At 42.8% G+C, this 72,089-nt stretch overlaps 1 protein-coding gene across 1 annotated transcript; it reads left to right on the top strand.

The window, feature by feature from the left end:
* Positions 1–31,197: 31,197 nt before the first annotated feature.
* On the top strand, positions 31,198–68,185 carry LOC134582603 (serine/threonine-protein kinase N2-like). The gene is made up of 20 exons (XM_063439270.1): positions 31,198–31,566; positions 41,093–41,147; positions 41,434–41,588; positions 43,456–43,546; positions 46,190–46,317; positions 47,055–47,214; positions 48,093–48,278; positions 52,863–52,940; positions 53,031–53,140; positions 55,684–55,827; positions 56,383–56,458; positions 57,108–58,164; positions 58,311–58,442; positions 60,379–60,564; positions 61,766–61,828; positions 62,447–62,523; positions 65,159–65,301; positions 66,360–66,464; positions 66,988–67,068; positions 67,982–68,185. Exons 1-20 carry the CDS (start codon positions 31,198–31,200, stop codon positions 68,183–68,185), a joined length of 3,600 nt encoding a protein of 1,199 aa, XP_063295340.1.
* The last annotated feature ends 3,904 nt before the right edge of the window (positions 68,186–72,089 follow it).

The following is a 72,089-nucleotide window of genomic DNA, read 5'->3' as shown; positions in this document are numbered from 1 at the left end:
TCCTGCAGCTCGGCTAGTACTTTGGCTCTTGGCTTGAACTCTAGCCCTTTGCTAGTGCTCTGGCTCTTGGCTTGTACTTCAGGCTCATGGGTAGTACTTTTGCTCTTGGCTTGTACTTTTGCTCTTGGCTAGTACTCTGGCCCTTGGCTAGTACTTCAGGCTCATGGGTAGTACTTTTGCTCTTGGATAGTACTTTTGCTCTTGGCTAGTACTCCAGCTCATCTAGTACTTTGGCTCTTGGCTTGAACTTTTGCACTTGGCTAGTACTTTTGCTCTCGGCTAGTACTCCAGCTCAGCTAGTACTTTGGCTCTTGGCTTGAACTTTTGCTCTTGGCTTGTACTTTGGCTCTTGGCTAGTACTTTTGCTCTTGGCTAGTACTCTGGTTCTTGACTAGTACCTTAGCTTGGCTAGTACTCCAATTTGAGTAGTACTTTCTTTGGTTAGTACTTTTGATCTCGGCTAGTACTCCAGCTCGGCTAGTACTTCGGCTCTTGGCTTGTACTTTTGCTCTTAGCTTTTACGTTGGCTCTCTGCTAGTACTCCAGCTCGATTAGTACTTCTGCTCTTGGCTAGTTATTTTGTTCTTGGCTAGTACTTTGGCTCTTGGCTAGTCCTGCAGCTTGGCTAGTACTTTGGCTCTTGGCTTGAACTCTAGCCCTTTGCTAGTGCTCTGGCTCTTGGCTTGTACTTCAGGCTCATGGGTAGTACTTTTGCTCTTGGCTTGTACTTTTGCTCTTGGCTAGTACTCTGGCCCTTGGCTAGTACTTCAGGCTCATGGGTAGTAATTTTGCTCTTGGCTAGTACTTTTGCTCTTGGCTAGTACTCTGGTTCTTGACTAGTACCTTAGCTTGGCTAGTACTCCAATTTGAGTAGTACTATCTTTGGTTAGTACTTTTGCTCTTAGCTAGCACTTTGGCTCTTGGTAGTACTCCAGATCGGCTAGTACTTTGGCTGATGGCTTGTACTTTTGCTTTTGGCTAGTACTTTGGCTCTTGGCTAGTACGCTGGCCCTTGGCTAGCACTCAGGCTCTTGGCATGTACTTCAGGCTCATGGGTAGTACTTTTGCTCTTGACTAGTTATTCAGCTCGAGTAGTACTTGTTGACTCTGGCTTTAGGCTACTACTCCAGCTCGAGTAGTCCTTCAGCTTTTAGCTAGAACTCTTGCTTGGCTAGTACTTTTACTCTTGGTTAGTACTTTGGTTCTTGGCTAGTACCTTAGCTTGGCTAGTACCTCAGCTCATGGCTAGTACTCCTGCTCATGGCTAGTACTCCTGCTCATGGCTAATACTTTTGCTCTTGGCGTGTACTTTGGCTCTTGGCTAGTATTCTGGCTTTTGGCTAGTACTTTGGCTCATGGCTAGTACTTTTGCTTGGATAGTACTTTGCTTGCCTAGTACTTTTGCTTTTGGCAAGTACTTTAGCTCTTGGCTAGTACTCTGGTTCTTGGCTAGTACTCTGGCTCATGGCTAGTACTTTTGCTTGAATAGTACTTTGATTGGCTAGAACTTTTGCTCATGTCTAGTAGTTTGGCTCTTGGCTAGTACTCTGGCCCTTGGCTAGTACTTTGGCTCATGGCTTGTACTTTTGCTTTTGGCTAGCACTCTGGCTCTTGGCTTGTACTTCAGGCTCATTGGTAGTACTTTTGCTCGGCTATTACTTTTGCTCTTGACTAGCACTTTGGCTGTTGGCTAGTACTCTGGTTCTTGGCTAGTACTCCAACCTGAGTAGTACTTTTGCTCTTGGCTAGTACTTTGGCTCTTGGCTAGTACTCCAGTTCGGCTAGTTCTTCGGCTCTTGGCTTGTACCAGTACTCCAGCTCGGCTAGTACTTGGCTCTTGGCTTGTACTTTTGCTCTTGGCTAGTACTTTGGTTCTTGACTAGTACCTTAGCTTGGCTAGTAGTCCAATTTGAGTAGTACTTTCTTTGGCTAGTACTTTTGCTCTTGGCTAGCACTTTGGCTCTTGGCTAGTACTTCGGCTCTTGGCTTGTACTTTTGCTCTTGGCTTTTACGTTGGCTCTCTGCTAGTACTCCAGCTTGGCTAGTACTTCGGCTCTTGGCTTCTACTTTTGCTCTTGGCTAGTACGTTTGCTCTTGGTTAGTACTCCAGCTCGGCTAGTACGTTTGCTCTTGGCTAGTAGTTTAGTTATTGACTAGTACCTTAGCTTGGCTAGTACCTCGGCTCACGGCTAGTACTTCAACTCATTGGTAGTACTTTTGTTCTTGGCTAGTACTTTGGCTCATGGCTTGTACTTTTGCTATTGGCTAGTACTTTGGTTCTTGGCTAGTACTATGGCCCTTGGCTAGCACTCAGGCTCTTGGCATGTACTTCAGGCTCATGGGTAGTACTTTTGCTCTTGGCTAGTACTGTGGCGCTTCGCAAGTACTCCAGCTCGGCTAGTACTTCGGCTCTTGGCATGTACCTTTGCTCTTGGCTTGTACTTTTGTTCTTGACTAGTACCTTAAGTTTGCTAGTACCTCGGCTCACAGCTAGTACTTCGGCTCATGAGTAGTACTCTTGCTCTTGGCTAGTACTTTGGCTCATGGCTTGTACTTTGACTCATGACTTGTACGTTGGCTGTTGGCTAGGACTCTGGTCCATGGCTAGTACTCAGGCTCATGGGTAGTACTTTTGCTTGGCTAGTACTTTTGCTCTTGGCTAGAACTTTGGCTGTTGGATAGTACTCTGGTTCTTTGCTAGTACTCCAATTTTAGTTGTACTTTTGCTCTTGGCTAGTACGTTGGCTCTTGGCTAGTACTCCAGCTCATCTAGTACTTTTGCTCTTGGCTTGTACTTTTGCTCTTGGCTAGTACTCTGGCCCTTGGCTAGTACTTCAGGCTCATGGGTAGTAATTTTGCTCTTGGCTAGTACTTTTGCTCTTGGCTAGTACTCTGGTTCTTGACTAGTACCTTAGCTTGGCTAGTACTCCAATTTGAGTAGTACTATCTTTGGTTAGTACTTTTGCTCTTGGCTAGTACTCCAGCTGGGCTAGTACTTTTGCTCTTGGCTTGTACTTTTGCTCTTGGCTTGTACTTTTGCTCTTGGCTAGTACTTTTGCTCTTGGCTAGTACTTTTGCTCTTGGCTAGTACTCTGGCCCTTGGCTAGTACTGTGGCTCATGGCTTGTACTTTTGCTTTTTGCTAGTAGTCTGGCCCTTTGCTAGTACTCTGGCTCTTTGCTTGTACTTCAGGCTCATGGGTAGTACTTTTGCTCTTGGCTAGTACTTTGGTTCTTGACTAGTACCTTAGCTTGGCTAGTACTACAATTTGAGTAGTACTTTATTTGGTTAGTACTTTGGCTCTTGGCTAGTACTCCAGCTGGGCTAGTACTTTGGCTCATGGCTTGTACTTTTGTTCTTGGCTAGTACTTTGGCTCTTGGTAGTACTCCAGATCGGCTAGTACTTTTGTTCTTGGCTAGTACTTTGGCTCTTGGTAGTACTCCAGATCGACTAGTACTTTGGCTCATGGCTTGTACTTTTGCCTTTGGCTAGCACTTTGGCTCTTGGCTAGTACGCTGGCCCTTGGCTAGCACTCAGGCTCTTGGCATGTACTTCAGGCTCATGGGTAGTACTTTTGCTCTTGACTAGTTCTTCAGCTCGAGTAGTACTTGTTGACTCTGGCTTTAGGCTACTAATCCAGCTCAAGTAGTCCTTCAGCTTTTAGCTAGAACTCTTGCTTGGCTAGTACTTTTACTCTTGGCTAGTACTTTGGTTCTTGGCTAGTACCTTAGCTTGGCTAGTACCTCGGCTCATGGCTAGTACTCTGGCTCATGGCTAATACTTTTGCTCTTGGCGCGTACTTTGGCTCTTGGCTAGTATTCTGGCTTTTGGCTAGTACTTTGGCTCATGGCTAGTACTTTTGCTTGAATAGTACTTTGCTTGCCTAGTACTTTTGCTTTTGGCAAGTACTTTAGCTCTTGGCTAGTACTCTGGTTCCTGGCTAGTACTTTTGCTTGAATAGTACTTTGATTGGCTAGAACTTTTGCTCATGGCTAGTAGTTTGGCTCTTGGCTAGTACTCTGGCCCTTGGCTAGTACTTTGGCGCATGTCTTGTACTTTTGCTTTTGGCTAGTACTCTGGCTCTTGGCTTGTACTTCAGGCTCATTGGTAGTACTTTTGCTCGGCTAGTACTTTTGCTCTTGACTAGCACTTTGGCTGTTGACTAGTATTCTGTTTCTTGGCTAGTACTCCAACCTGAGTAGTACTTTTGCTCTTGGCTAGAACTTTGGCTCTTGGCTAGTACTCCAGTTCGGCTAGTACTTCGGCTCTTGGCTTGTACCAGTACTCCAGCTCGGCAAGTACTTCGGCTCTTGGCTTGTACTTTTGCTCTTGGCTACTACTTTGGTTCTTGACTAGTACCTTAGCTTGGCTAGTACTCCAATTTGAGTAGTACTTTCTTTGGCTAGTACTTTTGCTCTTGGCTAGCACTTTGGCTCTTGGCTAGTACTTCGGCTCTTGGCTTGTACTTTTGCTCTTGGCTTTTAGGTTGGCTCTCTGCTATTACTCCAGCTCGGCAAGTACTTCGGCTCTTGGCTTGTACTTTTGCTCTTGGCTACTACTTTGGTTCTTGACTAGTACCTTAGCTTGGCTAGTACTCCAATTTGAGTAGTACTTTCTTTGGCTAGTACTTTTGCTCTTGGCTAGCACTTTGGCTCTTGGCTAGTACTTCGGCTCTTGGCTTGTACTTTTGCTCTTGGCTTTTAGGTTGGCTCTCTGCTATTACTCCAGCTTGGCTAGTACTTCGGCTCTTGGCTTGTACTTTTTCTCTTGGCTAGTACTTTGGTTCTTGACTACTACCTTAGCTTGGCTAGTACTCCAATTTGAGTAGTACTTTCTTTGGTTAGTAATTTTGCTCTTGGCTAGTACTTTGGCTCTTAGCTAGTTCTCCAGCTCGGCTAGTACTTCGGTTTTTGGCTTGTACTTTTGCTTTTGGCTTGTACGTTGGCTCTTGGCTAGTACTTTTGCTCTTGGCTTGTACTTTTGCTCTTGGCTAGTAATTTAGTTATTGTCTAGTACCATAGCTTGGCTAGTACCTCGGCTCACGGCTAGTACTTTGGCTCATGGGTAGTACCTTTGCTCTTGGCTAGTACTCTGGCCCTTGGCTAGTACTTTGGCTCATGGCTTGTACTTTTGCTTTTGGCTAGTACTTTGGCTCTTGGCTAGTACTCTGGCCCTTGGCTAGCACTCAGGCTCTTGGCATGTACTTCAGGCTCATGGGTAGTACTTTTGCTCTTGGCTAGTAGTTTTGCTCTTGGCTAGTACCTTAGCTTGGCTAGTACCTCGGCTCACGGCTAGTACTTTGGCTCATGGGTAGTATTTTGCTCTTGGCTAGTACTCTGGCCCTTGGCTAGTACTTTGGCTCATGGCACGTACTTTGGCTATTGGCTAGTACTCTTACTTGCCCAGTACTTTTAATTTTGGCTAGATCTCTGGCTTTTGGCTAGTACTTTAGCTCAGCTAGTACTTTTGCTCATGGCTAGTACATTTGCTCTTGGCTAGTACTCTGGCCCTTGGCTATTACTTTAACTCATGGCTAATACTTTTGCTCAGCTAGTACTTTTGCTTAGATGGTACTTTTGCTCATGGCTTGTACTTTGGCTATTTGCTACTACTCTGGCTCATGGCTTGTACTTTGGCTCTTGGCTAGGACTCTGGCCCATGGCTAGTACTCTGGCTCTTGGCTTGTACTTCAGGCTCATGGGTAGTACTTTTGCTTGGCTAGCACTTTTGCTCTTGGCTAGCACTTTTGCTCTTGGCTAGTACTCTGGTTCTTAGCTAGTACTCTGGTTCTTAGCTAGTACTCCAATTTGAGTAGTACTTTTGCTCTTGGCTAGTACTCCAGCTCATCTAGTACTTCGGCTCTTGGCTAGTGCTTTGGCGCTTGGCTAGTACTCCAACTCGACTAGTACTAAGGCTCTTAGCTTGTAGTTTTGCTCTTGGCTAGTACTTTGGTTCTTGACTAGTACCTTAGCTTGGTTAGTACTCCAATTTGAGTAGTACTTTCTTTGGTAAGTACTTTTGCTCTTGGCTAGTACTTTTGGTCTTGGCTAGTACTCCAGCTCGGCTAGTACTTCGGCACTTGGCTTGTACTTTTGCTCTTGGCTAGTACTTTAGTTCTTGACTAGTACCTTAGCTTGGCTAGTACCTCGGCTGACGGCTAGTACTTTGGCTCATGGGTAGTACTTTTGCTCTTGGCTTGTACTTTTGCTCTTGGCTAGTGCTTTGGCGCTTGGCTAGTACTCCAACTCGACTAGTACTAAGGCTCTTAGCTTGTAGTTTTGCTCTTGGCTAGTACTTTGGTTCTTGACTAGTACCTTAGCTTGGTTAGTACTCCATTTTTATGTAGTACTTTCTTTGGTAAGTACTTTTGCTCTTGGCTAGTACTTTTGCTCTTGGCTAGTACTCCAGCTCGGCTAGTACTTCGGCACTTGGCTTGTACTTTTGCTCTTGGCTAGTACTTTAGTTCTTGACTAGTACCTTAGCTTGGCTAGTACTTCGGCTGACGGCTAGTACTTTGGCTCATGGGTAGTACTTTTGCTCTTGGCTTGTACTTTTGCTCTTGGATAGTATTTTTGCTCTTGGCTAGTACTTTAGTTCTTGACTAGTACCTTAGCTTGGCTAGTACCTCGGCTCACGGCTAGTACTTTGGCTCATGGGTAGTACTTTTGCACTTGGCTAAGACTCTGGCCCTTGGCTAGAACTTTGGCTCATGGCTTGTACTTTTGCTTTTGGCTAGTACTTTGGCTCTTTGCTAATACTCTGGCCCTTGGCTAGCACTCAGGCTCTTGGCATGTACTTCAGGCTCATTGGTAGTACTTTTGCTCGGCTAGTACTTTTGCTCTTGACTAGCACTTTGGCTGTTGACTAGTATTCTGTTTCTTGGCTAGTACTCCAACCTGAGTAGTACTTTTGCTCTTGGCTAGAACTTTGGCTCTTGGCTAGTACTCCAGTTCGGCTAGTACTTCGGCTCTTGGCTTGTACCAGTACTCCAGCTCGGCAAGTACTTCGGCTCTTGGCTTGTACTTTTGCTCTTGGCTACTACTTTGGTTCTTGACTAGTACCTTAGCTTGGCTAGTACTCCAATTTGAGTAGTACTTTCTTTGGCTAGTACTTTTGCTCTTGGCTAGCACTTTGGCTCTTGGCTAGTACTTCGGCTCTTGGCTTGTACTTTTGCTCTTGGCTTTTAGGTTGGCTCTCTGCTATTACTCCAGCTTGGCTAGTACTTCGGCTCTTGGCTTGTACTTTTTCTCTTGGCTAGTACTTTGGTTCTTGACTACTACCTTAGCTTGGCTAGTACTCCAATTTGAGTAGTACTTTCTTTGGTTAGTAATTTTGCTCTTGGCTAGTACTTTGGCTCTTAGCTAGTTCTCCAGCTCGGCTAGTACTTCGGTTTTTGGCTTGTACTTTTGCTTTTGGCTTGTACGTTGGCTCTTGGCTAGTACTTTTGCTCTTGGCTTGTACTTTTGCTCTTGGCTAGTAATTTAGTTATTGTCTAGTACCATAGCTTGGCTAGTACCTCGGCTCACGGCTAGTACTTTGGCTCATGGGTAGTACCTTTGCTCTTGGCTAGTACTCTGGCCCTTGGCTAGTACTTTGGCTCATGGCTTGTACTTTTGCTTTTGGCTAGTACTTTGGCTCTTGGCTAGTACTCTGGCCCTTGGCTAGCACTCAGGCTCTTGGCATGTACTTCAGGCTCATGGGTAGTACTTTTGCTCTTGGCTAGTAGTTTTGCTCTTGGCTAGTACCTTAGCTTGGCTAGTACCTCGGCTCACGGCTAGTACTTTGGCTCATGGGTAGTATTTTGCTCTTGGCTAGTACTCTGGCCCTTGGCTAGTACTTTGGCTCATGGCACGTACTTTGGCTATTGGCTAGTACTCTTACTTGCCCAGTACTTTTAATTTTGGCTAGATCTCTGGCTTTTGGCTAGTACTTTAGCTCAGCTAGTACTTTTGCTCATGGCTAGTACATTTGCTCTTGGCTAGTACTCTGGCCCTTGGCTATTACTTTAACTCATGGCTAATACTTTTGCTCAGCTAGTACTTTTGCTTAGATGGTACTTTTGCTCATGGCTTGTACTTTGGCTATTTGCTACTACTCTGGCTCATGGCTTGTACTTTGGCTCTTGGCTAGGACTCTGGCCCATGGCTAGTACTCTGGCTCTTGGCTTGTACTTCAGGCTCATGGGTAGTACTTTTGCTTGGCTAGCACTTTTGCTCTTGGCTAGCACTTTTGCTCTTGGCTAGTACTCTGGTTCTTAGCTAGTACTCTGGTTCTTAGCTAGTACTCCAATTTGAGTAGTACTTTTGCTCTTGGCTAGTACTCCAGCTCATCTAGTACTTCGGCTCTTGGCTAGTGCTTTGGCGCTTGGCTAGTACTCCAACTCGACTAGTACTAAGGCTCTTAGCTTGTAGTTTTGCTCTTGGCTAGTACTTTGGTTCTTGACTAGTACCTTAGCTTGGTTAGTACTCCAATTTGAGTAGTACTTTCTTTGGTAAGTACTTTTGCTCTTGGCTAGTACTTTTGGTCTTGGCTAGTACTCCAGCTCGGCTAGTACTTCGGCACTTGGCTTGTACTTTTGCTCTTGGCTAGTACTTTAGTTCTTGACTAGTACCTTAGCTTGGCTAGTACCTCGGCTGACGGCTAGTACTTTGGCTCATGGGTAGTACTTTTGCTCTTGGCTTGTACTTTTGCTCTTGGCTAGTGCTTTGGCGCTTGGCTAGTACTCCAACTCGACTAGTACTAAGGCTCTTAGCTTGTAGTTTTGCTCTTGGCTAGTACTTTGGTTCTTGACTAGTACCTTAGCTTGGTTAGTACTCCATTTTTATGTAGTACTTTCTTTGGTAAGTACTTTTGCTCTTGGCTAGTACTTTTGCTCTTGGCTAGTACTCCAGCTCGGCTAGTACTTCGGCACTTGGCTTGTACTTTTGCTCTTGGCTAGTACTTTAGTTCTTGACTAGTACCTTAGCTTGGCTAGTACTTCGGCTGACGGCTAGTACTTTGGCTCATGGGTAGTACTTTTGCTCTTGGCTTGTACTTTTGCTCTTGGATAGTATTTTTGCTCTTGGCTAGTACTTTAGTTCTTGACTAGTACCTTAGCTTGGCTAGTACCTCGGCTCACGGCTAGTACTTTGGCTCATGGGTAGTACTTTTGCACTTGGCTAAGACTCTGGCCCTTGGCTAGAACTTTGGCTCATGGCTTGTACTTTTGCTTTTGGCTAGTACTTTGGCTCTTTGCTAATACTCTGGCCCTTGGCTAGCACTCAGGCTCTTGGCATGTACTTTAGGCTCTTGGCTAGTACTTCAGCTCTTGGCTTGTACTTCAGCTCTTGGCTAGTACTTGGGCTCTTGGCTAGTACTTCAGTTCGGCTAGTACTTCGGCTCTCGGCTTGTACTTTTGCTCTTAGCTAGTACTTTTGCTCTTGGCTTGTACTTTGGTTCTTGACTAGTACCTTAACTTGGCTAGTACTTCGGCTCATGGGTAGTACTTTTGATCTTGGCTAGTACTCTGGCCCTTGGCTAGTACTTTGGCTCATGGCTTGTACCTTTGCTTTTGGCTAGTACTTTGGCTCTTGACACGTACTTTGGCTCTTGGCTCGTACTTTGGCTCTTGGCTCGTACTTTGTCTCTTGGCTCTTGGCCCCAGCCAGCCACAGGCCCCAGCCACAGGCCAGCCAGCCACAGGCCCCGGCCACAGGCCACAGCCAGCCACAGGCCCTAGCCACAGGTCAGCCAGCCACAGGCCCCCGAGCCAGCCACAGGCCCCCAGCCAGCCCCAGGCCCCAGCCACAGGCCAGCCAGCCAGCCACAGGCCAGCCAGCCACAAGCCAGCCAGCCACAAGCCAGTCAGCCAGCCACAGGCCAGTCAGCCAGCCACAGGCCAGTCAGCCACAGGCCAGTCAGCCAGCACTAGGCCATCTAGGCCACCAGCAAGCCCACAGGCCAGCCAGAGGCCCCAGCCACAGGCCAGCCAGCCCACAGGTGCCAGGCCACCAGCAAGCCCACAGGCCAGCCAGCCCAAGGACCCCAGCCAGGCAGCCCACAGGCCCCCGGCCAGGCCAGCCCCAGGCGCCAGACCCCCAGCCGGCCCACAGGGCAGCCAGCCAGTCAGGCCCACAGGCCAGCCAGTCAGGCCCACAGGCCAGCCAGTCAGGCCCACAGGCCAGCCAGTCAGGCCCACAGGCCAGCAGCCAGCCAGCCACAGGCCAGCAGCCAACCAGCCACAGGCCAGTCAGCCACAGGCCAGCAGCCGGGCAGTCAGCCACAGACCAGCAGCCGGCCAGTCAGCCACAGGCCAGCAGCCGGTCAGCCAACCACAGGCCAGCAGCCGGTCAGCCAACCACAGGCCAGCAGCCGGTCAGCCAACCACAGGCCAGCAGCCGCCCACAGGTCAGCCACAGGCCAGCAGCCAGCCACAGCTGCCCACAGGCCAGCAGCCAGGCACAGGCCAGCAGCCTCCCACAGTTGCCTACAGCCACCCACAGGCCAGCCAGCCCCAGGTGCCAGGCCACCAGCAAGCCCACAGGCCTGCCAGCCCCAAACGGCCCACAGGACAGCCAGCCAGCCTAAAGGCAAGCCAGCCCGCAGGCCAGCCAGTCAGGCCCCCAGCCAGCCCACAGGCCAGCAGCCGGTCACAGGCCAGCAGTCGGCCACAGGTCAGCCACAGGCCAGCAGCCGGCCACAGCCGCCCACAGGCCTGCAGCTGCCCAGCCCACAGGCCAGCCAGCCCACAGGCAAGCTGGCCAGCCAGCCCACAGGCGCCAGGCCACCAGCAAGCCCACAGGCCAGCCAGCCCCAGACCCCCAGCCGGCCCACAGGACAGCCAGCCCCAGGCCCCCAGCCAGTCAGGCCACCAGCCCACAGGCCGACCAGCCAGCCCACAGGCCAGGCCGCCAAGTTATAGGCCAGCCAGCCCACAGGCCAGCAGCCGGCCACAGCCAGCCCACAGGCCAGCAGCCGGCCTCAGGCCAGCAGCCGGCTACAGCCGCCCACAGGCTAGCAGCTGCCCACAGGCCAGCAGCCAGCCACAGCCCAGCAGCCGGCCACCACTGGCCAGCAGCCCAGCCAGCCACCCACAGGCCAGCCAGCCCGCCCACAGGCCAGGCCAGCAGCCGGCCACAGGTCAGCCACAGGCCAGCAGCAAGCCACAGGCTTGCAGCTGCCCACAGACCAGCAGCAAGCCACAACAGGCCAGCAGGCCAGCCAGCCGGCCCACAGGCCCCCTGCCAGCCCACAGGCCAGGCCGCCAGCCCATAGGCCAGCCAGCCCACAGGCCAGCAGCAAGCCACAGGCCAGCAGCTGGCCACAGCCACCCTTAGGCTAGCAGCTGCCCACAGGCCAGCAGCCGATCAGCCACAGGCCAGCAGCAAGCCACAGGCCAGCAGCTGGCCACAGCCACCCTTAGGCTAGCAGCTGCCCACAGGCCAGCAGCCGATCAGCCACAGGCCAGCAGCCGGCCGGCCCACAGCTACCCACAGTCGCCCACAGCCACCCACAGGCCTACAGCAAGCCACATGCCTACAGCCAGCAAGCCCACATCCTGCCAGTCAAAGCCAGCAAGCCCACAGCCTGCCAGTCAAAGCCAGCAAGCCCACAGCCTGCCAGCCGCAGCCAGCAAGCCCACAGCCTGCCAGCCGCAGCCACCAAACCCACAGACTGCCAACCAGCAACCGTAATTGAGGTAAGAGGAGCCAACTTGGCCTAGGTATCAGCGAGCTATGTTGTGTTGCTATATTGTGAATAGGAAGGAGAGTATTGGAGAGACCCCCCTCCAAGCTCCATTAGACTCCATTGTAGTCTCTAATGGGGCCTGGAGGGGATTCTTTCTAACACACTCTCTAAAGGACACTGAGATAGCCTCTGTTAGAAAGACCCCCTTCCAAGCCTATTAGACTCCATTGTAGTCTCTAATGGGGCCTGGAGGGGATTCTTTCTAACACATTCTTTAAAGGACACTGAGATAGCCTCTGCTAGAAAGACCCCCCTCCATGGCCCATTAGCCCTCAATTGTAGTCTCTACTGGGGCCTCGAGGGGATTATTGTTATTTATTTTGCACCATTTTTTGCATTTGCTAATTATATTGCATTTGTTTAAATCGTATTGCGCTTTTGTTCCTTGTGTCTAAAGATTGTGTAGGGTGTGGCTGGAGGCGGGGCATGGAGGCAAGGGTGGGGCTTGCTGCGGAGCATGGGTGGGGTCTGTAAGGGGGCCCTTGATTTATTTTGTCCGGGGGCCCTGAGGGTTCTCAGTCCGCCCCTGGTCTTGGCTAGGACTTTGGCTGATGGGTAGTACTTTAGCTCCGTGCTAGTACTCTGGCCCTTGGCTTGTACTTTGGCTCATGGCAAGTACTTTTGCTCGCCTAGCACTTTTGCTTGGCTAGTACTTTTGCTCTTTGGTTGTACTCCTGGCTCATGGCTAGTACTTTTGCTAGGAAAGTACTTTGCTTGGCTAGCACTTATGCTCTTGAGTAGTATTCTTCCTTGCCTAGTACTTTTAATTTTGGCTAGTACTTTGGTTGTTGGCTAGTACTCTGATTCTTGGTTAGTACTTCGGCTCATGGTTTGCACTTTTGCTTGGCTACTACTTTTACTCTTGGCTAGTACCTTAGCTTGGCTACTACCTCGGCTCTTGGCTAGTACTCTGGCTCTCGGCTAGTACTTTTGCTAGGCTAGTACTTTTGCTTGGCTAGTACTTTCGCTCTTGGCTACTACTCCAGCTCAAGTAGTACTTCAACTTTTGGTTAGTACTCCTGCTTGGCTAGTACTCCAGATCAAGTAGTACTTTGGGACTTGGCGAGTACTTTGGCTGTTGGCTCGCACTCCATCTCGAGTAGTACTCTGGTTCTTGGCTAGTACTTCGGTTTTGGCTAGTATTTCGACTCTTGGCTAGTACTCATACCCCTGCTCAGCTAGCATTCCAGCTCTCGGGTAGTATTCCAGCTTGGTTAGTACTGTGGCTCTCGGCTAGTATTCCAGCTCTAGGCTAGTACTCCAGCTTTGCTAGTAATCTTGACCAGCTAGTATTCCAGCTCTTATTATTATTATATTACAGATTAAGTACAGCGCACACATAAAAATAATGTTTTGCAAAATCATCTTAGCGAACAAATATGAAGATTCAGTTCCACCGTATTGCCATATTGTGTTAAACCCTCCAATACTTCACAGTACCCCAATATCGGTGGGTCCTACACTAATTCCAACGTGGAGACAGATTAAATAGTGCTAGTGCTAAATAAGCTAAAGTGTATTTTAATAATCTGCTGTAAGAGCATTGTGAATATATAATGCAATATCAATGTGATAAACACAATTCAATTCAGTGTCTAGACTAAATAATTAAAGTGATAGTGCTCTGGTGTATATACTCACTATGCATATAATAGATCTGCTCTATGAAAATTATAATAAAAGTGACATTACTATCCAAAAACCTCCTCAAATAAATACCTTCTTGTAGTCACCTCCAAAGGGGCCTCTGAAGTATTCCTGCTCGGCTAGTACTCTGATTGACGTATGTTGACATCAGCATTTCACATCCTCCCTGGTTGCTATGGTGACGGGATGCCTAGCACGGTTGCCATGGTTTCCCAGACGCTGCTGATTGAAATTCCACTGCAATACCGGCGCCGGCCAGTAGGTGGCGCTGTGTGGAGAGAGGCAGAGATAGGAAGTGACATCACCTCCCCCTCTCTCTACTCTCTGATTCCGCAGGGGAGCAGCTCTGAACTCTATCAGGCAGCAAGTTCAGCTCCAGCCTTTAATCAGCCAACAGATCAGGTAAGTGAGGGATGGAGGGGACACAAGTAGGAGAGCAAGGAGAGACATAGATAGGGGTTAATATACTGAGACAGAGACAGATAGGGGTTAATATACTGAGACAGAGACAGATAGGGGTTAATATACTGAGACAGAGACAGATAGGGGTTAATATACTGAGACAGATAGGGGTTAATATACTGAGACAGAGAGACAGATAGGGGTTAATATACTGAGACAGAGAGACAGATAGGGGTTAATATACTGAGACAGAGAGACAGATAGGGGTTAATATACTGAGACAGAGAGACAGATAGGGGTTAATATACTGAGACAGAGAGACAGATAGGGGTTAATATACTGAGACAGAGAGACAGATAGGGGTTAATATACTGAGACAGAGAGACAGATAGGGGTTAATATACTGAGACAGAGAGACAGATAGGGGTTAATATACTGAGACAGAGAGACAGATAGGGGTTAATATACTGAGACAGAGAGACAGATAGGGGTTAATATACTGAGACAGAGAGACAGATAGGGGTTAATATACTGAGACAGAGAGACAGATAGGGGTTAATATACTGAGACAGAGAGACAGATAGGGGTTAATATACTGAGACAGAGAGACAGATAGGGGTTAATATACTGAGACAGAGAGACAGATAGGGGTTAATATACTGAGACAGAGAGACAGATAGGGGTTAATATACTGAGACAGAGAGACAGATAGGGGTTAATATACTGAGACAGAGAGACAGATAGGGGTTAATATACTGAGACAGATGTGGGTAGGGTGCCCCTGTGTCCCGGATCGTCCGGGACAGTCCCGCATTTTATGGGTCTGTCCCGTGTCCCGGGCACTTTCATTCTGGGACAATTTAATGTCCCAGAATGAGCTGGGACCCGTGTTAGTAAAGAGGGGGCCTGTTGGCTTCCCCACTATGCCAACGCCGTAGGCCCCCATTTGCTGCCTCTCGTGGAGATGTCCCTCCCTCCCTCTCTCGCTCCCCTCCCAGCGCTTCGAGGAAGTGAGGTCACACGCGATGATGTCACTTCCTCCCCGCGCTCTTTGAAGACAGCAGCGCAGGAGAAAAGAGAGAAAAGCTCCCAGGACCAGGTAAGTGCATACAGACAATCATTCTTCTGGCCTTATCTCCAGTGCTACTGTATTGTTTACCAAAATTCCAAATAAGTCGTTCCTCTTCTGTTACCATAAGTTAATGACCTGTATACCTACAACCCACTCATTTGTCTGATCCTCCAGTTTTCTAATTCATTTCTCATCTGATTAACTCAACTTTTGGTCGCCTGACACTGGGCATGCTCACTCTATGCATGGAGACATCCAGTGTCACCCAAAACCCCATAGGGTTTGAACCTCTTCAGCCCAGCGGGAGGGGGGCCGTGAGGGTGCCTAATGACCATATTGTGCCAGGTAAACAAGTTTGTTTTCTTGGCACTATAGTACTCCTTTAATTTCTAGGAAATTCTTAAGTTATCTTTTTGATAGTTATCCAGGATTCTAATATTTCACTTAATACTACTTTGTTGTTTTAGATAAGAAATTAACATTTTTTTCTTTTTGCATTCCATATAATTGAAGATAAATGATTATGATCCAACATAATTCATTCTTTTATTTATGTTTTTGGATTTGTAGTTGGTATATATGGGTCATTATACTGGCTTGATATATCTTTTTCATATTTGGAAATTCTATAGCTCTTTTGTTCTTATTCATTGATAGAATCTTTGTGCTAATCCTATGTTGCTTTGCTTTCCATATGAAATTTGTTAGGCTAGATTGTAACATAAGCCAATAATTTGGAAGATATATAACCATCTAGGGAGAATGATACTGATAACAAGGTTGATGCGACCCGACCATGATAGTTCCACCTTCCTCCATTCTTTAAGTGAAGGGTTTGTTGATTTTAGCATCTCTAGAAAGTTTATTTCAATTACCGTACCGTAGTCTATTTAGATTTTTGGGGGTGATTTTAACACCTAAATATGAAAAGCTATGTTTAATCCAATCAAAATTATAGAGACTTTTGAGCAGATTGTGTTGATCTTTTTTTTTATATTTGTAGGAAGAATCATATATTTTTCTATATTAATTTTGTAGTTAGAGACTTTACTGTATTCACGAAATTTTTCAATAAGATTTGGTAATGATTCCTCTGGATTCCTCTAAGCTAAAGATGTTTTGGTGACTATAGTGCCCCTTTAAGATCAAAATACCCACACTGGAAAATTCAGCTGGAAAGAAATGTATGCTTCCAGTTCAGCTTCTCTGGCCTTATATTTGAAATTTACTTTAATGCCCTCTTTAGTAAATAACTCTGTTAGTGTCTCTGAATTGAGAGATAGTAGCCTAATTAGTGTCAACAGCAATTTGCCAAATTCTGCTAACTCCCACACATTTTACACATACATAATGTTTTATGTGTTGTTGTACCTGTTTGTCACTGTTTATCTGTCTCTGTTATAACAACTATGTTCACATCTGTTTGCAGCAAACATCACACTGGATAGGACACAACTGACTGAAGGTAAGGACTATTATTAACCATTATTCATATTAATAAAGGTGAAATCCCTCTAAAATAGTTTTGTTTGCTCCATTTTATAACCAGCCTCTAATTGTGCTGCCATTATAAGATTTTAAAAAATGTGACAATTTTCAAGGAAAGTCAACGTATTTAAAGCGGCACTGTCATGCCGAACTTACCTTTCCTCAATCTCTTCCTCTTCTCCCCCTCTCTCGGGATCTGTTATTCTTTTCTTCCTGTCAAAGTTCCTTGCAGTGATATTTACTTTCAGGGGACACATGACATTTGGCTGTGATATCCGGGGAATGCATGGCAAGGTTTACAACACCTGGTACGGTAAAGAGAAACTCATAAACTCTAACATTGTCAAACCTTATTTAACTTATTTGTGTCACAGGGTGGAAGATTGAAAGTAGAATGATTGGTGTTCTTGCTAAGTGTCTGCCTGCACTCACCAATCTGTAAGCTGTCACGTGAAGAATACCCCCAATCAGGGCCGGACTGGCCTACCGGGATACCGGGAAATTTCCCGGTGGGCCTCGGCACCTGGGGCTGGGCTGACAGCCCCATTCAAAACTGAACAGGCTCCTGTAATCCCGGCCGGCTACGTGTGAGCTGTGCGGACAGGACCCCATGAAAGCAGGGGGAGCCAGGCGGCCGGCACAGCTCACACATGGCCGGACGGAATAATAATAATAATTGGGGCGGGGCTTAGCGTGCGGCGGGGGGGGGGGCTGGTTAATGCAGCATGGGAAGCAGGAAGGAGTCCCTGCTTCTCCAACAACCAGTCTCCAGGAGCTCCAAGGGATGTGGAGGTAAGAAGCAGGTCAGTGTGTCTGTAAGTGACTGTCTGTGTGTGTATGTATGACTGTCTGCCTGTGTGTGTGACTGTCTGCCTCTATGTGTATGTATGACTGTGTGTGACTGTCTGCCTCTGTGTGTATGTATGAATGTCTGCCTGTGTGTGTGTATGACTATCTGCCTGTGTGAGTGTGTGGCTATCTGCCTGTGTGTGTGAGGCTTTTGGGGTGTGTGTGGCTGTCTGCTTGTCCCTGTGTGGGTGCCTGCCTCTGTGTGTGTGGATGTCTTTGTGTGTGTGCGCATCTGCTAGTGAGTGAGCTTCTGTGTATGTGTGTGCGCATCTGCTAGTGAGTGAGTGAGCTTCTGTGTATGTGTGTGCGCATCTGCTAGGGAGTGAGCTTCTGTGTGTATGCACCTGCTAGTGAGTTTTTGTGTGTGCCGGCTAGTGAGTGAGCTTGTATGTGTGTCAGTGAGCTTGTCTGTTGGGATTGTGTGTGTGTTAGTGAGCTTGTCTGTAGGGAGCATGGGTATGTCTGCTCCTATCTGTGGTGAGCATGTGTATGCAGTGAGCTTGTCTGTAGTAAGCTTGTGTGTGTACCAGTAACCTTGTCTGTGTGTGTCATTTAGATTGTCTGTCAATGAGCTTATTTGTGTGCATCAGTAAGATTGGCTGTGTCTGCATGTGAGTATGCCTTACTGTATAATTTACAGTTGCAAGAAAAAGTATGTGAACCCTTTGGAATGATATGGATTTCTGCACAAATTGGTCATAAAATGTGATCTGATCATCATCTAAGTCACAACAAGAGACAATCACAGTCTGCTTAAACTAATAACACACAAGGAATTAAATGTTGCCATGTTTTTATTGAACACACCATGTAAACATTCACAGTGCATGTAGAAAAAGTATGTGAACCCTTGGCTTTAATAACTAGTTGACTTTGGCAGCAATAACTTAAACCAAACGTTTTCTGTAGTTGCAGATCAGACGTGCACAACGGTCAGGAGTAAGTCTTGACCATTGTTCTTTACAGAACTGTTTCAGTTCAGCAATATTCTTGCGATGTCTGGTGTGAATCGCTTTCTTGAGGTCATGTCACAGCATCTCAATCGGGTTGAGGTCAGGACTCTGACTGGACCACTTCAGAAGGCGTATTTTCTTCTGTTTAAGCCATTCGGTTGTTGATTTACTTCTATGATTTGGGTCATTGTACTGTTGCAACACCCATCTTCTGTTGAGCTTCAGCTGGTAGACAGATGGCCTTAAGTTCTCCTGCAAAATGTCTTGATAAACTTGGGAATAAATTTTTCCTTCGATGATAGCAATCCGTCCAGGCCCTGATGCAGCAAAGGAGCCCCAAACCATGATACCCCCACCACCATACTTCACAGTTAGGATGAGGTTTTGATGTTGGTGTCTTTTTCGCCACACATAGTGTTGTGTGTTTCTTCCAAACAACTGAATTTTGGTTTCATCTGTCCACAGAATATTTTGCCAGTACTGCTGTGGAACATCCAGGTGCTCTTGTGCAAACTGTAAATGTGCAGCAATGTTTTGTTTGGACATCAGTGACTTCCTCTGTGGTATCCTCCCATGAAATCCATTCTTGTTTAGTGTTTTACGTATTGTAGATTCGCTAACAGGGATGTTGGCATTTGCCAGTGACTTTTGTAAGTCTTTAGCTGACACTCTAGGATTCTACTTCACCTCATTGAGCAGTCTGCGCTGTGCTCTTGCAGTCATCTTTACAGGACGGCCACTCCTAGGGAGAGTAGCAGCAGTGCTGAACTTTCTCCATTTATAGACAATTTGTCTTACCGTGGACTGATGAACAGCAAGGCATTTGGAGATACTTTTATAACCCTTTCCAGCTTTTTCAAGTCAACAATTCTTAATCGTAGGTCTTCTGAGAGCTCTTTTGCGCAGGGCATCATTCACATCAGGCAATGCTTCTAGTGAAAAGCAAACCCAGAACTGGTGTGTGTTTTTTATAGGGCAGGGCAGCTGTGACCAATCCCATCTCATTGATTGGACTCCAGTTGGCTGACATCTCACTCCAATTAGCTCTTGGAGATGTAATTTGTCTAGGGGATCACATACTTTTTCCACCTGCACTGTGAATGTTTACATGGTGTGTTCAATAAAAACATGGCAACATTTCATTCTTTGTGTGTTATTAGTTTAAGCAGACTGTGATTGTCTATTGTTGTGACTTAGATGATGATCAGATCACATTTTATGACCAATTTGTGCAGAAATCCATATCATTCCAAAGGGTTCACATACTTTTTCTTGCAACTGTAATTACCCTAAAAGGACTAATATTTTGAATTGAAAAATAAATATTCCAATAATATATATATATATACCGGTGTGTGTGTGTGTATATAGATATGTGTGTGCACAATGACTTATGGGGCTGCCATAGATTTTTTTTTTTCCAGGGCTGCTTCGTGTCCCCAGTCCGGCCCTGCCCCCAATCCCTTCTTTCTCCAGTCACTTCTAAACAGCGAACGTAGGAAACGTATCCCCTGTGTGCAGATTACTTTATACTGTTATGTGTTGTCCTCCTTTTTTTTTTTTTTATTGAAATAAAGGTGAAGATGATATGGCTTGATATCATTTTCAATAATAAAACAATTCTCCTAGGTCTGTATTTCTCTTTGCTAGTTTTTGTTTTTGTTTTTTGTAATGTTTCTGATTTGCACACAGTTTGAAATATTCCACGTTAAAGGCATGGCTGAACGTGACTGATGGTTAAAATCAAGTTATGCAGGTATTGGTTATATTTAAAAAGGTTAATGGGAAATGGAAAATGAATTCATATCCTGCTTGTGTCTTTAGACAGATTTCAGGATAGTAAGCTCATTCATTTAACCCCTTAAGGACGGCTGGCGTACTATGCCGTCCTTGGGGACCCGGCTCTAATCGCCGACGGGCGGCGTAGTACGTCCCCACCATACAAGGGACTTGCCTGTTCGGTGGGTATCCCCCGCCGGCGATCCACTGATGACAAGCCCATGCTTTGAATATACTCTATTGACTACAACCCTCTGTTGCCTGTCACTCAGCCACTGCCTTACCCATTCAACAATATTGGAATCCAAAGATTGCAGTTTATTGATAAGCCTTCTATGTGCAAGTGTCAAAAGCCGTACTGAAATCTAGGTAAGCAATGTCTACTGCAAGACCCTGATCTATTATTTTAGTTACCCAATCAAATAAATCAATAAGATTAGTTTGGCATGGTCTCCTTGAAGTAAACCCATGTTGTCTCTGATCTTGAAATCCATGTGTTTTTAGATGTTCAACAATCTGATCCTTTAACATGGTTTCCATAACTTTCCCCACTACTGAAGTAAGGCTTACTGGCCTATAGTTGCCCGACTCCTCCCTACTACCTTTCTTGTGAATGGGCACAACATTCGCAAACTTCCAATCTTCTAGGACTACTTCTGTTAACAATGATTGGTTAAATAAATCTGTTAATGGTTTTGCTAGTACACCACTAAGCTTTTTTAATAACTTTGGGTGTATTCCATCAGGTCCCATTGACTTATTTGTCTTTACTTTTGGCAGTTGAAATAGAACCTCTTCCTCTGTAAACTCACATGTAACATATGACTCATTTGTCCTTTCCCTAAATGAGGCCCATTTCCTTCATTTTCATCTGTAAATACTGAACAAAAATATTCATTGAGGCAGTCAGCTAGACCTTTATCCTCTTCTACATACCTTCCTTCTTTTGTTTTGAATCTAACTAAACCTTGTTTTACTTTCCTTTTATCATGTATGTATCTAAAAAAAGTTTTGTCCCTTTTTTTTTTTTAAATTAAATTTTTTTACTGGCTCTGCTATTTTCTCTTCTGTGTGTGATTTGGAAGCTCTTATAACTATGTTTAATTATGTTTTAAAGGGACACTATAGTCACCTGAACAACTTTAGCTTAATGAAGCAGTTTTGGTGTATAGAACATGCCCCTGCAGCCTCACTGCTCAATCCTCTGCCATTTAGGAGTTAAATCCCTTTGTTTATGAACCCTAGTCACACCTCCCTGCATGTGACTTGCACAGCCTTCCATAAACACTTCCTGTAAAGAGAGCCCTATTTAGGCTTTCTTTATTGCAAGTTCTGTTTAATTAAGATTTTCTTAGCCCCTGCTATGTTAATAGCTTGCTAGACCCTGCAAGATCCTCCTGTATGTGATTTAAAGTTCACTTTAGAGATTGAGATACAATTATTTAAGGTAAATTACATCTGTTTGAAAGTGAAACCAGTTTTCTTTTCATGCAGGCTCTGTCAATCATAGCCAGGGGAGGTGTGGCTAGGGCTGCATAAACAGAAACAAAGTGATTTAACTCCTAAATGACAGTGAATTGAGCAGTGAAATTGCAGGGGAATGATCTATACACTAAAACTGCTTTATTTAGCTAAAGTAATTTAGGTGACTATAGTGTTCCTTTAAAGAAAACTAGATCAGTTTGGGAAAAAAGAACAGATCCTGAGCGAGGAAGAGAAGAGGAGCGATTGGGGAATGGCATGACAGTGCAGCTTTAAGAGTTATTATAGTCCCAACCAATGTGTTGTTACGTCTCGGTTGTTTTTATAATTCAGTATGGACTTGCAGACTCCAGCAGTGTAAATCCTTGTGCCAAGATTTCCTCCTTTGTGTGTAAGCTACTGATTATAATAAATAGAATGTGAAGACTTCAGTATGAAAGTGATACACGGGTGCAACCGTTTTTGTGGTGATTAATGAAACTATTTATTTAGTAAAACCTTTTTAAATCATTAAAAACCTTCATTGACATGTCTTGCTCTTTACACTAGGAAAGTTATCTTGGAAGGAACTCCACTGCCTCAACAATCCTTTCATAAGCTGATCAAGGACGATTTGCCGTAAGTAACTCAGTAATCTGAACTCCCAGCGGAAATGGAAAGGACATTGTATTAGTAAGTTTGCCTTATATATTGTAAATATTCATGGGTTAATTCGCTATACAGGAATATTAGAGAAATGATAAGAAAATTGCAAATGTTAACTAGAATATCAAAAAGAGCTGAATAGTTGGAGAATTTTTCCAGTTTTCCCTTGTGCCCCTCTCCCCACTACTCTTCTATGGGAACCACTGGATTGGACAACAGTCATCTTTTCTAGGGCGGAGTGTCTGGTCCCAAGAGACTGACCAGGCATTGGATTAAAGGTAAGTTTTAGAGCCTACATGCAGGGCCGGTGCAATGATTTCTGACATCCTAGACAAAGATCCATTTTGCCGCCCTCTCATGTCACTTACTCGTTGACACACACACACACACTCGCTGGCTGACAGACAGACACACACACACTCGCTGGCTGACAGACAGACACACACACACTCGCTGGCTGACAGACACACACACACACTCGCTGGCTGACAGACACACACACACACTCGCTGGCTGACAGACACACACACACACTCGCTGGCTGACAGACACACACACACACTCGCTGGCTGACAGACACACACACACTCGCTGGCTGACAGACACACACACACTCGCTGGCTGACAGACACACACACACACACTCGCTGGCTGACAGACACACACACACACTCGCTGGCTGACAGACACACACACACTCGCTGGCTGACAGACACACACACACACACTCGCTGGCTGACTGACTGAGACACACACTCGCTCACTGACTGACTGAGACACACACTCTCTGACATACATACTCTCACTCACTGCCTCTCTGCCAGCCCAGCCACCCCATCACCCTCTGCCATCCACCCTCTGCCAGGCCTATCACCCTCTGCCAGTCCTATCACCCTCTGCTATCCACCCTCTGCCACCCCATCACCCTCTGCCATCCACTTTCTGCCATCCCTATCACCATCTGTATTAACAAAAGAAAGATAGGCACACCCGATTAATAGCCATTAACGGTGGACTAAGAAAACTAATACACAAAAAGGGTGCTCACTCCAAAAGCTCAATTTCCAAAGAGCTACTAATATAATCATTTAATAATGAAAGGAGGAGCACAACCAATAAAAATTCAAAAAGCTTAATGAGAAGAGGGCGAAGCATGCTCCCTTGATAAAGGCTGATAGTGCCGAAACATTGCGGGCTATTTCACCCTCTTCTCATGTTCCTTGATAGGGTCTGTGTTTGTTATGTATTTTTTGGTTCACTATCTTATACAGGTATCATAACCTTGCTCTGTTGCATCAGTGGTTACACCACGTATTGTTGATTTATTTAGATCAGAATTTTCTTCTTTTTGATCTTTTTTTCTTTGGTCCTAGTCATTGCTTACATATTGGGTAGATATGTTTAAGTATATTGACACTCTATGATGTCCTTGTTGATACTTGTTATATGTGTGCCTGTACAATAACTTTTTTTGCATTTTTATTGGTTGTGCTCCTCTTTTCATTATTATATCCCTATCACCCTCTGCCAGTCCAGCCACCTCCATCACTCTCTGCCAGTCCAGCCACCTCCATCACTCTCTTCCAGTCCTATCACCCTCTGTCAGCCAAGCCAAGCCAAGCAGCAATTGCCTAGAACACCTGCCTTGCAAAGACTTCTCATCGAGCTGCATTGGGAAGTCTGTGATTGGACAGACACAGAAAGTCTGGCGGGGTTAGAAGGGGGGGGGGGAGGGGGATGGAGCTTGCAAAGGATGCTGACAAGAGGTCTGCAGGTTTAGCAAACTGTTTTCATTTTTTTTTTCAACTTGTATTTTATTGATATTTTTTTTTTTTGGCGTGAGAACAACATAGAGAACGACAAAGGATCTACAGCTGATTTTTGATATACCGCAAGCAAAAATGCTTAATTAAACATATGCATTTTTGCATATGGGCTATATCTACAAAACAGCGATTTTTATTTATTTTGTATTTGGGCAGGGGAGTGTCCCTTTAATTTATTTATATATCTTGTGAATCTGTTGTACAATGCAGCTGAAATTGTTGGCGCCTTTAAAATAATATTGTGGGGGGGCAAAAAGAAAATGTGATAAATGAATGTGGTTTTCATTTAACATTACATTTATTTCATTCTAATGCAGCGTTTTCCAATTGGTGTTCCGCGGAACCCTAGGGTTCTGCGAGAACAAAACTGGGGTACTGCCATGATTCGCCACATCAAAGATGGCCACCGCTCCCTGCTGTCCCAGGACAGTCAGAAACAATTGTTTTTTGTAAAAGTGTATGGGGTACAGAAAAGAAATGGGAAAATTGAATTTATAAAGCAGGTATTACTTTGTCGACATAATTGACCGGTTTTCGGTACATTCATAACATCGTCATTCGTTTTGTAGTACGTCAATAAGTTAAACACATAATATAGAGCGCAGTACAATAAACAAAATGGTAACCCATAGTATAATGTGCCTTTAGGGCAACATAAAATATGAAACAGGCTCTGGTACATATTAGAACTCGCCTTTTACAATTGTTATTGATACACAGGTTACAACAACTTTGATGACGTCAAAGCGTGTATTAAGTGGCATCGTAGTTGTTCAACAGCACTTTACAACTTTAGACAGTAACAAAAAATCGATATTGCATTCTATTGTTCAATTTGGGTAATTGTTCACATATTCATATATTATGTAGGCATACATTACATACACATATGTTAAATAGATTTATTCCCACGTCTCAGGAGTTGGCTTCTCCCACCCCATGTACTCTTTATTATGCTATTACATCTTATGTAACATATGGGGTATGTTGTGCTGTGGATCTGTAGAATTGTGCTGTGTGTGTGTGTGAAGGTTGGTGGTGACTGTGTGGCTAAACAGTACCTGCTTGTCTGTATTGAAACCTATAACATATGATGTTGGGGAAAGAAACTATTTACAATGTGGGTAGCTCTCATGTGCGACACCGCCTCCCATCCAGGAATATCAAATTTGTAGATGTATTACTAAACCTTCAAGCCATTTACCAAACACTACCAAACACGTATATAGTACAGGAGGGACCCCGTCTGGGATTGATTGGAAATCAATGGCCATTTTTATAAAAAGAGGATATATACTAAACTGATATAGTGCTCTGACTATTTTATTTTTTTGTTTTTAACCCCTTAAGGACCAAACTTCTGGAATAAAAGGGAATCATGACATGTCACACACGTCATGTGTCCTTAAGGGGTTAAAGGGCACTTTGTCAGGGTATTTATATCGGCAGACATTTTGTGCTATGATAGAAATTAAAAGTGTATATTCTGAAGTCACTCTGAACAGACCAGACTCCATCTTGTTATTTTCAAGTTAACAAAGAGACACGAAATTTCTATCCCTTCTGTAACTAACCACTTGCCAGAGCTAAAGGAATGTATAGTATAAACAAACCAAGTGATAAGAGACTGTCTAAAATGCTAATGGAATAGAATAATTCTAAAACCCAGACATTTGTGACAGAGAAGATTAAATAATTAAATTTTACTTTCTATATCTAACAAGATCCCATTGTATTGAAGGGGTCAGAAATAGTTTACGAACGGTCATATTAGAAATTACAGTAGGAATTGCAGACACATAGTCTGAAGAAAATTCAAGAAAACGGTTTGATCTGACAGAAAACTTAAATTATGAATAACCATAAAGATAAGGAAAATGACGTCAAAATAGCCACCAGGAAAAGTTAACTCTTTCCTGGATAGGTATGTTTAGTGGGACGAGACTGCCCTCTATAGACCAAATACTAAAATTGTTATTTAGAAGATAATCACACCTCCAATGTTTCTATTGGTCTACCACCTAGTGACGAACAGAGAATCTGTTCCTTTAAAAGTTAAGACAAAAGGAAGAGAGAGGTAATCAAGAAAGTCGGAAGCAAGCAGTAAGTAGCAAGCAGAGTCAGAGCGAGAAAGAAACATTCCTTGACACTTAACTACCTGAGAACATCTGGTGAGAATTTCTACTTAACTGGTAATTATACTGGCTTCATTTAATTAATTTAAATTAATTGAAATTTTCTAATAGCATGATATATGACTAGATAAATCATGATCAGATTTCAATATTCAGACATCTTAGTTACTAAAGAATATATATGGTTATAGCATCCCAATCTGCAGATGGGATTAATAATAATTATATATATTAATGTGATTATTATCACATGATAGCATGTCGTGATATTTATCCAGGCGTATTGATTTATTTTAAAAGAAGATAGAGTATCTGTTTAGGCAAATTAAAATTCAGCTTTTAGAATTTGATAGATTTCTTTTATTGGATGGTTCCAGGAAGTGACTAATGAACTGTGTTAAATGTTATTTTATCTAAAATTACATAAGAATAGATCTTAATTACCTAGGAGGTCTAGCCAGCATTGAAAGGGTTATTCTAACTATCAGCTAAAGTTGTTACGACCTTACGCTGCACTCTGAGGAATTCTGTTTTCTGTGTGAAACTTTTTCTCTGTGAAGCCCATCATAAATCTTCTTGACAACTAATGTTGTAGATTCTAAGCTGTGTTAACCGTTGGAAAATATATTACCATTTGTATTGCATATTCATGTTATACTGAAAATTTAATTGATTATTGTCACGCATGTTATTCATTATTATTATTTAAAATGTCACAATAAATTGTATCTATTTTAATAACAAATTGTGATTTTATTTATATGAAATACATTTCACTTACACGATAACGATCTTTGGAATCTGAGAATTGAAATAGTGGGCACTGTTTACTATTATTATCCCATAAATATCCCCGCAACTTGTTTTTAATGTTATGTGAGTGCAGAGCCTTTCTATAATGAGTTACCGTATATACTCGAGTATAAGCCGACCCGAATATAAGCCGAGACCCCTAATTTTACCCCAAAAAACTGGGAAAACTTATTGACTCGAGTATAAGACTAGGGTGGGAAATGCAGCAGCTACTGGTAAATCTCTAAATAAAATTAGATCCTAAAAAAATTATATTCATTAAATATTTATTTGCAGTGTGTGTATGAATGCAGTGTGTGTATGAATGCAGTGTGTGTGTGTGTGTGTATGAGTGCAGTGTGTGTTTGTATGAGTGCAGTGTGTGTGTGTATGAGTGCAGTGTGTGTGTTTGAGTGCAGTGTATGAGTGCAGTGTGTGTGTGTGTATGAGTGCAGTGTGTGTGTGAGTGCAGTGTGTATGAGTGCAGTGTGTGTGTATGAATGCAGTGTGTGTGTATGAATGCAGTGTGTGTGTATGAATGCAGTGTGTGTGTGTATGAATGCTGTGTATGAGTGCAGTGTGTGTGTATGAGTGCAGTGTATGAGTGCAGTGTGTATGAGTGCAGTGTGTATGAGTGCAGTGTATGAGTGCAGTGTATGAGTGCAGTGCTGTGTGTGTGTGTGTGTGTGTGTGTGTGATGCAGTGTGTATGAATGCAGTGTGTATGAATGCAGTGTGCATGAGTGCAGTGTGCTTGTGTGTGTGATGCAGTGTGTGTATGAATGCAGTGTGTGTGTATGAGTGCAGTTTGCTTGTGTGTGTGATGCTGTGTGCAGAGCCTTGGTGGGGGTGGCCATTTTTATTATTTTTTTTATTATTTTAATACTAATTGTTTTTTTTTGTTATATAAATTTTTTTTAATTATTATTTTTTTTATTATTGTTTTAATATTTTTTCATTATTATTATTAATAATATTTGTATTATTATTTTCGTCCCCCCTCCCTGCTTGCTAGCTGGCCAGGGAGGGGGGCTCCTTCCCTGGTGGTCTAGTGGCATTGGCAGTTCAGTGGGGGGAGAGGGGGGCTGGCAGAGCTGTAACTTACCTTTCTTGCTGCTCCTGTCAGCTCTCTCCTCCTCCGCGCCGTCCGTGCAGCTCCCTCTGTCAGCTCACACTGTAAGTCTCGCGAGAGCCGGCTCTCGCGAGACTTACACTGGGAGCTGACAGAGGTGCTGAACGGACGGCGCGGAGGAGGAGGAAGCTGACAGGAGCTGCAAGAAAGGTAAGTTACAGCTCTGCCAGCCCCCCTCTCCCCCCAGTCTGTATTATGGCAATGCAAATTGCCATAATACAGACTATGACTCGAGTATAAGCCGAGTTCCGGTTTTTCAGCACAAAAAATGTGCTGAAAAACTCTGCTTATACTCGAGTATATACGGTATATAGTATTTTAACTATATTTTATTTTGACTGTAGCAACAGATATCTATATAATTTTATATAGCCAAAGCTGTAAAGCATATTTAGCTAGCTATATAGAAAGATGGATAAGTGGATTTTTAGGAACTTGTATCTTCAAGTACTCGAGAACTAAGACACTAAAGCATCCTATCATAGTGGATGATCCATTATATTTAGGATTTATCAGATACCGTCACAATCCAGTTCAGGTGCAGACAGGACACACATTGCATTGGTGGAGAAAACATATATCATAGTGTTCTGTTATAAAGAGTGGTCGAAAGAACTAGAATTGGGGCAATCATCATGAAACCACTGGAACCAGCAGGCATATTCTAATGGTTATTCCTCCCTTTTTACATTTTTGTACCACTGTTTAGAACAGACACTTTGATAACTCTCTCACATGTAGGGTTGCCACTTGACTGGTATTTTACTAGCACAGCCGGTATTTAGGTTGTATGTGTAACGGATCAACTGGCACCCCGACTGGGTTCCTCCGTTGAAGGATGCTCCTAGCGCTTACAGAGGGCTCCAAGCGCTCCGCAGACACCGCAACCACCGCAGACCCCACGAACCGCCACAGCTTAGTTGGGGTCTTGCCGTCTCCTACCCACCCTGGACCTACGACAAGGCTCCAGGTTCCAGTGGGTGAACCTCTCCTCCCAAGAGAGTGAAGCAGGAACAGGCTCTTTAAAAGAGCCTAGAAGTGATTATCCAAGGGAGCATGCAGAGCATAGCAATCCCTTGTAGTGATATAGCAATTCCCTTAATAAGAGACAGGACTCTAGATTGAGGGTGAAGAAGAACTCTGATGTTTAATGGCAGGTACTCTGCTTTTATGCAGTGCTCCCCTGCAAGGGAGACACCCACAGCAATTAGGCATTAACCAATCAAATATCGGTTGCATCCCACATATTCCCTCCCCTCTGCTTGGGAGATAATTGAGTTTCTTACTGTATAAACAGAAAAAAGTGGCCAGATAATAATATTTACAAGAGGACAGACAAGGGGGTAACCCTAATTGAATTAGCAGAGAAGAGGAAGGAGACGTCTGTCACTCAACAAGGTAGGTATATCTATACAAATCAAGGTAGGAGAGAAGTCGAAAAATAATAATACTTTAATAATAACACAAAAACATAGTGTAAAAACTAGAGCACAAACAGAAGGATAATCACTCCACCCTATCCATAACTACTAGTCTAGTCCAATATGACAGACCGAAGTGGTTGGAAGGGAGGAGAAGGGTATCAGGGGAAGGGGAGGGGGAGTGGGTAAGAGGAGACTAGGCTAAATAAAGTGTAGGGTGCCTAGAAAAAAGTAAAGCTAATTCCAATTCCTACAGAGTAATAATAGCAATATCGTAGATGACCAGTCAGGATCACTAATAATTGAAAATAAGATCTGTTGACTGGATCATTAGGCGTAATGTGACACTATAGTTGTTGTCCACTAGGGGTCACTAGAGAAATAAATCCTAGACCTATTGGTTTACTTCATTCACAAAATAATATCAAGTGTCAATGTGTAAACAGATAGAAACATTACAGTATCGGAAGATTGAACAAAGTGTAACATATCTGTCAGTATTGCAATTAGATAGTACTGACAGGGCACTACAACTGGTTAAAACCGTTGCGTGCTTGGTTACTCCTGTGCTGGAAGGGTGTTAAGTGCATATACGATCGTGCGGTATTAACACCTGGCAAGGACAGTTATTTATTAGGTCTACTGCGTGGTCTATTACTCACCGTGCTTGATAAGATTATATGTATCAGATTGTACAATATAATCACAGTATCTAGTTTGCAACGGTAGTATACTCGATACGTGATGTTATCTGTTACTCCTGTGTGACATACAATTTAAGCGTACGATCTATCAGTGCGCTAACAGTGCTTAAATTAGCAAGTATAGCTCATATGACACAATAAATAGATTTAGAAAGACATAGAATAGGAATAGTGCCTTCATGGGCACTGGTTATAGTAAAGAGAGTATGCCAATAGAGCCGCACAATAGTAAATAGGTAAAAGATATTGCATATACTGTGGAATAGTTTAGATGAATCAGTACCCAGATCGGTATTATAGTTACTGACCAAGTCTCAACTGGAAGCAATTTAAGCTATATGGAACGCAAGGCCTTAATAAACTTACAACAACTAACAGAGGTTATTATCAAACCAGCCGACAAGGGGGGCAATATAGTTCTTATGAACAGGTCTGAATATGTCACCATGTGCATGGCACATCTGAGTGACTCTACTCACTATAAAACCCTTCCCTCTGACCCCACGAGTCTGTTTATAGGTGAACTAGAGACACTCCTAAATTACGCTTTGGTCAAACAGGTTATTAATCAAGACAAATTCCGGTACTTGTTAACGCACAAAAATCCTACCATCGCAACATTTTATTGTCTGCCAAAGTTACACAATGGCATTCGTCCCCCTCCTGGCAGACCCATTGTATCTGGGAATAACTGCCTTACCGAAGCCCTCAGTAAATTTATTGAGAAAATTCTTCATCCTATGGTGCTTAAACTACCATCCTACTTACAAGACACCAAATCCACACTTCGAAAACTACAGGACATGACAGTTCCACCTTATACCCAGCTGGCAAGTCTGGACGTGGTCGCATTGTACACAAACATTCCACATGAGGCAGGCCTACGAGCATGCAGATTCTTTTTGGATAACGCTGCATATAGCGAGCCCCAAATCACATTCATTCTAGCCACCCTGGAGTTTATTCTCAAACATAATTATTTTGTTTTCAATAGCCAGTATTATCTACAGATCTCCGGGACCGCCATACTTACGCCAACTTATTTTTGGGGTGGTGGGAACAGTGCATTGTTTTGACATCCCGTTTTAACCACTTTCATCAATACATTATAAGCTGGCACAGATATATAGATGATCTGTTACTCATGTGGTCAGGTTCTGTTCCTGCTTTTGAAGAATTTGTGAAGGCTCTCAATGACAACAACATCAATCTGAAACTAACTCATGTTATTGATGAGCATGAATTAGTTTTTTTAGATCTTAAGATTTTGCTACAACAAGACGGGACTATCCAAACAGAACTATTTAGGAAAGCCACCTCGACTAATAGTCTGTTACATTGGGATAGTCACCATCCATATAAATTAAAAGCTTCCATTCCTTATGGACAGTATCTACGAGCATGGCGCAACTGCTCGGTTGACCAAACCTTTTACGATGAATGCAAAATATTAAGATCGCGCTTTAAGGAACTTGGTTACCCGAACCGAGTTTTAAAAAGGGCATTCCAGCGGGTATGTGATATGGATAGGAACTTAAGTCTTCATTCCACCAAGCCCAAAGTGGAACAAAAGGCCCCACGCTGTATCGCGACTTTCGATCAGGGCTGGGCACCTATGTCCAAGATTCTTAGAAAGAACTGGCCCATATTATTACATAACCCTGAATTATCCAACGTGCTACCTGACTACCCTTCTGTAACAGCACGCAGACCTCGCAATTTACAAGATTAATTGGTTCGCAGCCATTTATCATCTCCCTCACCAGCCACGAATTGGCTAACAGACACGAAGGGAACCTACAAATGCGGCCATTGCAAGGCCTGCCAATTCATATTACCTTCAAAATCAACTACGTATACACAAACCCATATCACCATGAACTACAGCACCACTAGGGTTATTTATCTAATCACATGCAACTGTGGAATCCAATACATTGGAAAAACGTTTCAGCAGTTCAGACGCAGAATTTTACAACACGTGGCGTCCATCCCCAGTGGCAAGACACATCCAGAACTTCCATGCTGGCAAATCCGAATTTCTGAAATTTCAAGCAATTGAAAAACTCTTTCCCAATCCTAGGAAGGGCAACTTTAATAAAGTTCTACTGCAAAAAGAATCGCAATGGATTTTTTTATTTAAGACCTTGGCTCTTCTCGGTCTAAATGAGGAAATCAGTTTTACACCATTCATAAATTAAGTAGCTTTCAACATCGGGCTTAAGTCCACTATCATTAATGATGACGATCATTTTTTAGTTATTGCCTTAATGTCCATGTTTTCAGTTATCAGAATATGTATTACATCATCCTCAAGATTGGCACCAGTATACTATTTTTTCTAGTATGCAGTCTTTACTATAGCATGAGCCTAGCATGCCTATCTATACATTTTATATCTATGGGCTCATTATCTTGCTAGACCTTATACGTCTAGTCTGCAGACTGGCTAGTGTACTACTAGCATTCACTACATAGTGTTACATATGCCCTATTTGGGTACTGCTAGAAACCCTTAATTATGGAACTTTTCCTCCACTAAGGGATCTATAGAAGTTTGATATATCCGTTTTGAGCACTCCTGGCCACCGTACCAGCTCATCAAGCCCCCTCCCCCCTGTGCTCCGAGACAACCAATGAGAACTAAGGGCGGGCTTTTTAAACTTTACTTGCCTGGGGAGCAAGTTCCCCCTGACGAGCCTCTAATCCAGGCGAAACGCGCGTCGGGTTTACACCGACATTATCTTGACATCGTCGTCTACTTTCCGTCATTCCCCACTTAGACTCTATTCCTCCAAGTATCTGACGATCTGGTCTCAGCACTTGCCTTACTAAAGTTTATCTTGGCTGTTTAACAGCCCTATAGGCAGATAATAGACCGAGTGTGTTAGCTGAGGATACTACCTACCGATCATACTTAATAATCCTTTCAGAACTTAACGTTTGGGAATCTAACATATCGACCAAGTTAAATTGGAAAGTAACTATCATACCGGTACTGATTCATCTAAACTATTCCACAGTATATGAATTGGAAAGTAATTATCATACCGATCTGGGTACTGATTCATCTAAACTATTCCACAGTATATGCAATATCTTTTACCTATTTACTATTGTGCCGCTCTATTGGCATACTCTCTTTACTATAACCAGTGCCCATGAAGGCACTATTCCTATTCTATGTCTTTCTAAATCTATTTATTGTGTCATATGAGCTATACTTGCTAATTTAAGCACTGTTAGCGCACTGACAGATCGTACGCTTAAATTGTATGTCACACAGGAGTAACAGATAACATCACGTATCGAGTATACTACCGTTGCAAACTAGATACTGTGATTATATTGTACAATCTGATACATATAATCTTATCAAGCACGGTGAGTAAGAGACCACGCAGTAGACCTAATAAATAACTGTCCTTGCCAGGTGTTAATACCGCACAATCGTATATGCACTTAACACCCTTCCAGCACAGGAGTAACCAAGCACGCAACGGTTTTAACCAGTTGTAGTGCCCTGTCAGTACTAGCTAATTGCAATACTGACAGATATGTTACACTTTGTTTAACCTTCCGATACTGTAATGTTTCTATCTGATTACACATTGACACTTGATACAATTTTGCGAATGAAGTAAACCAAACTCCAGCACAGGAGTAACCAAGCACGCAACGGTTTTATTCAGTTGTAGTGCTCTGTCAGTACCAGCAAATTGCAATACTGACAGATATGTTACACTTTGTTCAATCTTCCGATACTGTAATGTTTCTATCTGTTTACACATTGACACTTGATATTATTTTGTGAATGAAGTAAACCAATAGGTCTAGGATTTATTTCTCTAGTGACCCCTAGTGGCCAACAACTATAGTGTCACATTACGCCTAATGATCCAGTCAACAGATCTTATTTTCAATTATTAGTGATCCTGACTGGTCATCTACGATATTGCACTGTAGGAATTGGAATTAGCTTTACTTTTTTCTAGGCACCCTACACTTTATTTAGCCTAGTCTCCTCTTACCCACTCCCCCTCCCCTTCCCCTGATACCCTTCTCCTCCCTTCCAACCACTACGGTCTGTCATATTGGACTAGACTAGTAGTTATGGATAGGGTGGAGTGATTATTCTTCTGTTTGTGCTCTAGTTTTTACACTATGTTTTTGTGTTATTAATAAAGTATTATTATTTTTCGACTACTCTCCTACCTTGGTTTGTATAGATATACCTACCTTGTTGAGTGACAGACGTCTCCTTCCTCTTCTGAGTTTCTTACTGTATCTACTCAATTATCTCCAAGCTAAAACTTATACATTTTTATACATTTTATAACTTTAAAACTATACATTCATCTTCACATATTAATAATCAGCATACTTGAAATATGAACATACTCAAAAATCATGCAAATCCTTCCATTAGTTCAAAAGTTAGTCGCAAGTCCTTTGTGACCGACCGCAGGCACATTTTCATGCCCAAAACAGTTCCATGGATTTGGGCTGTGTGGTCGGTCTATTTTACAACGAGAAAATGACTAAGTCCTATTCGAACGAGCGTTCGCATCTTCGAACGGGACTTAGTCTCCAGCCGCGGTGTCGAAGTAGGTATGGGTCACCTGACCGCAATCGAATAAGTTAAAATGGCCGCCGCCACGTGTTCGTTTGTCGAATGGCGGCCTTGTCGACGACTTCGGCACTTCGACTGCATTCGAAGTGCCAGTTTAAAAGTTGTAACACTACTCCAAAGTATTTAAAGGGCCAGGAACAGCATACAAAAATCCATTATGCCCAAATATAGTTTGTAAAGCGCAATACATCCCAGGGCCATAGTCGCAGGGCAGGAGGCTGGCAAACCGGCCCCTCCAAAAACCAGTGGCAAGGTTACTTTCGCCACAGTATGGCCGGTGCCGATTTGCAAAAATGCCAGCAATGCAAAGGCCGCTATTTTTTTTCTGTGCTGTGCTCTGTTCTCAGGTGATGTGGATCCAGTGGGGTAGCAGCAAGAGAAGTGCACCCTGTCCATCCAGGTATCCATACTAGGTACCAGTGTTTATTTTACTGTAAATGCATGTAATACTTTATTGCCGATTTGCAGTACATCCTGAGGGGAAAACGTATTCACATAGGATCCTCCTGCTGTCCTGCCTGACAACTTTTTCTCCATCTCCCTGTTGTGCTACCTGGCTCCTCCTTCCCCATCCTTCTGCTTTCCTGCCTGGCTCCTCCTTACCCATTCTCTTGCTTTCCTGCCTGGCTCCTCCTTTCCCATCTTCCTGCTGTCCTGCCTGGCTCCTCCTTTTCCATCCTCCTGCTGTCCTGCCTGGCTCCTTTTTCCTCATCCTCCTGCTGTCTCCTTTTTCGCCATCCTCCTGCTGTCTTGCCTGAATCCTTTTTCCCCATCCTCCTGCTGTCTTGCCTGGCTCCTCCTTTCCCATTCTCCTACTGTCTTGCCTGGCTCCTCCTTTCCCATTCTCCTGCTGTCTTGCCTGGCTCCTCCTTTCCCATTGTCCTGCCTGGCTCCTTCTTTTGGATCCTCCTGCTGTCATGCCTGGCTCCTCCTTCTAGATCCTCCTGCTGTCTTGTCTGGCTCCTGCTTCCCCATCCTCCTGCTGTCCTGTCTGGCTCCTCCTTTCTCATTCTCCTGCTGTCCTGCCTGGCTCCTCCTTTCCCCATTATCCTGCTGTCCTGCCTGGCTCCTCCTTCCCCATTATCCTGCTGTCCTGCATGTCTCATCCTTCCCCATACTCCTGCTATCATGTCTAGCTCCCAGTGGAGTCTCTAGGATTCATTTTTATGGGGGGCACATGGTGGTCCAGGGACAAAAGTAGGGGGGCACATTTAACCCCGCCCTCGCCGCAGTGTAACCCCGCCCCTGCCGCATGTTAAGCCCCACCCCCGACACAATGTGTTGTTGTTTTTTTAATAATCCCTGGTGGAGGATTTATTATTTTCCACCAGGGATTATTAAAAAAACAAACACATTTCCCTTGATACAGTGCCATAGTTGGCACTGTATCCATATACACACACAGACTGTGGAGTCCATACACACACAAAAGCTTCCTCACTAGCAGGCAGACACACACACAGACTGCTGAGTCCATACACAGACACACAGACTGCTGAGTCCATACACAGACACACAGACTGCTGAGTCCATACACAGACACACAGACTGCTGGGTCCATACACAGACACACAGACTGCTGGGTCCATAAACTGACACACAGACTGCTGAGTCCATACACAGACACACATACTGCTGAGTCCATACACAGACAGACTGCTGAGTCCATACACACACACACACACACAAACACAGACTGCTGAGTCCACACATACACACACACACATACACACACACAAACACAGACTGCTGAGTCCATACACACACACACACACACACTGCTGAGTCCATACACACACACACACACACACACACTGCTGAGTCCATACACACACACACACACACACACAGACTGCTGAGTCCACACACACACACACACACAAACAGACTGCTGAGTCCATACACACACACACACACAGACAGACTGCTGAGTCCATACATACACACACACACACACACACACACACATTCTGCTGAGTCCATACATATACACACACACACACACACACAAACACATACTGCTGAGTACATACACACAGACTGCGGAGTCCATCCACAGACACACACACACACACACACACACAGACAGACTGCGGTGTCCATCCACAGACACACACAGACACAGATTGCTGAGTCCACACACACAAACACACAACCTTTCTCACTAGCAGACAGACAGACACACACACACACACACACACAGCAGCAAGGGGTGTTGCTGAACTGCGGGGGTGGGGCTTATGTGCAGTAGGCGGGGCTTGGTTTGAGGGCGGAGCTTGTCAGTGCCCCAGCATCTTTCCACAGACAATACCCAGCACTGCATTCCCTCGGACTGTAATAGACTGTTACAGTCCGAGGGAATAGAATTTAAACACATGGCCAGCAAGTTGCCCTTTTGGGGGGGCACAGCATGATGTAGGGATGCCCCACCCTAGCGACGCAACTGCTAGCTCCTCCTTTCAGTCCTCCTTGAATCCTCTAGAGGAGGAATTAGAAAAGGGACAAAAGGTGAAGTTCATATGGAGAAATTTATGGTGTGGGGCAAAATATGGAGCAAGTTAAAGGTGTGTGTGTGTGTGGAGGGGATATGAGAAAAGGGGCAGAGGTTGGTGGGATATGAAGAAAGTGGAAGGCGTGTGTCTAATGAAAAGTCAGCTAATACGATTAAAATACTGTTGAATGTCTGATTATATAAGAGAAGTTAGGGGACGGGGGACTGAGAAAGGAGACACAAAGTTTGGAGAATATAGAAAAAGGTGAAGGTTTGAGGGCAGATTATGAGAAAAGGGACAAAAGGTGTGGGGTGAATATGGAGGAGGTTTTGGGCAGAATGGGGAAAAAATGGAGGATAACACAATAAACGGGTGGTACGATACACAAAACGAGTTAAGACTAAAGATGGGATAAGAAACACAAAAGTGGTGTTAAGAGACACACAGGTGAAGATAGATAGATTTTTTTTTTCTAAAAGAGACTATCTAATGCACAGCTTACCAAACTTTGTGGTGCAACACATTAGTGTGTCGGCCACACAATTTGAGTGTGTCGCATAGAGGTGTCCGACAGGAAGGGGAGCACATTGCACAACGTTACCCTCCTGCTATCACTTCGTGTAGCATTGTCGAGCTTCTGTTTCCCCTACCTGGTCTGACAGGAATCGCTCACTGAGAGCACAGAACTGCGTGTCGGAAAAGGATGCGTGTCTGAAAAGTGTGCCACCAACGTAAAAAGTTTGGAAAGCTCTGCTCTAATACTGAGATGGCCTCTGTTAATGTGCCCTGGAGAGGGGTCTCTCTATTATTATTATTATTGCTGGCATTTATAAAGTGCTGTGGGAGGTTTTGTGAGTGCAACCTGGTGCTGTGATGTGGAAAGTGCTGTGGGTGCAATATGATGATGTGGGAGCAATCTGGTGCTCTAGATGATGTTGTGCATGTTGCCTATTGCTGTGGCCAAATGCAGATTCTACACTGTTATGTATAATTCAGTTATAGTGAATTAAAAGTATCACAAAAAAATAGCTAAACTAGAAAATTACCGCCATTTGATTGGTAGTATGGGCGGGGAGAGGGAATTTTCACACGCCCCGTCTTGCCTCCTGATCCACCCACCAGTCCGTATTGGACGCTGACAAGGGGAGGGGTCTCCCTCCGTCCCTTTATAAGGAGTCTTCCTCTCAATTACCGGCTTGCTCTTGACAAAGGTGTATGTAAACGCCGAAACGCGCCTCGAGCTGTACCATGCCGATGCATATTATTTGCTAGAACTATTTCTTTTTTCTTTATTTTTATCTTTAACTGGGTTACCATGATGCCTGTACTTATGTGTACCTAACGAAGTTAGTGGACTGTGCTCCTCTGTTCTACTTATGAGGGATAGCTTGAGGATGCCTCGAAGCAGCAGGTAGCTTTGCCATTTTTAAGTTCAGTTAGTGAGCTGGCTAGGGCATACTAGGGTGCAGTGTCTCTAGGCTATTTCATTCAGGGCGTTTTACCGTATATGGGTTTCACTGGTGCAATTTGGTATGTACTAGGGGGGAAGTCCATCCTCTTTTTCCAATTTCGTTCACTTCTATGGATCAACTGAGTTCTGCACCCAGCTACTAGCAGCCACTTCAGTATACCGGCTGTTTACCACTTATACTTAGTAAGGTCCACTAGCTACCGCCTCTGCGACTGATTTAAATTAGTAGACCAGTACCCATAGGAACCTATCCAGTGACTTCTACCTCCTTTACAGTTACTGGGATTTTTGTGTTTGGCTATTGGGTTGGGTCCTCACTATCTTTAGAGGTGTTTCCAACAGTACCATCAGGTGTCTGGGGTTAACGTGACGTTACTTGGGGATCTATTAAGGCCCATATAGTATGAGCTACGTTTAGCCCCTAATTACCTGTGTTTTGTCTTCATGCCATTAGTTACCGGGTATTTTAACTAGGTGAAGTTTTCACTTTTCTCATGATTGCTACACGTTGTTTTTTGGAGTTCATTTGGGTATCTAGCAATTTTGCCTTTACTTTAATTGAATTTATATATATTTTTTTGATTGTCAATAAAGGTCCCCACCATTTTTTTAGCTATACTTACATTTGGAGGTATCTGTGGATTGGAGTAGATCCCACCTCCTCTTTTGGAGTTGGCGGTCTACCCCATCTTTTTGTATGTTTTGCTAAATATTTGACCTCTTCGAATTAGTACTTGGTGGCAAAACCCTTGTTGGCAGTCACAGAGGCCAGACATTTCTTGTAGTTGGTCACCAGGTTTGTACACATCTCAGGAGGGATTTTGTCGCACTCCTCTTTGCAGATTCTCTCTAATTCATTAAGGTTTCGAGGCTGACATTTCGCAACTCGAACCTTCGGCTCCCTCCACAGATTTTCTATGGGATTAACGTCTGGAGACTGAACCACTCCTTTGTTGCCTTGGCTTTGTGTTTTTGCGGTCTTGCATGGAGCACCAGACAGAGGAAGACTGACAGTAATTTTGTGTTTCCTCCATTTGCAAATAATCGCACCACCAAGCTGCTTAGCGATGGTCTTGTAGCCCATTCCAGCCATGTGTAGGTGCACAATCTTGTCCCTGACATCCTTGGACTGCTCTTTGGTCTTGGCCATGGTGGAGAGTTTGGAATCTGATTGATTGATTCTGTGGACAGGTGTCTTTTATACGGGTAACGAGCTGAGATTAGGAGCACTCCCTTTAAGAGAGTGCTCCTAATCTCAGCTCTTTACCTGTATAAAAGACACCTGGGAGCCAGAAATCTTGCTGATTGATAGGGGATCAAATACTTAATTCACTCATTGACATGCAAATCAATTTATAACTTTTGTTGACATGCGTTTTTCTGCAATTTTGTTTTGTTCTGTTCTGTCTCTCACTGTTAAAATACACATACCATTAGAATTAAAGACTGATCATTTCTTTGTCAGTGGACAAACGTTCAAAATCGACAGAGGATTAAATACTTTTTTCCCTCACTGTGTGTGTGTATGTGTATATGTGTGCGTGTGTGTATATATATATACCGTTAATTTCCACTGGGGAATGCATTTTATTTATATTTTTAGGTATTTAGGGCATTTCCTCCTATACGGAGTATTGAAAGGCAGAGATAGCTACAGCTGGTCTGATTGTTCGCTGTGACATCACTGTGACATCATCCTTGCTGAGCACAGTTCAGTCAGTACACACTGCTTAAACAGTAGTCACTGCTTAGCTGCTGTGGTGATCACGTGGCTAAAGATGGCAAATAGTAGAACAATTTTTTCCTGTTTTCCATGTGTATGCTGTGATGTAAGTAAAAGACTTGATTTTCTGTATAAGATTCCAGTTCTACATATAATTAACTGAGTTTTATTATGTTAACCAATTCCCCAGTGTAGTCCAGGATGGGGGATAAAGAGAATACAGATTGAACATGTTATCTGATTAGTAATGGTGAACACTGGGGAGGTTACACTCAGGTCTATCATTTTATTCTTTCTTCAATATTTAACCCTTTCATGGCTCCAGTTTTAATGTCCAAAGCACAGTGACAGCATATGGTTACTGTATCGGTTTTTGTGGTATGAATTCCTTGACCCTTATTCATTTCAGTTAGTGGTATGTCAAGTGAAAGTACTATAGAGTATTGTTATTAGGATGCTTATACACACATATATCCTGTATATGTATATAATAAATATATCCGGACTGAAAGACAGCACTGAGACACTAATACTAGCAGCACAGGAACAGGCAATCGGCACCAGATCAATAGAAGCAGAGTCTACCACACCAGACAGGACCAGAGATTCCTCGCAGACAATCCAGCACATAGTAACCACGCTGAGAGCCACAAATAACTTGTGATCCTGTTCGTCTGGCAAAGAGACTTTTTCTGATTCTTTTAATTTCTGCCTTTTCAGGTCAGCGGAACACAAGTAATCGATGTTATCGAGCAAGGTGCAGGGGCACACCCAGGTACATTAAAACACTTTGTGTGTGTGTGTGTGTGTGTTGTAAATATATAAATATATATTGGATACATATCACATATCCCATTAAAGTAACCAAACTACCCATCATTAACCTGCTTACACCATTTTTATATCCACTTTGTGACTTACTGTAGACTAGATGCTGCTATCATGACTGGCTTCAGCTATCGTGGTTTTACTTTTCGATGTCTGTCTTTCATTAACCTCGATTGAGTGATACTGTCTGCTGCCATTTGTAATTCTTATTTTGTCTTATTATTAATTTGCAGATGGTCCCCAGATTCCAGTTGCTTCTGATAGTGATTCATTCTCCTCACCAGATGAGGACAAGTTAGCCACTTTTGAGAAACAACTCGAAGATGAGTACAAAGTTAAGAGCGAAGCAGAAAAGCTGATAAAGGCGTATTCTACCGACCGCTCCAAAGTATGTTTGGCATATTTTATTTTATCTTAAAGATAAACTATATCTTTATTTATTTGCATTTTAGAAAACTCCTTCCACTTTTTGCAATGTGTGACTTTTTCCCACTCGTGATGGGATCCTAGCTAATTTTAGTTGATAGCAGGCTGGGGATCCAGGAGCTAATGGACTCTTTCTGCTCCTGGATCGGACTGAAATTAAAATACATCATTTTGTGGAGTTCGCCTACGGCTCTCTCTCAGCTGAATAGTACAAGGCTCTTCCTTCCACTTTTTTAAGTACAAAGATATACACAACTCTCGTTTTTTTTAGTTATTTTGATTTGATGTATTTACAAGACATATTGGGGGGTGGATAGATGGTGAAAGAGAAATAAGAAACAAAACCGTGGGTGAGAAAAAAAAACGTGGAAAGACATGATAGCAAAGGATATAAAGGATGTACAAGGAATAGGCAGCCATAAGTAAATACCATAAGAGTGAATGAAAGTAAAATACAGGATAAATTGAAACGTCCCAGAGAGCACATTCTGTCTAATTAGAAGGGGCTGGCATTTCAGATAAGGTAGGGATCAAGGTAAAGATTGGTAAACGAGTATTCCCTAACATCCTCTCCATCTACCATGATGTTGTCTTCAAATAGTTTGTTAATAGCGGAGGGGTACAATATGTTGATGTATAGTTTCCACATTTGCTAAATCCTTTTTGTTAGCTTTCCTTTTGCCGTTGTTGTAAATAGTGTGTCGGTTCTGAAAATGTGAAGTAATTTGGTGGTAAAGAGGGAAATATATTAAATCTCTAGGTGAAGACCAACAATAGAGGAGAAATGCAAGGAACATTACAGTGTTAGAAATACAAACCTGTATCCCTAATGCTGAGGTGCCCCTGTCCCTAGTCAAATACAAGAAACCAAGAGGGAGGCACTCATCTAAACATGCATACTTATAAGGGTGCTGCTGGGGCCAATTCATACAACATACAAGATCCAGCGCACTCACTAAACAATAATTTAAGTATTAACATGTAGCCGTTTTATTTAAAATCACCTTACCTAGTCAAAAATAATGGGGGATTAGTTACATTATATGATCATACGTTGCATAAGCCTGCCACAACTCCAATGTTTTTGCCTAGTTGAGGTGGATTGATCTCATAAGAGCATACATTAGGTTGCTAGATTAGGACCAGCCAAGAATGGGGTACATTGACGTTGTGGCAGGCTTATGCAATGTATGATCATATACTGTAACTAAATTCCCATTATTTTTGCCCAGGTTAGGTGTTTTTAAATAAAGCGACTACATTATATGAGCCTTGAGATTGCTATTTGGTGAATGGATGAGTGCGCTGGATCTTAGTCAAATACATGTCATCGTCCCCCTCCCCTCATGTGCAATACAAAATAATAGTAAAGTTTTGCTTACCTTTTCCACCTCTCTACATCCCGCAACATCAGTGAGGAAACGTGGCATCATTCTTGATGGTCCAATCCAATGTTCCTCCTGGGTTGCATTGGAGATCTGATGCTTTTCTATGAGCTTCCGCGACACATGACCGATTTTTACTTGTTGCTGTGGAAGCACCTCTAATCATTGTCAGTATGACAGCCTTTAAAGGTGAACTTAACCTAGCAATAACTTCTAAAAAAACCTGCACTGTTTTACATTGCAGGATTAAAAGGGAAAGGAACTCTGCACCCAGGCCATTTCACTGAGATTAAGCGCCTTGGTGACTTCATTGTCTCTTCAAAAGGGTTTTAAGGGACAGTGAAAATTAAACTTAGCTCATGTATACATGGTGGTGTGGGGTAATAAACCTAAACGTCCAGTCTTTGTTTATCTTAATTATCCATTTGATTTTTCTGCTTACAGGATCAGAAACATCTCAGTGATGCTCAGAAAATACTCCATGACAGCAAAAGAAAAATAGAAATTTTGCGCATGTTGATTCTCCAACATAAAGGTAAAGGTTCAGTGATGTCATATGTTCTGTGTATTGTGAATGTGGTTTGTGTTCTGCTCTCTTATAGAAAGCTAGGTTTATGGGGAAACATACAGCTCTTGGAAGTGTCAGACAAAGGGAATTCAGCTATGATTCAAATGTTATTTCTTGTATTATTTGCAAATAATGGAATCTCCCAAGAATATTGCACTAACGCGTTTCGACCGTTATGGTCTTTATCAAAGTGCTGTAGTGTGAAACAAATTTAGCGTTTAAATACATTAAAAAAGGCGCGCATTGTGATTTCTTCGCCTGTTTATATATATTCCGTGATATGACATATTCTTATATATATGTAATCCTTTTCAATAATTTTTACTGTGTTAAAATTAGTAAAATATTTTATTCCAATAAGCTTCCCCACCAAAGTTCCGAATAGCAGTACAAAGCATGGATAAATATGTATAAAATGGATGTTCTTTACACTGTTTATTTACATTATGGACATGGTACAAAAGATATTTGAGAAAAACTCATTGATGCTGACCGGAACCGGAGTTTCGCTGGAACGCAAAGGGAACATGACCGCTGACCCGGAAATGCCCTGTGACACGCAACGTGACCGGAAGCCGGAAATTAAATGACGAGGAGTAACAGCCGGAAACCGGAAGTAAACCGGCGAAGAAATCACAATGCGCGCATTTTTTAATGTATTTAAACGCTAAATTTGTTTCACACTACAGCACTTTGATAAAGACTATAACGGTCGAAACGCGTTAGTGCAATATTCTTGGGAGATTCCATTATATGCTATGCTATGCAAATAAAGTTTGTTCCTGTACTTCCTGACTTGGTTTTCATCAATTGACACAAGGGGATTCTGACAGAGATAAACTTAACCTGCCTTTCCAGCATTGCGGTCTCCAGGAAATTATAAAAAGGCGCTTATAGTCTGAGCCGCTATTTAAGGCTCAGCACCACGTGAGTGGTCAATTTTATATTTATTTCATTTCATTAATTTTATACAGGCTATACTATGTCCTTTATTTTATATTTTTAGGACATCCAAGACATATGGTAATATTGCCTGTTTAATATATTTTATCTATTTTATATTTGGTGTATAATTACTTGCTCTCACTATACTATTTACGATATTGCTTTATACACTTTCTGTGTGATTTGGAGTGACTCACACTTGGTGATTTGAGCACCTTTTACCAATATTCCTCCTTTTTTACTGTGTTTTATTATAACAGGCTATTTACCCAAGATTATTTTGACACTTTTAACGTAGCGATTTCATCACCAATCTCTGCTAAATATTGGAGTAAAAGTGTTTTTTTTCTCTATTTTGGCATATACACCAATAACAACGGTTTTGTAATGTGTATTTCGTAAAGCTAGTGTGTGCTATTGTGTTCAGCTACATCTGCTGAGTATAACGATACCCCCATTGTATGCCTTTGGCACTATTCTGTGAATCTACAATGCCATATAAGAGACAAGGCTATTTCAGTTTCTATAATTAGAATTTTCATATAATGATTTGACGGGCCTATGTCTCATTTTGGAGTATTATAGCAGTTTGACTGTTTAAATAACCCCACAAAGGGCTTTCATTTGATAAAGCAGATACCCCAGGGTATTTTATATGGCGTATATTGTGCCCTAACTTGTCACCATTTTTTTACGAATTTATGCCAATGTTTGTGGTGAAAGGAAAAAAAATATTTCTTACACTTGATATGTGTCACTGTCATAATATCCCCAAAAGTATGCTCAGTTACATCTTCTGAGTAAACCAATATGCCCAATGTATGACCTAGACACTATTTTGTGATGTTACAGTGCTGTAAACGAGACGTGACAAGTTCAGGTTTTTAAGTGTGAATTTTCATGGTGTTTTGATGTGTCCGTGTCCCACTTTGGAGCTCTTTAGCAGGCAAGCTAGCCTAACACCGAATTCACCAATTCCCCACTATTTTCCGCCCACCCCAGCTAGCTAAATATATAATTTTAAAATATTTTAATGAATTAATAGAATAAATATAACCCCTGAGGATTCAAAAAGATAAAAATTAACCCTCAGGGTTTAAAAAAATAAAAAGCTGATGACTGTAAAATGTAGTCCCTGCCAATTGGCAACTGTAGTCAGTGATCAATTGGCATGAAAGGGGTTAATTATATTAAAGCAGGTGAAAGGGGGTGGGATTTAACTTAAAAACTTTTATTTACAGGGAGAAGCAGATCATCACTGATCCGTCTCCATGCACTTCACACTGGCCGCGGAAGAGTCAGAGGCTGTCAGAGCGATCACAGCTGCAGGGACAGTGCGATCGGGGGCTCCCAGTCTGCGTTGAATACCGAGACAGACCAGAGGAGCGTTAACCCCGCGATTGCGGTGATCCAGGGTTAACTTTAATAAATGACAGAACTTTTCCATCAAGGTTCCTTTAGGCAATGACAAGCTTGATGGGAAATTTCTGTCTGTGGTCGGAAAGCGGTTAAAATGTTTTGTGTTTGAAACAGTGCACTGAGACATATAGAAATATGTAGAGAAACCTTATAGAAATTACCCGTTTAATACTGTGACACCTGAAACTACCATGTCGATTTCCTTTTTACCATTAATATAATAAAATTTAATAATTTGTGTCCTAGAAACACCTACAATAAGTCCATTGGAGAAACGCATTGAGGAGTTGAGCCACCGATTTGCGATCGAGCGTGCCGTGGCTGAAGGAGCCAAACATGCCATCCAGAAATTGGATGGAAAGCCGCTTGTTGAGGTCAGTTACAAAGTGTATTCTCTTAACCATTTCATCCCCAGAATGAATAATGGGCCTCCAATGTCTGTCAAGGGGTTGGAAGTTGCAGTTTATTGGCATTAGCCAAGTAGCCATGGTATAGTATTATGACTTATAAAGCGCCAACAGAATCTGCTTTATGAATAATTTATATTCTCTCTTCTGAGACCTTAATTGTTTGAAGTCTTTATTGGTCCATTTGTTCTGTATTTTATTCTGTCTCTATGGTGCTTTATTTACAATTCTCCCAAATGTTTAATTCCCATTTAGTTTTATTAAAAGCCAATAGCATAATATCAATCTATGGAAATCTATGCTAACTAGTTTTTTCTTTTCCATTCAGCATTTAAGTTAAATACGGGTTTTTTTCAATAAACTGATTTGTAGGAAATAAAAATCTGAATTACCAAACTGAAACAAACCTAGATAAGCTCTGACTAAAGCCGAGATGGAATTTCTCCAGATCACTATTTTTAGTTTAAATATTTGCAGTTCAGATTTCAGACTTTAGTGATTAATCCTGAGTTTTATACATTGAACATGATGTGGAATTATAACACCCTTTATAAATACAGTGAAAGTATGAGCCACACTTGTAGGACTTGTGTGTCTAACCTTGAACATCAGCTCATGTTAGACAGCAGCTTCCAGATATTTTTGCCAGCAGATAATGTCTGTCGTTCTGTTGATCCTTTATCTTTTTTTTCACTTTTTAACAGGCACAATCAATACTACAGGCGTCAAATGAAAAGCTGGACCTCCTTAAATATTCCTTGCAGGAACGAGTGAAAGAACTTCCTGATGGCCACCATAGGAAGAGTATAACCACCGAGGAACTGTCCCTTGGTTCAGTCAAATCCAAGTCCATAGCACTAACCGGTAAGTTGTTTTGTCTCTGAAAGATCTGGGAATAAACGAAACAAGAATATTTAACATTGAAATATCCGAGCATGTTTCCATCTGTGTGAAGTCTGACTGGAGGAAACTCACAGTTAGTCTACTGATATTCCAGCAGGATTTATTCTATGTGACGTGTATGCAAGTTTAAATGTGACCGGTGACATTTTAAATGATAACAATATGTAACTCTTAGCATCATTCTTCCAAATGTACTGAGCTAGCTTTCTGCATAACTTTTTATTGAGTGAATTAATAGCATAAACTAAGTAAACAAGTTAAGCATTACACTTTGAGGAATATTTTACTAATGGGAAATTAGATAAATGACTTTACTTACTGTCTAAGACACAGTTTATAATCATCTGAATATGTGAAAATGACATGTTACTGAGAATTTGCACTTTTTTGGTATTCTCATGAATTCAGTTTTACTTTTTTTTTTTTTTATTATCTTAGAGTCCCACTAAGTGTAAAGGTTAATCCAGACGTGGACTCCTTGTTCACTTTGCATAGAGGGGTTCCAACTTGTATAGCGTGGACTTGTTGCATTTTGGTTCTGAATTACTCCTGTGAGTGTTTAGAAATATCTAATAATGCAAATAGTATACGTTTCCTCTCTAATGGCACCAGTGAGATAAACCTTGTCTGACTACCAAGCAGGGACTAACTGAAGTTACTGAGTTTTTATCTGTTTGTAAGTTCAGTTTTGGTTGATTTATATTCTGATAAAGATGTAAAAGCTGCCTAATCATTTCATATTCTGTGTGTGCTACTTTGACCAAACACAAAGTTTTCTTTAACATCAATGTGAAAGTGTAATAGCCATTGTTACAATATTTATTCTGATTGTTTGACAGGTACTCTGAAAGTGCGAGTAAAGGGCTGTCACGGTATTCTGGAGAATGTACCTGGCAGACTAAAGGACCCGTCAGATGTTCTCCCTGGCAGGAGTCCACGTCGAGGAAGATTCTTATTAATGAACCGGATCAGAAGAAACAACCGTGGCAGCAATCAGAACATCCAAGAGACTTTTGACTTTTCTAGTACAGTGATTTTTATCTTATTAATCCCGTTATGTGTACAGTGACGCTCAATAACAGTGCTCAATATCTGGGGTATCGAACCTTTCCCTGCTACAATTGTTAAACTACATATCCCACCATTTACTGACAGAATTTATAATCATAGTCCAGTAACATTTGACAAGGTCCAGTAACATGGTTAGACAAGGTCTGTATAGGAATCTTGGATCCTTTAACTCTGTAATGTTCCTGTTTGGGGAGAATGGAGGCGAAATACAAATATTATTATCTAATAGGATTCTCCGTCCTTCACAAAGACCCTGCCAATCAATCACAATACTGAAAGTGTTGTCAAGGAGATCAGTTTTACAAAACATATTTCCAGATATCCCTCCGCAATTGCCTTTTTCCAACAAATTATTTTACAAATTCTGAATGAAGTGACTCTAAACTTTAAAAGTGAAGGAAACATTTACCAAAGATTCTTCAAGCTGGGAATCCTATCTGTCAACTTTATATCCTCCTCTAAACAAGTTACAAGTTGCCTTTTGAAACGTCCTCCTGGTCCATGGGGAGAATACTGGCTCACAACACCCCTTACATTATCGTCTTATCTAATCAGTAGACGAGATCTCGACTACTTTACTCATTGATGATTTCATTGTTTCTTTGGGATTGCGGCTTTACCATTCTGAGACTTGAACACAGCTCACAGCCTGACTTTCAATTTTATGCTCTGGACTTTCCTGATTATTTGTTAATGCACTGTTTTGGGTTAATTTTTTATCATCCATTTAATTGCCATTAAATATTATTATTACATGTATCTAACAATGACATTGTGATATATAACAGTACATTATTATGTAATCCTGTACATTCATAATAAATGCTAATAGTATTAAACAAATACAATAATACACAAACGTTACTGTATAGTAGAAAACATGGAATAGTGTGACAAAAAATATATAAATAAGATAGGCCCACCTCTCAGATCACCAGTAAAATCCTTGACATAATGTCATACCCAGGGGTGTATAACGCAGGAGGGTCTATGTAGCAAACCTCATAGGAAACTGTAGCACTTCAATATATGTGGAGTATAAACTGCAAGAAAGCCTCCTTAATTCAGTGTGCCAAAACAAGGCTGCAGGGTGTTACCTCCTTAATCCAGTGTGCCAAAACAAGGCTGCAGCATGGTACCTCCTTAATCTAGTGTGCCAAAACAAGGCTGCAGGATGATACTTCCTTAATCTAGTGTGCCAAAACAAGGCTGCAGGATGGGACCTCCTTAATCTAGTGTGCCAAAACAAGGCTGCAAGATGGTACCTCCTTAATCCAGTGTGCCAAAACAAGGCTGCAGCATGGTACCTCCTTAATCCAGTGTGCCAAAACAAGGCTGCAAGATGGTACCTCCTTAATCCAGTGTGCCAAAACAAGGCTGCAGCATGGTACCTCCTTAATCCAGTGTGCCAAAACAAGGCTGCATGATGGTACCTCCTTAATCCAGTGTGCCAAAACAAGGCTGCAGGATGGGACCTCCTTAATCCAGTGTGCCAAAACAAGGCTGCAGGATGGTACCTCCTTAATCTAGTGTTCCAAAACAAGGCTGCAGGATGGTACCTCCTTAATCCAGTGTGCCTAAACAAGGCTGCAGGATGGGACCTCCTTAATCCAGTGTGCCAAAACAAGGCTGCAGGATGGGACCTCCTTAATCCAGTGTGCCAAAACAAGGCTGCAGGATGATACCTCCTTAATCCAGTGTGCCAAAACAAGGCTGCAGGATGGTACCTCCTTAATCCAGTGTGCCAAAACAAGGCTGCAGGATGTTACCGCCTTAATCCAGTGTGCCAAAACAAGGCTGCAGGATGGGACCTCCTTAATCTAGTGTTCCAAAACAAGGCTGCAGGATGGTACCTCCTTAATCTAGTGTGCCAAAACAAGGCTGCACGATGGTACCTCCTTAATCTAGTGTGCCAAAACAAGGCTGCAGGATGGTACCTCCTTAATCTAGTGTGCCAAAACAAGACTGCAGCATGGTACCTCCTTAATCCAGTGTGCCAAAACAAGGCTGCAGGATGTGACCTCCTTAATCCAGTGTGCCAAAACAAGGCTGCAGGATGGGACCTCCTTAATCCAGTGTGCCAAAACAAGGCTGCAGGATGGGACCTCCTTAATCCAGTGTGCCAAAACAAGGCTGCAGGATGATACCTCCTTAATCCAGTGTGCCAAAACAAGGCTGCAGGATGTTACCGCCTTAATCCAGTGTGCCAAAACAAGGCTGCAGGATGGGACCTCCTTAATCTAGTGTTCCAAAACAAGGCTGCAGGATGGTACCTCCTTAATCTAGTGTGCCAAAACAAGGCTGCAGGATGGTACCTCCTTAATCTAGTGTGCCAAAACAAGACTGCAGCATGGTACCTCCTTAATCCAGTGTGCCAAAACAAGGCTGCAGGATGTGACCTCCTTAATCCAGTGTGCCAAAACAAGGCTGCAGGATGGTACCTCCTTAATCCAGTGTGCCAAAACAAGGCTGCAGGATGGGACCTCCTTAATCTAGTGTTCCAAAACAAGGCTGCAGGATGGTACCTCCTTAATCTAGTGTGCCAAAACAAGGCTGCAGCATGGTACCTCCTTAATCCAGTGTGCCAAAACAAGGCTGCAGGATGTGACCTCCTTAATCCAGTGTGCCAAAACAAGGCTGCAGGATGGGACCTCCTTAATCCAGTGTGCCAAAACAAGGCTGCAGGATGATACCTCCTTAATCTAGTGTGCCATAACAAGGCTGCAGGGTGTTACCTCCTTAATCCAGTGTGCCAAAACAAGGCTGCAGGATGGTACCTCCTTAATCTAGTGTGCCAAAACAAGGCTGCAGGATGATACCTCCTTAATCTAGTGTGCCAAAACAAGGCTGCAGGATGATACCTCCTTAATCTAGTGTGCCATAACAAGGCTGCAGGGTGTTACCTCCTTAATCCAGTGTGCCAAAACAAGGCTGCAGGATGATACCTCCTTAATCTAGTGTGCCAAAACAAGGCTGCAGGGTGTTACCTCCTTAATCCAGTGTGCCAAAACAAGGCTGCAGGATGATACTTCCTTAATCTAGTGTGCCAAAACAAGGCTGCAGGGTGTTACCTCCTTAATCCAGTGTGCCAAAACAAGGCTGCAGGATGATACTTCCTTAATCTAGTGTGCCAAAACAAGGCTGCAGGGTGTTACCTCCTTAATCCAGTGTGCCAAAACAAGGCTGCAGGATGATACCTCCTTAATCCAGTGTGCCAAAACAAGGCTGCAGGATGGTACCTCCTTAATCCAGTGTGCCAAAACAAGGCTGCAGGATGGTACCTCCTTAATCCAGTGTGCCAAAACAAGGCTGCAGCATGGTACCTCCTTAATCCAGTGTGCCAAACCGAGGCTGCAGGATGGTACCTCCTTAATCCAGTGTGCCAAAACAAGGCTGCAGGATGGTACCTCCTTAATCCAGTGTGCCAAAACAAGGCTGCAGGATGGTACCTCCTTAATCCAGTGTGCCAAAACAAGGCTGCAGGATGGTACCTCCTTAATCTAGTGTGCCAAAACAAGGCTGCAGGATGGTACCTCCTTAATTCAGTGTGCCAAAACAAGGCTGCAGCATGGTACCTCCTTAATCCAGTGTGCCAAAACAAGGCTGCAGCATGGTACCTCCTTAATCCAGTGTGCCAAAACAAGGCTGCAGCATGGTACCTCCTTAATCCAGTGTGCCAAACCAAGACTGCAGCATGGGACCTCTTCCATTGTGCCAAACCGAGGCTGCAGTGGGAAACCTCCTAGTCCCACATTGTTGTCATGCTGTAGGTTTCCACGTGTTAGCGTAGTGAGACTATTCAGAATCAGGGAAATCCATTAGATATCTCAGTCTTGAGATTTACAAAAAAAATGGCGCTGCTCCAAAGTAAAAACCAAGTAGACCGTTTTAGTCAGCCAACAATCTGTACAGGTGTTGCAATGTATAGCAAAGTAGTTTTAAAAAGAAAAAGAAGCTTTTTACTGCTACTTTGCCGTACTATTCTACATTGCAACACCTGTTCAGATCGTTTGATGGCCATTGTTCCATAATAAGACATTTTTAACATTACTCTATACAGCAGCTCACAAACTACATTTTAAGTTGGTAGACGGGCCTTATGCCCTACAATGGCCTTATTTATCGTAAACTCACTTACCTGATTCTATTGGATTGGTTACACAAATTATTTATTGAAGACACCTCTGTAAAACAATTCTTCCAAATCTGTGGCCAATATGTATTTACAATAAACATCGCTATCCAAATGAAAATCAAAACCACACTATCGATCTATATCCTGTTCAAAATTTGTAGCAGGTCAACACCAAACTACTCTACCCACATATAAACTTGGACTCACTCATCGTACAAACTCCATTCTTTACATTATTTGTTAGACAAAAAAGACCGACAGCAGGAACATCATTTTCAACATGTTTTTAGTGAATTGGTTCTAGTGTTATTTCACATATATCTCTTTGCTTATATTCAGACTGTATTACCTGGCTGACTATAAAGTTGTCTAGTTTTTTTATTTTCTTTTGCTTTTTTTACAGAATACAGGAGATTAGACTCCTTTGATGAAAGCAAACCTCTAGAGCTTTGTGTAAAGCTAATAGATGAACCTTTATATTGTCTGTGTATTGACCAAAGCTACGTAGAAATGTTCTTTAAATTAAAATACTCTTAGCCTTTTAAGTTTAGTTCCTGAAATTTCCTTACAGGTGAAGTCCGTACTCAGCTGAAGATCGATCATATTCCAGTGGGTTCAACAAGTTGGAAAACTGTTTCTAACCCATCCTGGAATAAGACATTTAAACTGGATTTAGATAAGGTACATATGGCATGCGTGTATTATTTTTTTTAGCTTGAATTCATTTTTGGCCCCAGGTAGAATTAATACGTTATAAATCTTCAAATCCTGTAAAGAGTTGTCTAATTGAACTCTTATTTCTAAACCTTTTAGGACCTTAATGTGTCAGACAGTTAAAATGTAGAGTTGTTTAACATTGGGTTAGTTTATCTTTCTCTCGATATTGTTAAAGGATTTTTTAAACAATCTGTGATATATTGCATATTTTAGAAAACATTTGCCACCTTGACTTTTTATAACTTTTTAGTTAAAGGCATTCTGTCAAGCATTAACTAACCACGTTGTTTAATTGCTTATTTTCCCCAATACACAAGCTTGCCATGTGGATAGAAAATGTATAGGTGCAAACTGATTTTATGTTTACATACCCACCACGTCTGGGTCTGCTTAATGCTCTGTACACCTGACCTGGAATGAACTGCGATTAATCTCTCAAAGTTAGCAAGTCCTGCTGTGTCAAGCACACACATGGAAGACTAGTAGTGTGGCTAGTAATAGGGCAAAGAATATAACACTTTAAACAAATTTATATCTATTCATTTACTAACCTCAATATATTGATGAAAAATAATTTTGTTTTTTTTTAATGTGAAAATGGTAAAATGTGGTTTAAATGTGTGGAAATGGTTCCTTACGAAAACATGATTGGCCAAAAACTTTTTTTGTTTACCGTATATACTCGAGTATAAGCCGAGTTTTTCAGCCCATTTTTTGGGCTGAAAAACCCCAACTCGGCTTATACTCGAGTCAGAGTCTGTATTATGGCAATTTGCATTGCCATAATACAGACTGGGGGGAGAGGGGGGCTGGCAGAGCTGTACTTACCTTTCCTGCAGCTCCTGTCAGCTCTCTCCTCCTCCGCGCCGTCCGTTCAGCACCTCGGTCAGCTCCCAGTGTAAGTCTCGCGAGAGCCGCGGCTCTCGCGAGATTTACAGTGTGAGCTGACAGAAGAGCAGAACGGACGGCGCAGAGGAGGAGAGAGCTGACAGGAGCTGCAGGACAGGTAAGTTACAGCTCTGCCAGCCCCCCTCTCCCCCCCACTGAACTGCCACTGGACCACCAGGGAAGGAGAGCCCCCCTCCCTGCCATATATCAAGCAGGGAGGGGGGACGAAAAAAAAAATATATAAATAAAATAAGAAATAAAATAATAATAAAAAAATAATAATAATAAAAAAGGGGTATAAGGACCACTATGGGAGGGGGGGGGGGGGTATAAGGACCACTATGGGAGGGAGGGGGTGGGTTAAGGACCACTATGGGAGGGAGGGGGGTATAAGGACCGCTATGGGAGGGAGGGGGGTATAAGGACCGCTATGGGAGGGAGGGGGGGTATAAGGACCGCTATGGGAGGGAGGGGGGGTATAAGGACCGATATGGGAGGGAGGGGGGGTATAAGGACCACTATGGGAGGGAGGGGGGGGGGTATGGACCACTATGGGAGGGAGGGGGGGGATAAGAACCACTATGGGAGGGAGGGGGGGTATAAGGACCACTATGGGAGGGGGGGTATAAGGACCACTATGGGAGGGAGGGGGGGGATAAGGACCACTATGGGAGGGAGGGGGGGGTATATGGACCGCTATGGGAGGGAGGGGGGGGTATATGGACCACTATGGGAGGAATGGGGGGGGATAAGGAACACTATGGGAGGGAGAAGGGGGATAAGGACCACTATGAGAGGGAGGGGGTGGGATAAGGACCACTATGGGAGGGGAGGGGGAAGTAAGGACCACTAGGGGAGGGGAGGGTAAGGACCGCTAGGGGAGGGGTGAGTCAGGACCACTGGGGGGGGGAGTGAAGGAACACGGGGGTGGGGAGGTAAGGACCACTGAGGGAGGAGGAGGGGAAGTCAGGACATATGGGGGGGGAGGGGGCGGCAAAATTTTTTTTGCCTACGGCGGCAAATATCCTTGCACCGGCCCTGCACACACTGCATTCATGCACTCACACACTGCACTCATGCACACACACACTGCACTCATGCACACACACGCTGCACTCATGCACACACACGCTGCACTCATGCACACACACGCTGCACTCATGCACACACACGCTGCACTCATGCACACACACGCTGCACTCATGCACACACACGCTGCACTCATGCACACACACGCTGCACTCATGCACACACACGCTGCACTCATGCACACACACGCTGCACTCATACACACACGCTGCACTCATACACACACGCTGCACTCATACACACACGCTGCACTCATACACACACGCTGCACTCATACACACACACACGCACACACTGCATTCATTATACACACACTGTAAATAAATATTCAATTAATATATTTTTTTTAGGATCTAATTTTATTTAGAAATTTACCAGTAGCTGCTGCATTTCCCACCCTAGTCTTATACTCGAGTCAATAAGTTTTCCCAGTTTTTTGGGATAAAATTAGGGGCCTCGGCTTATATTCGGGTCGGCTTATACTCGAGTATATACGGTAAATATCTATTGTTCATTTAATTTTTACATAGTCTCGGGAGCTAGAAATATCCTTATATTGGCATGATCAGAGATCACTGTGTGCCACAAAGACTCTGAAGTTGGAAGAATTCCTGTTGAACCCCAAACAGGAACTGTGTCTACAACTGGAACCACAGGGCACCCTTTTCATCAAGGTGAGAATCAATCTCTGGCCACGATAAATTTATAGTTATATTTTAATGTAATAATACAGAAAACAAAAGAATGATTACGTTACACAACTTTACAATTAAAAGATAGTGGATTTTCACACTTAGTGAATAAGTGTATAAATATAAATCAAACTGTACTGAAGTGTAAACTGAAATGCACAACTTAGGTAACAATAGGTGATTTGAAAGCATTCCTTAAGTCAGCAATAGTAGTAACTTGGATTTTTAGCTTAAAGGGACTCTGTTTTCAATTCATGCAATTTGCCATTTATTGAATAAACCTTTGTATATACGTCATATTACCTACATTACCACTTATAGCATCTTTAGCAATCTTTGACTTTTTTAGATAAAGGACACTATATTAAGTTATAGACTGTCTAAACAAAGGGCTTCACTTATTGTGATTAGCTGTAGAAGAACAGATTTGAAGCTGTTTACTTTTCCATTTGTGTGTCTGTTTTTATGTTGGTTTGGCAAAATAAGATATTATCATTTACTTCCTGCAGTTAACTCTTTCACCTTGTTTTGGAATAGGTGACGTTTTCCAGTCCTTTCACCCAGAAAAGGCCAAAGCTTCAAACAATTAAGAAATTAATCTCCTCAAAACAAGGTAAGTGTATGTTTAACATGCCTCGTATTAAATAGCAAACTGCCCATGGGCCTTTAACCCCTTAAGGACCAAACTTCTGGAATAAAAGGGAATCATGACGTGTCACACACGTCATGTGTCCTTAAGGGGTTAAAGGCATCTATCAGGCAGAAATGATTATTGATTGGTTACTGACAAGCGGCGAACCCTTGTACCCCAGTACTAGCCCCCAGTGTGATAGAACACATCAAGCTTGTCAAGCAGTGTGAATGCACTCAGTAACCAGTGTGGGATTTCACATTTCATTATCTTACAGGTAGAGAAACTGATACGTATACATCCATTCTAACAACCATACTGCAGGATGTACATCTTATAACATATACAGTATACACAGATTAAATTACTTATACCTACCTGAAGATCATCATTTTCACTGGATGCCATTCCCATTAACGACATTGGTATTATTGGTTATTGTAATATTATAAACCATAACTCACAATTAATACATTCAAATAAAGTTCTAGGCTTGGAGATTGTGTTCCTTCTTTTTTTTCTTATGCTTTTTACTTTAGAGTTTTTGGATTATGATGTAAGCAATTAATCCATTATTGATCTCTGTGTATCATATACAATACTCAAGTTATGTTCTGTGCTACTTTTATAGAGGAGACCACCGAACCAGCTCCACTGGAGGATGCAGCTATTGATGCTCATTCGCTGCCAGAATCGGATACTGAGAGCGTGGATTCATCGGCGCCGGCTGTGGATACTGAAACGGAAAAGACCATCCAGCCAGCTCCAGAAGAAGATGTTGTTACTGACAATCCTATATTGCCAGTAGCCACTGAGAGCATGCGCCCATTAACACCTGATGCTGATACCATTACAGAAGAGACCTTCCAACCACCTCCAGTGGAAGCTACAACTATTGACAATGTACCAGTAGTGGACACTGAGAATGTGGATTCAACACTACCAGCTATCAACACCATTAGTGAAGAAACTATCCAACCACCTCCAGTGGAAGCTAGAATTTTTGACAATGCTCCACTGCCAGTAGCAGTAGAGGACTCTGTGAGCATGGAACCATTACCACCAGCTATTGTAAGCTTGCTAGAAATGACAATCCAACCAGCTCTAGAAGTTGATTTAGTTACTGACCCTACTCCATTGCCAGTAAAGGACACGGACAGCGTGGAGCCATCGGTGCCAGCTGTTGATGAAATTACAGAAAAGACAATTCAACCAGCTCCAGAGGAGGATGCAGCTATTAATCCTCAATCACTACCAGTAGAGGACTCTGAGAGCATGAAGCCATTGCTGCCAGCTGACGATGAAGATACAGAAAAGACAATCCAACCACCTCCAGAGGAGGATGCAGCTATTAATCCTCAATCACTACCAGTAGAGGACTCTGAGAGCATGAAGCCATTGCTGCCAGCTGACGATGAAGATACAGAAAAGATAATCCAACCAGCTCCAGAGCAGGCTGTAGTAATTGACACGCCTCAAGTGTCAGCAGTGGACAATAAGAAAGTGGAATCATCACCACCTGGTGCTGCTACTGATATGGAAAAAAACATCCAAACATCAACAGAGAAAGATGCAGTTATTGATATTGATAACATTGCAGAAGAAACCACTGGACCACCAAAGGGTTTAGTTCGTGACGCTGTTCCATTGGCAGAAGCAGATGTGGAAAATCCATCATCATCAGCTGGGTATTGAGATATTCATCTTTCTCATCAATGCTGTTAACGTATACTGTGTGTTATAGGAGAATTTTGTTTTGGGTCTTTGTTTTTTCATGGGGGAGGGGACTGTATGTAATTTTAAATATATTTAAAACGTGTTCTTTTCTTTGCAGTATTCAGCAAGGAGCTCGGCTGAGCATTCAGGATTTTGATTGTCTCTGTGTGCTGGGAAGAGGAGCATTTGGAAAGGTGGGTTATGGTGTGAATTCCACTTTCAATATAAAAGGTGTCAAGATAAATGCTAGGTAACAATATATATATATATATATGTGTATTTTGCATTTCAGGTTCTGCTTGTTGAGTACAAGCGTACAAAGAGCAAATTTGCTTTAAAAGCCCAAAAAAAACAAGACATAACTGGAACTAAAAGAGTCCCAAGGTCAGTAAATGGAGGGTACTTATCATTCTAATTTTTTGATTATTTTTTTGGATGGTGATACTATTTGTCAGTTTTTATTTGTGTGCAAGAGTTGCCTTTAAAAAAGTGATTAATTGGGGGCAAGGCCTATGCCTCATGGTAGCTGGTTGCCATTTAAAATAAGAAAAACTACCACAACAAGAGGACTTAGTCTTAAAGTAGAGCGACAAAAGTTTAAAAATAAAATCAGAAAGTATTATTTTGTTGAGAGAGTAGTGGATGCATGGAATAGCCTTCCAACTGAGGTGGTAAAGGTTAACACAGTGAAGGAGTTTAAGCATACATGGGATAGGCATAATCCTATCCTAGCCATACGATAAGGCCAGGGACTAATACAAATATTTAGAAAATTGGGCTGACTAGATGGGCCGAATGGTTCTTATTGGTCACATTCCATGTTTCTATTTGCATCTTGACAGTGCTCCTCACAATACTCCTATTTTAAGCCTATTCTTGAGGCAATCTGCATTCACAATCAACACATTCGGTGCCCTACCAGCTGCTAACACTGAATGGTACGGTCCGGTTTTTAGAGGTGCCGATGCCTTTATCTCCGGCGGAGCCGATGAGGCTTAGTGAAGGCACCAGGCAGGAGAGGCGGCCAGTCTTCTGACCTGTGAAGCACAACTCTCTTGCAAAGACCTACTGTGTCCCCCCTGGGCTGGTGGGGGTTATCCCGGTCCCCACTGCGCTACCTGTCACCTGTCTGGAATCGTACAGCAGTGTATTGGAACGCAACTCTGAATGCAGGATGGTGGAGGTACTCTCCCATCAGGGGCATGCTGTAAATATGACAGAGTAGCCCTGGAGTGACCCCGTTGAGCACTCTATGATAATATTGGAAGCTATCTTTAACGACTTCTGGCCTAAGCTAACAGCCCGAGAAAAACTGTCCCGGCTGAATTCCCGATCTCGAGATCAGAGGCGGCAGACGCGAGATGGTGACAGGACCCTGTGGGCATTACTCAACCGCAAGCAACTGCTCCTCGTTTCCACGATACTCCTGGGCTGAAGGTCAATAAGGGCTTACTCACCTTGCATCAACCACACCAGCAATCAGCGATAAACCATACCACTCTTCTGCTGTCCCTTAGATGGGAAGGACTTCAACTTTTTCATTTCTCAAGCCCGTGGATCAGGGATCCAGGCCTACACAAAGGCCTGGGGCTATGGAGTTGCCTTGCCTCACCGTTCTATTACAGCTATTCTTCGTATCCAGAGACTGGGAATTGGCTAAACATGGGACTCACTACAGCATATAGCCATTACAAATCCTGTATGAGCTTTGCTGGGATTCCTGAAGGACTCCAACTCCCATTCTGCCTTCAGCTGTTCAGTCAAAAAATGTTATCATTGACTTTACTTTAGTCTTACATTTTTTTTGTATTTTTTTTTTCGTATAATTTATGTTGCGTGGATGAGACACTCTGGTAGAGCTTTTAGATGCAGTAGTACTCCTCTGGGTAATGGCTTAGCATGTGATTTGGCATTCTTACCCTATGTTACTTCATCAGTTGTCACCGTGTCTGGAAAAGCTACTCGTTAGCAAGCCTCTATCTTAATATATACCCAGACATGACTCTAGCTTGTTATTACTATATTCTAAAAATGTGCGTTTACTCTACATGCCATGCTGAAGCTTTATACAATTTCTTATTGCTAGGCTTGTAAATGTTGTCGTGGCACTACAAGTATGAATGTTGTTATTTGCACAGCAAAAAAAAAAAAGTGATTAGTTGAATTATTCCATTTTTATTTCCAAGGCTTATATGTGAAAAGGAAATCCTACAGACTGTGAGCGAAGTACAGCATCCTTTCCTTGTTAACATGTTGGCAAGTTTCCAGACTCAGGGTCATTTTTGTTTTTTAATGGAGTATGCCGCTGGTGGGGACTTAATGACCGATATTAGGAACAACAACTTTCAGCCATTTTCCACAACCAGAGCTGTGTAAGTAACAATAGTTTTGGGATTATGGAAACGGATTGTCGCAGTTTGGTTGGTAAAGGGTGCTGACTGCAGCAGCAATCACTGTAAGTAGGAAATTAATACCCATATAAATACAAAGCAATGAGGAAAGATAACAAGTATGTTAGCTACACGAAAACAAGTGGGTAACACAAATGCAAAACAAGAGAAAAGGGAAATTTAATATGAGGAAACTGGAGGCCTCTGGGTCTCTGACCTTCTGGACACAGGATCTCCAGGAGCAGGACACAGGGAGCAACTCCAGAACAAATCCAATGAATTGACACAGAAAGGGCTGGGCTACACTAAATAGGGAGAACATCATCCTAAGGAAAGGCCTGCTGGGGACAGTCAGATCTCTTCAGTCTGAGGACAGCAGCCTGCAACAGCACCACAGAAAGGTGTTGGCAGTATGAGGTACTGCACCAAACTGCAGAGATCAGAAAACCAGCCAATATTCATGGACTCGTGACACCAAGCTAGACATCCTAACCAAATGTAATAAAGGGACACTATAGTCACCAGAACAACTGCAGATTATTGTATCTGTTCTGGTGAGTAGAATCATTCCCTTCAGGCTTTTTGCAGTAAACACGGTCTTTTCATGGAAAATGCAGTGTTTACATTACAGCCTAGTGATAACTTCACTGGCCACTCCTAAGATGGCAGCTGGAAGTGCTTCATGGGAAAGTGCTGTACAGTGTACAGTGCCTCTGCATGGAGACAATGAACTTTCCTCATAGAGATGCATTGATTCAATGCATCTCTATGAAGAGATGCTGATTGACCAGGGCTGTGATTGGCTTGTGCTGGCCCTGATCTGCCTCTTTGACAGTCTCAGCCAAGCAGGCAGATCAGGGTCAGAGGCAGCTGCAGACTTGAATACAAGTATGATGTTACTCTATTTAGAGAGACCATGGGGCTAGATGGTGGATTTAACACTATAGGGTCAGGAATACAGGGTTGTGTTCCTGACCCTATAGTGTTCCTTTAAGGTGGACTAGAAATTTGAAAACAAAATCAAAAACAGATTAAGCTGACTGTTAATACAGAAGATACAAGACATTGCAGGAAATATATCTGAGCACAGATTGACACAGGATTGGTGGAATCAAAATTTTCAATGGTACAAAAACTTCATTTCCTTCCCTAAAATGAAACTAACTTATTCTCTTTTCTACAGGTTTTATGCGGCGTGTTGTGTGCTCGGCCTGGATTTCTTGCATCAAAACGATATTGTTCACAGGTAAGTGTACAGGAAAAAATAAAGTTAAACATACATAGTGAACAAAGAGCTGTGTGTTGCAGGCGCTTAGGTAGTTATTATGGTAAATTGCAAAACGCTACAACACTCTGTCCCTTTCACCCACCACAAATTTGTATAGTAAAATAGAAAGGGAAAAACGCTAACAGCAGTTCACCTTAGGAATGGATCATTCAATAAATTTGTTATACACCTACCCTTAGAAGGGTGACTTGATGCTGTCTTAACAAAATTGCGTGTAGTACGTCCAATTCAGGTAAAAGATTTTATATCTTCTGTATTTTTTATGTGTATATGTACCTGAATTGGACACAATTTTGTAAAGACAGCATCAAGTCACCCTTCTAAGGGTAGGTGTATAACAAATGTATACATACATAGTGTCCCCATAAATATTATCTGTGTTATTTTAATGTATTGTGATCAAAATGATGTCTGTGGTTTGATTGATTAGTTATGTTATTATGTTAACTGTTTGTCTTATAATAGTTAAGTCTTTAAATCTAATCTTTAAAAAGGCTAAAAAAAAAACCATGTAATTCAAGTGCCTCTAGTGATATTGAAAAAAATAAAAACTATTTTTCTGTATTTTAAATCCAGAGATCTCAAATTGGAAAACATTGTAATTGACATAGATGGATTTGCCATAATTACAGACTTTGGTCTTAGTAAACAAGGTAAAAATTAGTTTATATTAAACAAAAGTCATTTCTCACAAAGTTGCAGAATTTTACTTTACCTACAGCAGTGGTGTATTTTGGATTTGTGCTGCCCTAGGCACGACTAAATTCGGCCACCCCTAATATCTAAATTTGCCCCCCCAATTCGATTGATACATGCACTAATATACACTCACTGACAGATACGCAGTCATTGGCACACACATACAGTCATTGGCACACACTGTTTAACCAACACACACTTTCACTGACAGACACACACTGACACACACCCACTCGCTAACAGGCACACACTCTCAGATACACATAAAATTACATACACACACTGACACACACACTCACAGGCACACCCATTATCACTCACAGACACACACTGACAGCTACACTCACTCACTCACTCACAATAAGGTGGACAGCTCCAGAATACGAGTCAAACAAGGCATTTTTCTGGGAGCTTGGGTGGCATTTTTTAGCGCCCCCCCCTGAAAGTGCCGCCCTAGGCAAATGCCTTGTTTGCCTTGTGGTAAATACAACCCCTGACCTTCAGATAACATCCAACTGCAAACCGAATTAAAAGTATGTATGAAACACAAACCGTTACTCACTAAAGTCCGATTGGCTTCGTACTTAATGGGGCAAACCCATCTGACTGAATTTTGTCAGAAATGCAGCCAAATTTTCCAAAATTCTTTCCCCTAGGCATTTATAGAAACCAGAATGAAAATAGTTAAAGCCTTGGCAACTGCAAGGGTTAATTATGTTGCAGTTGGTCAAAATATATAAATAAAAACCCTGTGGGGACCATTAAGATCCCCATATGACTATAAGGAAGTTTAAAACCTCCCCCTTCCCTTAACTGCCATAGGGACTGTTTAAAACTAGCGACTGGGCAGCCAATGTCCATAGTAAATAATTGGGAGCACATAGTCCCTTGTATCCCCACCTGTAGGCATTTGGTGGGGGGCTAAAAATCAATAATGCAGGTCGACAGTTGGTGGAAGGCTACTCATTTTATACTGGGAGAACCTAATGTCCCCACCACATTCATTAGTGCTGGGTAGGGGCTCTAAATATTTAAAGGAGCGCTAAAGGATCAGGAACACAAACATGTATTCCTGACCCTATAGTGTTAAAACCACCATCTAGCCCCCCTGGGCCCCTCATGCCTCCCTAAATATAGCACAATCTTACTTGTATTCAAGCCTGAAGCTGTAGCTGTGCATATGATGTTTGTCTCAGACTAGCAAGCTGCCTGCTGGCATCATCAGAAGTTGTTGCCAGAGCCAATCACAATGCTTCACAATAGGATTGGTTGAGACTGTCAAGGAGGCAGATCTGGGGCAGAGCCAGCACAATTCAAACACAGCCCTGGCCAATCAGCATCTCCTCATTGAGATGAATTGAACCCATGCATTTCTATGAGGAAAGCTCAGTGTCTGCATGTAGAGGGAGAAGACACTGAATGTTTGGATGCATTTTAGGCAGCCATGACCTAGAAATGATCTCTAACAGCTATCGGAGGAGAGGTCAGTGAAGTTATCATTAGTCTGTAATGCAAACACTGCATTTTCTCTGAAAAGACAGTATTTACAGCAAAAAGCCTTAAGGTATTGATTCTATTCACCAGAACAAATTCAATAAGCTGTAGTTGTTCTGGTGACTATAGTGTCCCTTTAAACAATGGGGGTTGAACATGCCATTGTCCAACCCTCCCCCAAAATTGATTGTCACTATTGGGTCCCCAATCCCCTCTTTTACAATGAATTACACCTACCAACCCCTTTCATTATAATAAAATTGGGAGGGAGGCATTAAAACTAATATCTTTGAAAGAAAATAAATTATACTTCTCTTCTGAAGTCTTTTTTTCTTGTAAATCTTATCTTCAGCCCCAAAAAGGCTACTTTAGTATCCATCATCCTGCAATGTAACACTTACAAATCCCAATTGCAAAAACCTGCCCACAAAATTATAAACCTGACACAACTTAAATAAATCTTTCTTTGTCCTGCGAGGGCTAGTGCAATATGAAGCTTTAAAGTGGGAATTGCCTTTATAAAGGCTTTCCCACACATTGAATTCTCATTAGAGCACTCTGATTGGTTGGCTTGTCAGCCACAGATTCGTAAACACCATGTAAAACTTTATACAAAATTACAGAGAGAATCTGCAGCTGCAATGCACCAACTCCTTGCAGCAATATTCTAATATCACTTATAACATATACTGTATATCAGCAACATCTATCTGTATCATACAATAGAAACAGAGTGTTGGGAAAAGTGAAAATCTGGTGCTGCTATCACCTATGTGCACCACTCAACACATATACAAGTAAAACAAAGTGAAATATAAAATGGTGAGAGCACTCTAAAATATTTAAAATTACCAATACTTCATAGGGCTTATTCCTGTCTACTGGGAATCTGATGTTGTACCATCTGATGTTGTCTTAGTCTTTTGTTATAAGTTAAAGTCTCAGATCTGTCTTGTAGCGTTGGCCGGCAGCACAGGGCTCACCGCGGTACTGGAACTTGAATTTCAGGTTCCGGTTTCCGGCGGGACTGAAAGGAAGTGTCAACATCTATCAGTATATTTACCGATGCACATTTATCTTTTCTCTTTTTCTGAGGGATGGGATATGGAGAACAAGACAGAACATATTGTGGCACCCTGCATTACATGGCACCGGAAATGGTTTGCGGTAAACCATACACAACATCTATTGACTGGTGGAGTCTCGGTGCAGTTATTTATATAATGCTGTGTGGAATGGTAAGAATAGCTAATTTTTACCAATTTGTAGGATTCCTCGTTTATAAACCAAAAATACCTTGTGTGATGTCAAACAGTCCATTGATAATAGTGATAGCATTTCAAACTGTAGACTGGTAGGGGTTAAAGGGAAACCTGAGCACCATAACTACTACAGCTCATTATACTGTGTATCTAAATATCAGAACCCAATAACTCCCTCTTCACTTTATCCAAACTTATTTTAACCCTATAGAAAAAAAAAACAAAAAACAGATGTATGGTACAAACAGGCGCTGTGTAGATGTAACGATAAGTGCTGCTAATCTCCACAGTGAAAACAATCAGTAAATTTTACAAATATATTCAGACATAAAAACTAAACTAAGTGGACAACGCACTTGTGTGATATCAATCTATGAAATAAACATTTAGCACAATAGTGAGCACTAGTGGTGTGTAAGGGTAAAAAAATAAGGAATATACCATGTATATGATATCCCAAATGTCTCTGTAAGGGGAAATACTCCAAATAGTGTAATACAGTTTGAACATAAAATAAATATAAAAAATAATGTTATTGTTGCATTACACTTAATGAGCCTATGTGCAACTGGCTCAGGTAATTCAACATATGTGGGATGGAAATATCCCTGGAGTCAACTGTCTTGCAGGTTCACCTGGTGTCTGGACGATCGTTGGGTGACTTTCTCAGCAAACACTCTTGCTTGTGCTCTTGCCCTGCTTCCCCGCTCTCCCTGACAGGGCTTGTACGAACACTGGCTCCAGTGCTTTGTTGACCTTCCTCCCCTCTCTGTGTCCCCCGACATGCCCATGTCCTTATTTATTTATCCGCACACACCACTAGAATGTTAACTATTGTGGTGAATGTTTTTTTTCTAGATTCATATCACACAAGTGTGCTGTCCACTTTGTTTAATTTTAACCCTATAATACTCTCTCAGTTTATTTATATTATATTTATTGGTTCTGCTTTGGCAAACCATTTACATTAGACATTACCCACCGTAGATCCCATGCCAACCCTGCACTTTTTCTAACTGTAGTTTTTCTATTAGTATCCCTTCTCAGGTAACAGAAGAGAGGTGAGGTATAATATTGTCTATTCAACGCCGCACTATCCGAGGTTCCTGACTGCAGAAGCACGATCAATATTAAGAAGTGTAAGTTGCCAACACATAGTGCTTTCTAATTTAGATAGATTGAGTTAGCTCGTTCTTGGACCCTCCAGGATTAAAGTTCCTGCTTCTAAGCAGTACTACTCTTATGGCTTATCATGCTATAATGATTCCATTGTGTGTGAATGTGGGCTCAGGCAGTTTGATTTGTAAGGCTCTGGAAACACAGCTGGTCGTGTGTGAATATTCGGTGTGTTAGATTGTAACAGAGAACAACAAGCAGTCACAAACACATGGATCTAGTTACAGAATAAAACCGGTTAGAATTCCATGTGGTGAATGAAATAATAAGCATGACTAATACCATCGATCAGGGCAGAGCTATGTCCGGGCACCAGAACACGATGCCATGGCGATATGGTGCCTTCTGTTCATTGAGCTCTGTACTAACGTATACAGCCTGAGCTCATAAAAGAAGATTTTACAGAACCTGCAAGAAAATGCCTTTAATTCTCAGTTTTTTTCAGTTAAAATAAAATTTTCCATTTTTCTAAATTTTCTTTTACAGCTTTTGCATAAAGATCCCAAAGTCCGTCTAGGAGCCAGCGAGAATGATGCCTGGGATCTGAAGAGCCACCCTTTTTTTAAAGTATGTCAAATAGAAAGACACATTCTAGCAGCTAAATAAATATTAGGTTTTAGTTGAGATTTTTAACCAAATATACAATATTTCTGGAGTTCATGTACCGTATTTATCGGCGTATAACACGCACTTTTTCTCCCTGAAAATAGGGGGAAAATTGTGGGTGCGTGTTATACGCCGATATCCCATAATTACTTACCTGTCTTGAAGCGTGGGCCGGTGTTCAGCGCGCACCGCGGTACTGGAACTTCAAGTTCAGGTTCCGGATTCCGGCGGGACTGAAAGGAAGTGTGCACATTGTGTGCACACTTCCTTTCAGTCCCGCCGGAAACCGGTACCTGAAATTGAAGTTCCAGTACCGCGGTGCACGCTGTGAAGCCGGCCCACGCTTCAAGACAGGTAAGTAAATATGGGACAAGAGGGAAAGTGCACTAGGGGATACTATGGGAGGGGGGAGGGGAGAATAATATGGAAAGGGGGGGGACACTATGGGATGAGGGGGGGAAGAATACTATGGAAAGGGGAGGGAACACTATGGGATGAGGGGGGGGACACTATGGGAGGGGGTGGAGAATACTATGGGAGGGGGGGAGAATACTATGGAAAGGGGGGGAACACTATGGGATGAGGGGGGAACACTATGGGATGAGGGGGGAACACTATGGGATGAAGGGGGGGAAATTTCCTGGAATTTCCTTCTGAAAATAAGGTGCGTGTTATACGCCGATAAATACGGTATTTTATATTTAATCATTCAGGGATCATAGGAAAATTATACCCAGCATCTCCTTGTCCCTATGGAAAAGCCACCCCTATTTTCATATCTATTATTCTATATTCTTAGTTTACTGATTGTATAAGAGTACACACTACTTATCTTCCTCATCCTTTTCCCTTAAACTTTTTGAATTTTTAACAGCAAATAGACTGGTTCGCATTATTGTTTAAGAGTGTCAGGCCGCCATGCGTACCATCCATCGAGGGACCAGACGACGTCCGCTACTTTAATAGAATGTACACATCATGCGCCCCCATTCTGACACCGCCAGGCGAGTCTGAGTCACTATCTGATGTAGAGCTGGAGCTATTCAAAGATTTTGACTGGGTTTCCGATAGGATTTAAAGCTGGAGATAGACATGGATGGACTTCGCTGGAATCATCATATTAGCATTGTTATTTATTCCAATAAAAGTATTATTATTTCCAATTGATTCAGTATCTAATTGTGGATAATGTGCATAATAGATGGCATGAAGATCAATTGATTAATAGAAATAAAGATAGAGGAAAAGTAAGAAAGAAAATAGAAAAAAGTCAGCAAATGTTAAAAGGGAACATGCCTTCCTGGAAAGGGTGTTTGTATGAGTCTCATACATTGCGAACAGTAATCAAAAATTGGATCAATTTCACTATACACTAATCAGCCACAACAATTAAACCACTGACTGGTGAAGTGAATAACATTGATTATATCATTAAAATGGCACCTTGTCAAGGGGTGGAAATTATTGGGCAGCAAGTGAACCGTCCGTTCTTGAATTGACTTGTTCCCCTCTCCATTCGGTTATCCATCTCCCCCCACCCCCTGTTTCCTGAATAATGACGAGAGTCTCTCTTTTTTACCCCCCGACCATCCCCTGGCTTGTTAACTTCAAAGAACTAATTAGCTCAAGTGCTTTCCCTTGGTGGCTGCGATTTGTTTAACTGAACACACGTGCTCTAGTGAATGGCCATTTTGTCTCCCTAACGCAGGCAGTGGTACATGGTTGTCGAGCGTCTGAAACCCCTTTTCGGAGACGCGTCCCCACACACTTTGTGTGTCTTTTTCCCCTTTCCCAGCCCTCTGTGCACCTCTAACCCCCTCCAAACCCTCTGTGCGCCCTTTGGTTTGTGGTTTTCTCCTACAGATTTTGGGTTACTACCTGTAGGATTTTGTACCTTATAACTACACATCGGCTATATATTTTTCAGCATGTCATAGTTCCATTAGAGTGTAGTCGGGAGTCATATCCTTCAGGGTGTCTGGGTAACTTGGGGGTAAACGTGCATGCTGTGTGCACAATCCAGATTGAATTACACTTTTCATACTTCCATTCACTGTATAATATTGAGCTCTCCTCTATAACACTACTATCGATATAGTGTTGCCACTGAGGCACAAGAGGTTAACACTAGTTGCAACATTTTGTGGTTCTCTGTGGATACAGGTAGACTTATATTAACTACCTCCTGTGTAGAGACAAATTTGCTCCTACTTTAAGACTTTTAGTGGACATGCCACTCTACTAATACCCTAGCAACTAATAAATGATTTTCCCTATATGATTTAGCACTGGAAATATGAGAGGGCATTGTCTTTAAGTTCTTGTTTCAATATGTTGTTCCTACATTTTTAATTGTTATTTGTTTTTTTTTGTAAACTTATATTAAACGTAAGCTCTTTAATTAAACAAGGCTATCCAACATCCTTTGGGAACAACTTTCTGTAATTATAATTAGGCTTAGGCCCTTTTAGTTGGATGGTCCATTATCAAGGGACCCATACCTTTTTCTTTTCTCTATTATGTACCTCTAACAATAATAATAATCATCATGGCAAAAACTTTACGTTGTCCAGGAACACTGTTGCTTGGCCATTTGACAACGCAGTAGGTCAGATTTGGCTACCTGTGGCACACAAGGTTACCTACCCAAGTGGGCCAGATGGGAAGATCATAGGCTTTCAACGTCTGAGCAAAAGAGTTGTGCTACTGAATTCTCTCTCATACTACCCGAAATAGAAAATGTTATTTGTCATATTGTGTTTTTAACAAGGCTGGGTAGTAGGAGAACGACGAGGCACGCAGTGAGGCAACGAACCTCATACCTCATACGCATTCGGTATTCCAGATGTTTTGGAATACACCTCCCATAATGCTGGCAAAGATGTAATTTATAGCATCTGGACTGCCTAAGGTTACCTACCTCTGATCACAGTACACAATGTTGATATCGCCATGCAAACAGGAGAAACTTATCACTTATCAAAGTTGTGACATACACACAAATATAATGGTTAGAGTAAAATGGCATAACAGACACAGTGCATGCAGACTTGCGTGCCACATATTTACAGCAGACAGACACAAAGATTGTGAGAGACACACCGTATTAAATATAAGAATTGGGAGTACTATACATACATAATGCACAAAGACACGGAGATTACAGAATTCAGTGACAGACGGATTTGGTTGCAGATGTGGGACAGTCCCTCTGGCTGGGGTGCAGTTTCTCATCCACCCCTGCTGAGTGACTAGATGGCTGGGCTTTTGTAGCAAAAAGCAGGCCATGGCGTCTGAGATCTCTGAAATAAATGTTTTGTAGTCAAATTAGGGCTGTACACATCTAACACACAGGCCCCACATACTGCACAGCCCCCTATTTAGTACACTGCCCTCCCCCCCCCACATCTAACACACAACCACCCATCCCCACAACTAACGCACAGCACCCTAATAGACTGCCTCCTACATCTAACGCACAGCCCCCTAATACAAAGCCCACCATGTACTGCACAGACCCCCCCCAATGTACTGCACCGACCCCCCAAATATACAGCACAGACACCCCCAATATACAGCACAGACACCCCCAATATACAGCACAGACACCCCCAATATACAGCACAGACACCCCCAATATACAGCACAGACCCCCCAATATACAGCACAGACCACCCCCATACTGCACACCCCCCCCCATAATTTTAGAATTAGAAGACCACCTCACACTGCACAGACCACCCCACACTGCACAAACCCTGCCATACCGCACAACCCCTCCATACTACACAGACCCCCCAATACTGCACAGACCCCCCCCCATACAGCACAAACCCTCCCCATACTACACAGACCACCCCAATACTGCATAGACCCCCCCATACTGCACAGACCCCCCCATAGTACACAGACCACCTCACACTGCACAACCCCCCCCCCCCCATACTGCACAGACCCCCCTCCCCCGGATGGCTGAGTGTTGGGAGCGAGACTGACCTGATAGATGTCAGGATGCACTTGAGGATCGGACACAGCGCATGCGCACTAAGGGGTAGGAGATTTCTCAGAAGCACAAATGGCCATCAGATATCTATACCCCTAAGTGCGCACGCGCGGTGTCCGCAGGCAAGCCACAGCTGATTTTGTGCGCGCGTGCGCAGTATGGGGTATAGAGATTTGACAGTGAAAGGGACCATCAGACCTCCCTACCCCCATACTGCGCACGTGCGGTGTCTGTGCGCGAGGCTGTCCTTGCTGGGTAGGCGCGTCTGCAGTGTGGGGCAGGGAGATTGGATAAATGCTCGTCTCTCCCTGGACGCTGGTGCGCACGTGCGGTGTATCCCGCTCTGTGTGCATGACGGGAGTACTTAGCCGGCGTGCACACTGGCCCGTTACATCCCCTACCGCACACCCCCTCTTGTTGGTCCAGGCACAGTGTGTCCCGGTGGACGACTGCTTGGTTTTTCACATGCGCAATGGGCAGCCTCTTCTCCCCGTACTGTGGCTGAAAATTTCACCTACCTGACCTTCTACGCCTCCTCCTCCAGCTGGGAAACGTCACTTCCGGTATAGAATTCTGACAAGTTATAGTGAAATGATAGAACACCGGTCTATTTTCCATGTTAAAGTCAGTTCAAACAGACGAACGCCAACCATTCGAATTGTCGAATGAACTGTTGAATGGTGTTAGAATTGTCGAACGGCATTCAAATTGTCGAATGCATTGAAGTCTGGAGAAGGTAAAACTTCAGCTGAATTAAAATGGTCGCCGCCACATGTTCGTTTGTCGAATGGCGGCCTAAAAACTGAAACGGGGGTGTTAGTTAATGAAGACCAGGAAAAGGCAGCAATTTCAATTAACCGTTTAATAATCAGAGATTAGAGTTGAAACCTATTATTCACTTATACAAAGTGTAATACCACAGGGTATTTTTACAGGACTGTGTATATTTATACTTCTTAAGCATCTGGAGTCCGATTTA

Source organism: Pelobates fuscus, chromosome 13, assembly GCF_036172605.1.
Source record: "Pelobates fuscus isolate aPelFus1 chromosome 13, aPelFus1.pri, whole genome shotgun sequence".
Taxonomy (NCBI): Eukaryota; Metazoa; Chordata; class Amphibia; order Anura; family Pelobatidae; genus Pelobates; species Pelobates fuscus.
Note: the sequence above shows the minus strand (reverse complement) of the source record. Positions and strands in the feature narration are given on the sequence as shown.

Bases quoted from the DNA above. Each gene is read 5' to 3' on its own strand.
- LOC134582603 (XM_063439270.1), top strand. From the start codon at position 31,198: ATGTGGTCAGGTTCTGTTCCTGCTTTTGAAGAATTTGTGAAGGCTCTC. The intron at 56,459-57,107 runs GTAAGTGTATGT...CTACTTTTATAG, and splicing joins ATTAATCTCCTCAAAACAAG to AGGAGACCACCGAACCAGCT. The intron at 60,565-61,765 runs GTAAGTAACAAT...TCTTTTCTACAG, and splicing joins TTTTCCACAACCAGAGCTGT to GTTTTATGCGGCGTGTTGTG.